At 33.4% G+C, this 72,089-nt stretch overlaps 5 protein-coding genes across 5 annotated transcripts; all 5 read right to left on the bottom strand.

Annotated features, from left to right (window-relative positions):
- Nucleotides 1–16,178: 16,178 nt before the first annotated feature.
- LOC132316394 (uncharacterized) lies at nucleotides 16,179–18,634 on the bottom strand. The gene is made up of 3 exons (XM_059814874.1): nucleotides 17,770–18,634; nucleotides 17,525–17,703; nucleotides 16,179–17,102 (listed from the first exon to the last, which is right to left on the bottom strand). The coding sequence occupies exons 1-3, from the start codon at nucleotides 18,632–18,634 to the stop codon at nucleotides 16,179–16,181; spliced, it is 1,968 nt and encodes a 655-aa protein (XP_059670857.1).
- Nucleotides 18,635–18,706: 72 nt separating this feature from the next.
- Nucleotides 18,707–19,393, bottom strand: LOC132316393 (uncharacterized). Its single transcript, XM_059814873.1, has one exon. It carries the CDS (start codon nucleotides 19,391–19,393, stop codon nucleotides 18,707–18,709), a length of 687 nt encoding a protein of 228 aa, XP_059670856.1.
- A 5,806-nt stretch (nucleotides 19,394–25,199) lies between these two features.
- Nucleotides 25,200–30,407, bottom strand: LOC132266759 (UPF0496 protein At4g34320-like). Its single transcript, XM_059767745.1, has 2 exons — nucleotides 28,188–30,407; nucleotides 25,200–25,813 (listed from the first exon to the last, which is right to left on the bottom strand). Exon 1 carries the CDS (start codon nucleotides 29,314–29,316, stop codon nucleotides 28,204–28,206), a length of 1,113 nt encoding a protein of 370 aa, XP_059623728.1. The 5' UTR covers nucleotides 29,317–30,407; the 3' UTR covers nucleotides 25,200–25,813; nucleotides 28,188–28,203.
- A 7,900-nt stretch (nucleotides 30,408–38,307) lies between these two features.
- On the bottom strand, nucleotides 38,308–43,950 carry LOC132266758 (UPF0496 protein At4g34320-like). Its single transcript, XM_059767744.1, has 2 exons — nucleotides 41,317–43,950; nucleotides 38,308–38,888 (listed from the first exon to the last, which is right to left on the bottom strand). Exon 1 carries the CDS (start codon nucleotides 42,443–42,445, stop codon nucleotides 41,333–41,335), a length of 1,113 nt encoding a protein of 370 aa, XP_059623727.1. The 5' UTR covers nucleotides 42,446–43,950; the 3' UTR covers nucleotides 38,308–38,888; nucleotides 41,317–41,332.
- Nucleotides 43,951–63,085: 19,135 nt separating this feature from the next.
- On the bottom strand, nucleotides 63,086–68,745 carry LOC132316391 (UPF0496 protein At4g34320-like). The gene is made up of 4 exons (XM_059814872.1): nucleotides 68,736–68,745; nucleotides 68,542–68,649; nucleotides 66,090–67,175; nucleotides 63,086–63,685 (listed from the first exon to the last, which is right to left on the bottom strand). Exons 1-3 carry the CDS (start codon nucleotides 68,743–68,745, stop codon nucleotides 66,106–66,108), a joined length of 1,188 nt encoding a protein of 395 aa, XP_059670855.1. The 3' UTR covers nucleotides 63,086–63,685; nucleotides 66,090–66,105.
- Between the last annotated feature and the right edge of the window lie 3,344 nt (nucleotides 68,746–72,089).

Raw genomic sequence — 72,089 nt, 5'->3', positions numbered from 1 at the left:
TTTTCTCTTCTCTTTCTCTCTCTAAACCCTTCATACATATCTCTATTTTTAGAGTGTTCAAAACTCTTTTTCTTGTTGGACAAGTATTCCTCAAATCCAATTCCTTGTTGGACAAGGATCAACTTACCTACAAAGAGTTACCATATCCATCTTCAACTCTAAAATAGTAGGTATAACTTATTTCCCAAATCTTTAGCCTTTTTTCCTAAGTCTTCTAGATTCCAAAACTAATCAAGAAACTATTTCTCTCAGCTTCCAAAACGAAAAAGGAAACTAATTTTCTACGCACAAATTTTGAACCACAAACCCAACAATCTCCACCTTGGCTCAAAATTCAATTTTCACATGTTTCTCTATAGATCCACCTTGAACAAGGATCTCTTCATAGCTCCACCTCATCTGAAGATTTTCCACCTCAAATAAAGCACTATGATGAACTTGAGAAACACTCTAACAATCTCCACCTTTTCTCAAATTTCATCATTTTTCTTTTCTTTATCTTCTCTATCCATCTCATTGGTGTTCAATTGCTCACGTATAACAACCCACCAATCTTCAAAATCATCTTCATTAATTGATTTTCTGGATCAAAGCAACAAACCTTTCCTCTCCACTCATCATATTCCTCTTTGCTCTTTATCGGGCTTAGAGCAAACCCCTGCACTCTTGACTTATCCTGAAAACTAGGTCCTCGTGGGCTTTATCTCTATCATCTTTGCCCTATCTTGAAAATAAGCATCCTCTGGCTTCTCACAAGACTTATTCCTCATGGGCTTTTCGCCATCACCTTCTTCATACCTTCGTGTCATCATCAACTTTGATTGAATCTCCATAGCACCTCCCTATCATCCTCTGCTCTGACAAACTTCGCAGTAATCTTCTTCTACTAATCTTCAGGACCAATCGCAGGCTCTGACCCACCATCAACTTTGACACCAGTTGTTGGGAATAATTAACTCCCTCCAACCCACTCAATGGTTGACTATTGTTGAGAGTTAAATCCCTCATTCATCACATACAGCGGAAGCATCATTATATCACATCAACACAAGCATATTTAAAGATTACAATCACACACATCAACACATAACATAATATTTTACATGGTTCACCCAACTCTAAGGTTACATCAATGGAAGAGAGAGATTTCACTATTATGAATTAAAGAAGATAATACATAACCACATGTTAAAACCCCACTCACTCACTCATCATCTCTTATGAGGCTACATGTATACACTCGGGAATTACATGTACTCTGCCCTCTTCTCACAGCATTCACCTTTAAACCTTTTACATCTTTTCTCTCTTCTCTCTCCCTCTCTCTAAACCCATTATACCAATTTCTATTTATAGAGTGTTCAAAATTCAATTCCTTGTTCGACAAGTATTTCTCAAATCCAATTTCTTGTTATACAAGGATCAACTTACCTACAAGGAGTTACTATATCCATCTTCAACTCTAAAATAACGGGTATAACTTATTTCTCAAATCTTTAGCGTTTTTCCCAAAGTCTTCTGGATTCCAAAACTAATCAGCAAACTGTTTATCGTAGCTTCCAAAACGAAAAAGGAAACTAATTTTCTGCGCATAAATTTTGAGCACAAACCCAACAGTAAGCTCACAACCGTTAAATATAGGAATTATGTAGCCTAGAGGTCTGTCGCTGCTGATTGGAGCCTTCCAAGCTCAGTGATCAATGCCATACCTCCACAGGTTACTTTGTAATCCTTTTGATTGTCCCTCTCTCCTCGTTCCAGCTTGCTGCCTTTGATTTGTGGTGACTCGGTTGGGAGGTTGTTTCCTGTTTTGGTTTGGTCTGTTTAGCCCTTTGTCTTGCCCTAGGGCTTTGTCTTTTGTTGGGTTTTGCCCTTGCTGTACAGTTCTTCGTTTATTAAAAAGATTTTACTAACCCAAAAAAATATATAATTTAGTCTGTTTAGTTTGGTGTGTTGAAAGAATGTTATTTGGTTTGTTTAATTTGGTGTGTTGAAAAATGTAATTTGGTTGGTTTAGTGTTGAAAGAATGTAGATTGGATAGTTTATTTTGATATAATATGTTGAAAACTTTAGAATTTATAATTCTATTAATTTGGTTTCAAGAATGTTTATTGATTTATACAAAAATATTTCCATAAGTAATTATGTTAGTTTGAAATTTTTTTATTGAATTAATGACATGAGTAAATCTATTAGTTTCAAGAATCCTTATTGAATTAACAATGTTGTTAATTTGATTGATTTGGTGTGATTTTGAAAAAGTAGGGGAAACAATTGAGTTAGATTTTAAATGGTGTGACCTACTGGTTAGGGTTCACTTTTACTCTGAGTTAGAATGTACAGTTTTAAAACTTTGGTAAATTTTTTTTATTTCAAAACGGTGCAGTTTTTTAACTTTCTTTAAATTAGTTGACGTGGTTTAATACCAGTAGTAGATAGATTTTAAATGTCACGTGTCAATCGGTAGCGAATTTAACTTAAAATAACTTAGAGAAGATTTAACTTAGAGGATCCAAGTCCGGCTAACACATCCCTAAGTTACCACCACGATGACATATCCCCAACCTTTCAAACATCATTTTAGGGTTTTATTTTCTCTCTCATTGAATCCAAGTTTGGAACAACAATGGGTGTTCATTATAGCAAAATATAGGAACAACATCTAGACATCACATCTGAAGTGAAGTGAGCTCCTAAAACAAAAATTATTTTAAGAAAAACTTAAATTTTATTAAATTTCTAAGAAGGGGTATTTTTGTAATTATAACATCATTCTAATGGTACTTGATATTCAAAATTTTCTTAATTTCTATGTGTAGAAAATTCAAAATCAAAAGAAAAGAAAAAATAAAAAAAAATTATTAAAACTACAAATATAAGTAGTAATTTTTATGCTATTCAATACAATTTGCTTGAATAAATTTCCACCTTAACCAAACATGCTAGAAAATAAATTTTCTTCTCACTCATTTCACTTTTTTTTTTTTTTTTTCCCTAATTCTATCTAACCAAACAAAGCATAAGAATTTTTGTGATATATAAATATCATGTAGAATTCACGATAGTTACATTTTATTGTTATCCTCGAGACAAAGTCCTCTCCATGACATTATGTGGGGGCTGAAATATGGTTGTGAAAATTGGGGCCAATTTTGGCTGGTCTTGCCCTGCAATGACAATGACCTATAAACCAATAATCACCATCACTGACGACTTCCTCGCTCTATCCCTCAATGGCTATGGCAACCCAAGTTTCTCTCTTCACCCCAATCTCTCAGCCCAAAAATCCCCCATGGAAACAATCATCAATGCCAATTCACTCAAATTCTCCGTGGCACCGCGACAGCCGCAGTTTGTATTATGTGGTTGCTATGACTTATGTATGCCTTATTTGAACTGCAAAACTTAAAGTCTTAATTATTATTTATTTACGATATAGCTTCCATTTACGTGTAACTTGGATATAGATTTTTGTAGAAGACTTTAGCTTAAGTCTTTTCTATTATATTCCATATGATAAGTAATGTTTTATGGGCTTCCTTCTAGCGACGCTGTTTGGGACAGAGATTTTCACAGAAGACTTTTGAGGTTTTCCACAAAAGACTTCAAGTCTCTTTCGTATCATTTTCCATATAGCTTCTAACTAGTACGTGGTTTGGACTTTGGACATAGATTTTTGCAGAAGACCTCAGCTCAAGTCTTCTCTATCATTTTTCATTTAGTAAGTAATGTTGTATGAACTTACTTCCAGTTCTTGATTTTTTCGGCATTTTTAAAATTTTCTTTATTCATTTTCACCTCGTTTTGCATGCCGCGCAATGATTAGCATGACTTGTGAGTCCCAAGAATTTTATATCATTCTTCATATAGCTTTTAGCGATGTGGTCTTGACAAAGATTTTTATAGAAGACTTCAGCTCAAATCTTATGTATCATTTTTTATATAGTAAGTAATATTTTATGGATTTGTTTCTAGCGAAGCAGTTTGGGGGAGATTTTTGCAGTAGACTTTCGAAGTAAGCAATGTTGTATGAACTTTTTGCTTGAACAATTTTACCACAAAGTCAAAATTCAAGACCCCAACAAAAAATAAAAATAAAAAAATAGTTAAGAAGAAAACCAAACTAGTTATGAGTAAATCATATGACTCCAGAATTAATTAGTATTTCACAACTTAAGTTGCTTTAATGTTTCTTTATATCGTTTATAATATTTTCTTATCGTTTATAATATTTTATGTTATTAAAATTAAAATATATAAGGAATAGGATAAGAAAAATAGTTTATGTATGACTATATTTTTAAACAAATAATAAGTATTATTATACCCGAGCATATCCGTATTCAAAAATTTTCATTGTTAAACAAGAAAAGGAAATTGTCCCTACTATTACAATTACATATATTTTTCAATCAAATTTTATTATGGGCCTCGCCCACTAGCGTCACGATTGAGAATGAACATTACAATGGTCCTTGTTCGGCAGTGACCGACCGATATTTTGTTGGAAGAGGGGCATACAAAACAAATACTTTGGATGAAATTTGAAGTAGATTTCGTTAAGAGTTTTTTCCGGATCTATAGACGAACACGTTCCTCTCCGCAAGGAGATGAATGTGTTATATTTACTTTCTCAAATCCGTTTCCAGGTGAATGAGAAATTAGCTCCAGTAAGGTGTTTGATAAGCCTAAATGGGTATGCAAAATGTGGAAAGTGTTTATCCCACATGGAAAAAATGTTAAAACTATTTGAAATTTAAATAAGCAAAATTTGAGATTTGGATTTGGGCCCAAAGGCATCCAAATTTTAAGAGGGTGCAGATCGAGGTAAGTTTGGGTCCAAACCATCTACCACATGTGCCGGCCGACCCGGTTTGGTCTGGGCTTGATTGTAAACTATATAGGTAAATGTATATCAATAAATCTTGAAAAGATGATTAAAAAACCCCAAAATCATATTATATGGGACTAATATTCTACTACCATGGCTGATCTTATAATAAGCATGTATATGTTGTTGGATTAGGCCCAATGAAAATTTTATTTGGGGGGCCAAGTATGGACTTATCCTTATTTATTTTTGTTGGGCCTTATAGTAATAATCACTTTTAAAAAATTTGGGGGGCCATGGCCCTGCTTGAAAGAATAAAAAAACCGAAGAACTATTTTGCATATAGTAGTTGGTTGTGAAGAGTAAGGTTTACTAATGTAATTATTAAACAGAATGGTAGGGGTAAGGTAGGATATTTCTCTTGATTTATAAATGAAAGGTTTGGAAGAAATATTTGTTTATATATATATATTGTTTTATTTAATTTGCTTTATATATATATGTGAGTGTGGTTACGTTGTTGCGAAATGTTGTAGAGAGAAATATATTATGCACGGTTCGTCGATAAATTTTGTTTATGTGTGTTCGTACATGAATAATTGTAAGAATTGTTCTAAAATTTTAGTTGGGGGTGAGCAGCCCACTGCGAGAATGACCGAAATGTTGATGGTGTGTGCTGTATACATATAAGAAATTATTTTAATTAACTTGTTGGAATTGAGTTACTATATTTTAAGTTTATTTTATATTTTAATTTTGCTTCCAATTATAGATGGTTATATCTTCTTGTATATAAAAATTTAAAGTTCTTTTCCTATTGGACAGTTTTGTTCATCCCAATATTATTTCAAAAGCACTGAATTAAGGAGATTTATCACTTGATGAGTTTTAGGAGATTTTTTTATATGTTAAAATCGTAATAAGAAAGAAGACTATGTTTAATGATAAAATAATTTATTTTATTTTTTACTCGCATTATATTATTTTATCATGTCTCAAAAATTGGGGTGTGACAAAGTGGTATCGGACCAATTTCAAGTCGAAAATGGGGTAGCATGGACAAAGTTGATGATTGTGTTGTCCCACATCGCTTAGAAGAAAAGATTGATGGCACATAAATTTTTATTTCGAGGATGAATTTTTTTTTTTTTTTTTTTTTTTTTTTCACACAAGGGTAGATTGTGAGAACTAGTATTCGTAAAATATTAAAAACAAAAATATATAATTACTAACATAAATATGTATTTATATATATCTATATATATATTTATATCTATACTATTATTAAATGTGCAAAGTGTTTCAGTGTTTCAGTATTTCAGTATTTATTTATTTATATAAAAAAATATTTATTAATGGATATAAAAATAATTTTTGTAAAAATAGTTTCTATAAAACTTTAAAAATTACCTAATAAAACCAATCACATTCTATATAAAACTCTTATTTTTAGTTATTTTTTATGGATAATTATAGTTTCTATAAAATTCTAAAAATTACCTAATAAAATCAATCACATTCTATATAAAACTCCTATTTTTTGTTATTTTTTATAAATAATTATCACAATATAACCGGCCCGGCCCAATTATGATTATGTCATTATCAGAAAAAGACCTATGTCATCATCTTATTCATCCAAAAAGTCTATAAATAGAGGCATAGAGGAAGGAGAAAGGGGTACAGAAATTCAGAATTCTAGAAATTCAGAATTTCAGAATAAAATACAGAAACTCTGCCAAATTATTTATATAAAAAATATTTATTAATTGAGTTGAATTTCAGAGTAAAATACAAAAGCTCTGTCAAGAGTTTTCCGTATTTATTTATTTATATTAAAAAATATTTATTAATTGATATAAAAAGAGTTTTAATCTATATTATTATTAGATGTGTAAAGAGTTTCATTATTTATTTATATAAAAAAATATTTATTAAATGATATGAAAAGAGTTTTTACTAAAAAAAAAAAAAATCTATAAAACAGTAAAATCTACATAATAAAATTTAAATTAACCTATTTATCTATTTATTATTATCCATTTTTAATAAAAGAAAATCTAATTAGACAAGATTTATTAATATAAAAAATATTTATTAATTGATATATAAAATAAAATAATTTTTATAAAACTCTACCACAAATTAACTTTTATTATGAGTATCTTAATAAAATTAAAACTAATTAGACAAGTATATATTTAAAGAAAATAAAATAATTTAAATAAAACTCTATTACAAATTACCTATTTTATTATCAAAAAAACTCTATCAACAAAGATATATTTAAAGAGTTTGTATAAAACTCTAACAAAAATTATCAATTTATCATGAGTTTTTTTAATAAAAGGAAACATAATTAGACAAGTATTATTAATATAAAAAATTATTTATTAACTGATACAAAAGGAGGTTTTTAAAACACAAATTACCTATTTATTTTGATTTTTTTTTACTAAAAGTAAATCTAATTATTCAAGAATTATTAAAATAAAAAATATTTATTAATTGATATAAAAAGAGTTTTTAAAAGAGCTTATATTAAACTATAACACAAATTACCTATTTATTTATTTATTACAAGTTTTTTAATAAAAGAAAATCTAATTTACCTAATAAAACCAATCACATTCTTTATAAAGCTTTTATTTTTAGTTTTTTTTTTATTTATGGATAATTATAGTTTTTATAAAAATCTAAAAATTACTTAATAAAATTAATCATATTCTATATAAAACTCTTATTTTTAGTTATTTTTTATGGATAATTATCACAATATACCCAGCCTGGCCCAGTTATGATTATGTCATTATCAGAAAATGACACATGTCATTATCCTATTCATCCAAGAAGTCTATAAATAAAGGCATGGAGGAAGGAGGAAGGAGGAAGGGGTACAGAAATTAAGAATTCTAGAAATTTAGAATTTCAGAATAAAATACAGAAGTTTTGCCAAAGAGTTTCAGTATTTATATAAAAAGAGTTTTCCAGAGTAAAATAAAGAAGCTCTGTCAAAGTGTTTTAGTATTTCAATATTTATTTATATAAAAAAATATTTATTAATTGATATAAAAAGAGTTTTTATCTATACTATTATTAGATGTGTAAAGAGTTTCAGTATTTATTTATTTATGTAAAAAAATATTTATTAAATAATATGATAAAACACTAAAATCTACATAAAAAAATTTAAATTAACCTATTTATCTATTTATTATTATCAATTTTTTAATAAAATAAATCTAATTGGACAAGAATTATTAATATAAAAAATATTTATTAATTGATATATAAAAGAAAATAATTTTTATATAACTCTACTATGAGTTTCTTAATAAAATTAAATCTAATTAGACAACTATATATTTTAAAAGAATAAAATAATTTCTATAAAACTCTATTATAAATTACCTATTTTATTTTCCATAAAACTCTATCAACAGAATTTCTATAAAACTCTAATACAAATTACCTGTTTATCTATTTATTATGAGTTTTTTTAATAAAAAGAAACCTAATTAAACAAGTATTATTAATATAAAAAATTATTTATTAACTAATACAAAAAGAGTTTCAGTATTTCAGTATTTATTTATTTATATAAAAAAATATTTATTAATTGAGATGAAAAGAGTTTTTATAAAAATAAATAAATAAAAGAAAAAAAAAACTCTGTAAAACTCTCAAAACTACCTAATAAAATTCAAATTAACCTATTTATCTATTTATTATTATGAATTTTTTAATAAAAGTAAATCTAAAGTTTCAGTATTTATTTATTTATTTAAAAAATATTTATTAAATGTGGAATGAGTTTTAGTATTTCAGTATTTATTTATTTATATAAAAAATATTTATTAATTGATATGGAAAGAGTTTTTATAGAAAAAAACCTTCTATAAAACTCTAAAATCTACCTAATAAAATTCAAATTAACCTATTTATTATTATGAATTTTTTAATAAAAGAAAACCTAATTTTCTGAGTAAAATATAGAAGTTGTGCTAAGGTGTTTAAGTATTTATTTATATATATATATATATAAATATTTATTAATTAATATTAAAAAAGTTTTTATCTATAGTATTATTACATGTGCAAAGAGTTTCTGTATTTAACTATCTATTTTTATAAAAAAAATATTTATTAATTGATATGCAAAGATTTTATATATATATATATATATATATATATATATATATATATATATAAAATGCCAATCAAACTCTAAAATCTATTTAATAAAATTTAAGTTAATCTATTAATCTATTTATTATTATGAATTTTTTTAAAAAAGAAAATCTAATTAGACTAGAATTATTAATATATAAAATATTTATTAATTGATATATAAAATAAAATAATTTTTCTAAAATTCTACCATAAATTAACTTTTATTGTGAGCTTCTTAATAAAATTAAATCTAATTAAACAATGATATATTTAAAGAAAATAAAATAATTTTTATAAAACTCTATCACAAATCACAAATTTTATTTTCAATAAAACTCTATCACAATAGACAAAGATATAATATTTAAAGAGTTTCTATAAGATTTTAACTGAAATTTTCTATTTATATATTTATTAAGTGTTTTTTAATAAAAGGAGATCTAATTAGACAAGTATTATTAATATAAATAATTATTTATTAATTGATCTAAAAATAGTTTCTATAAAATTATATCACAAATTACCTATTTATTTATTTATTATGAGTTTTTTTAATAAAAGAAAATCTAATTAGACAAACATTATTAAGATAAAAAAATATTTATTAATTAATATAAAAAGAGGTTTGAAAAGAGTTTCTATAAAACTCTACCACAAATTACTTATTTATCTATTTATTATGAGTTTTTTTTTTAATAAAATGAAATTTAATTAGACAAGAATTATTAATATAAAAAAAATATTTATTAATTGATATAAAAAGTGTTTTTTAAAGAATTTATATTAAACTGTAACACAAATTACTTATTTATTTATTTATTATATATAGATTTCTAGAAAATATAATAATTTTTATAAAACTCGACCACAAATTATCTATTTTATTTTCTTTAAAACTCTATCACATATAACTTGTTTTTATCTATTTATTGTGAGTTTTTTGATGAAGGAAATCTAATTAGACAACGATATATTTAAAGAAAATTAAAATTTTTTTTAAAAGAGTTTTTATAAAATTCTAATAAAAATTACCTATTTATGTATTTATTATGAATTTTTTAATAAAATATAATATAACTAGACAAGAATTATTAATATAAAAAATATTTAATAATTGGTATAAAATATAAAATAATTTTTCTAAAACTCTACCACAAATTATCTTTTATTATGAGTGTTTAATAAAAAAATATATATATAATTAGACAAGGATATATATATTTAAAGAAAATAAATAATTTATATAAAATTCTACCACAAATTACCTATTTTATTTGCAATGAAACTTTATCACATTAGATAAGGATATATTTAAATAGTTTTTATAAAACTCTAACACAAATTACCAAAACTTTACCACAAATTAAGTATTTTATTTTCTTTAAAACTCTATCACATATAACCTGTATTTATCTATTTATTATAAGTTTTCTAATAAAATAAAATCAAATTAAATAAGGATATATTTAAAGAAAATAAAACAATTTCTATAACTCTATCACATTAGACAAGGATATATTTAAAGAAAATATATAATAATATAATAATACATATAAATAAAATATAAATGTTAAAGAATTTGAACAATGCAGTATTTATTTTTTAATATAAAAAATATTTATTAATTAATACAAAAAGATAACTCTATCACATATAAGTATATAACCCTTGTATTTATCTATTTTTTATGAGTTTTTTAACAAAAGAAAATCTAATTTTACAAAGATATATCTTAATAAAATAAAATAATTTCTATAAAATTCTACCACCAATTACATATTTAAAGAAAATAAAATATAACCTAGGGTCTTCCAAAAACCACAAACTCCATATAATAAATTTTTGTATCAATTTCAATCTAATGTATAATTAGTATAATTGAATTTCTATTTTAAAATTTAATTAAAAATTAATATAATTGAATTTCTATTGTAAATTAAAAATTATACTAAATTTCAAATTATCTAATAAAATTCAAATTACAAATTACCTAATAAAATTTGTTACTTTGCAAAACTCAAATATTTCACTATTAAAATAAAAAATTATTATTTAATAAAAAATAAAATATACATATTTCAGTATTAATATAAAAACATAAAAGAATTTATTAATTTAGGAAACTTAAACTCTATCACCAATTTTATTAATTTTAGTATTTATTTATTAATATAAAATAAATTTTTATTAATCAATATGAAGACAAAATTTTTATAAGTTACAAAATATTCACCACGTGCATCGCACATGCCTTTTCCTAGTTTATATATACACATACACACACACATGTAAATGCTTTTTATTGCATGGTTTAATGGGCCCAAAATGATCCAAATGCTACACGACTTTAAATATTTTACATTAATTACACAAGTGTAGATATTCTACAATAACTCTTCAAATTAATTACACATTAGTTTTGCATTCATTACATATTAGTTACATGATTTTAGATCTTCTCAGTTCACACATGACTTGAGAGAGAAAGAAACAAAAGAGTAACTTGTTTGTGTATATTTAACCATTGTGGTGAGAATTAGTGGAGTCTTTTTGGAGCCAAAAATAACACATGAGATGAATCAACAACTTCTAAAGGAAGCCACAGAGATGAATCACAGGGGCGTTTAATGACTTCTTACTCACTGAACTAATTCCACTAATATTGTATTAGTCCGTAAAGTTAGTGAAGATACCAACAAAAGTAACACAGTTAATTTAGGCCAGTTTAATTGTGAGTGAAACCATGGCCAATGATAAGAAAGTAATGCTTTTTAGAGTTGCTTTTGATTGAGTGCAAGAGCTTGCACATCAGAGGAACTATGCAGATAGGCTACTGAGGTTCAAATTGTATACGGTTTCTGAAACAAGCACTGGAAGATTAAAAGCAAAGGCAAGTTGATCCACTTCATGTTTCGGCTAATTTGAAGAAGAAATTTCATGTTTCGGCTAATTTGAAGAAGAAATGTATTGTGGAGAATGATGGTGTTTGAAGTGTGGCCTTGCGGTGGAATCTGTTGATCACAAATTATTGAGATGTCCTTATGCAATTAGGATTACTAATTGTCACTAGATACAAAAGGGGTTCTATTAATGATAAAGTAAGGATAATTTAGTAATTTCACCATCAAGATTATGATTTATGGAGAATGATTGGTATTTGAGGTGGGGTCCAGGAGAAATTGGGTTCGACGGTCTAGAGGATGTTGGAATTGAATTTTGGGGCGTTAGTTTTGCTCAGGAAGATAAAGATTGGGTTATTGGCCATATGTAGGTCACGCTAAGTTAGCTTCTTCCGAATTGGGTTTGAAGAGCAAGGGTTCCTTGGATAAGGCCACAAAATGGGCTCAACAAAACTGGGCTTAGAGAGAACAGCAACTTTGAATTTTCTAGTGTCCTTTGGAATTATTTTGGCATCTTCTTCCCGCGCTGCCGTCCCTTTGGGGCTGGGACTTGCTTGTCCCCAAACTAGTAAATGCTACTTGGACCACGCCAAGTGGTTTTGCATTCAAAATGGGATGGGATGGGTCTCACTTTGTATTTACGTGGTTGCAATAATTTCCGTATACCTTATTTGAACTGCAAAAATTAAAGTCTAATTATCATTCCATCTACGTGTGACTTGGACATAGCGGGACTTGGACATAGTGTGACTTGGAGAAGACTTAGACATAGTGCGACTTGGACACATAATTTTGTAGAAGATTTAGACAGAAAACTTTCAGCTCAAGTCTACTGTATGATAAGTAATGTTATAAAGGCTTCCTTTGAATTAAAATTATATTTGAATCAATTAAAATTAATGTAATAAGATTTTAACTTTATGTATTGAATTAGTGATTTATAAAACTAGGCAAAGGAGGTTGAACAATAGTAATTAGAATAAGGAGCCACACAGAACTTAAAGATTTAAACAAAAAAACAAATTTACTTTTTCAAAACAAAATAAATAAAGAAGACGAAACATAAAAAATATATAGTACCTTAGCCTAATCCCTATCAATTCTCTTTTAATTCTTCTTTGTTTGACATAAATGTGAAAAATAGAGGTGAAGTGAATCGCAGAGATATTTCTTTTAAAAAAACATCTAAATATATAAAAAAAAATTTAGTAAAATATACTGATATTATTTTTATTTTTTTTCAAAGATTTCTATTTTTATTTTGGTAATTACCTTTTATTATTGGTAATGGTAAAATTAAATATAGAAACTCAAAATAGGGTGAGAGTGGTTTCGTGTTAAAAGGAAAGGCTATAGGTGCGTTTGAAAAATAACCATTAGATTTAATCTAACGGTCTATATAAAAAGTGTGGATTAATTTTCTTACTCCACGAAAAGTAAAAGATCAGGACTCTATATATATATATATATATATATATATATATATATATATATCTCACTTAGCTCCTATGAGTTTTTAATGTTATCCCAAAATTCTAGATCACTTAGCTCCTATGAGTTTTTGTGATATGACGACCATCAGTGAATGTTGTCACAAAATTCATGCTGGTTACATTTCATTTATATCCTCCAAGGACCCATTTTGTGGCCTTAATCCAAACTTGATCCTTCAAGGAGGAAACTCCTCTTCAAACCCAATTTCGAAGAAACTAACTGAGCCTGACCCACGAAGTCATAACCCAATCTTTGTTTTCCGGTGCAAAAATAGCACATGGGCCCAAAATCCAATTCCAACACACTTTTGACCATCATCGAACCCAATCTCTTGTACAACCAAACCCAAAGTTTCTGAAGGTGAGTAATCACCGAACAAATGTCTCACAGAAAAAGGAGCAAATGGAAATGTTCGTTATAAATCATTGTCATTGCTGGGCAAGACCAGCCTAAAGATTGATGCATGGGAAGGGGTTCACTTACCATTCCGCGGATGCAATGATTTTCGCAGTGGAAGTCTTCTGTATTATTTTTCATATACCCCCTCTATCCAAAAAAGAAATGTCATATTTTTCTTTTTGGCCTATCCCAAAATAATTATCCACTTCTGTAGGTGCAAAATTCTGCTCAACCAATAACGATTGAGAAAAATGATACAACACACTCAAGAATAGTAAAAATAAAGAAGAACAATGTATAGAGAAGAATAGAATTGTTTGGCCTCTTTATTGGAGGTCTAAGCCTCTATTTATACACAAAAGTTGGTAGAATTATGGTAGGACTCGCATTACTTGTCATCCAATTCTTCCCATACATGACTTTCTTTACAAATAGAGTTCTTTCTATTATATAATATTTCCTACGTAGAACTTGCTTTGTATAGAACTTTCCTTCTGTGTTGAATCCTTTGCTTAATAGGACTGGACAATATTTCATTGTACTTGGGCCGGATGTAACTTGGTTTAGGTGACTTGACCAATGGGCCGAAACTTCAACAGTGGTGACGTTGGGCTGATTGATTTTTTACCTGGCCTTGGAGGTTCAATATAAATGATACTGGGTTAAAAAATAATTGTAATTTGGGCTTGATCCGGATGGGCTTCTGAAATCCACCAAATGTAGATTTATATAGTGATGATGTGTTCAATTCTTATTGGAGGGAGATTTTTTTCCCCACTACTTCAGTAACCCTATAGGGTCTGGTCCAATTAGGTTCCAGTTTCTTTACATAAGCTGTCTCTTGCTTCAAAACCCAATCGCCTACCACAAAGCTCCTGAACCTAACGCGTTTGTTATAACTATTGCGCAGCTGTTGCTGATACGAAGCAAGCCTAATTGCTACATCATCCCTCTTCTCATCCAGGAGATCGAGGCTATGTTCGAGTTGCTGACTATTGTTTCCTTCAAGTAACAAGAATGTCCGAAGGGTTAGAACTGCCGCTTCGGTTGGGATCACAGCTTCGGATCCATAAGCTATGACAAATGGACTTTCTCCCGTGGGCCGTGCGTGGAGTGGTTCGGTACGCCCAAAGCACCTGAGGGAGATTCTCGTACCATTTAGTTTTGAGTTTCTTCAGCTTCTTCTTTAAACAACTAAAAATGGTTCGGTTAGTTATTTCAGCCTGTCCATCCCTTATGGATGACTGACTGCAGCTAGTTTTTGTACAATTCCATGCTCAGCAAAGAATTTTCTTGTTCTTTTATTGTCGAGATTCTTACCATTGTTCATCATAATGACTTTTGGGACCTCAAACCGGCAAATGATGTTGTTCCAAAGGAAACTTTTTACCTACTTATGGGTCACACTTGAGTAAGCCTCGGCTTCTACCCATTTAGTAAAATAATTTGTAGCCAGTAGCATGTACTCCTTTTGTTCCACGATTTTGGGTAAGGGGCCCACCATATCAATCCCCCATTGTGCGAACGACCATGGATTTGCTATTGCATGCAAATCTTCGGCAGGTTGATACTTCATTGGATCGTGGCGCTGACACTTGTCACATCTTCGAGCATACTCTTTAGCATTCCGAGCCAAGTACGACCAGAAGTAGCCTTGAGTTAAAACCTTATGTGCAAGGGATCTACCTCCAGAATGGTTGCCGCAATCTCCATCATAGATTTGTTTCAATACCATAAGAGCCTCAGTAGGGCTTATACATTTCAGGTAAGGACCTGAAAATGACTTCCGGTATAACTGGTTGTTAATGATGGCATATTTAGCTGTGGTGAGTCGGAGCTTCCGCGCCTCAGTTTTCTGGTTTGGAAGAGTTCCATGCTTGAGGTAGGCTTCTAGTGGATCAATCCAGCATGGCTCTCGCGGAATGACTGGAATCACCATTATTTCTTACTGAGGGTTGATGCTAGACGTCAATTGGCACAATCCGAGTTAGATCTTCATTTGAGGATGACGCTGCTGTGGCCAATTGATCTACTTCGACATTCTCAACATGAGGTACCTGGTGGAATTCGACTTGATCGAATCCTCGTGTAACATTCTCCACAGCTTCTTTATATGCTTTCATCCTTTCCTCTTTGGGATGATACTGACCTGTCACTTGATTTATAACAAGCTGTGAGTCACTAAAAACCTTTAAACAACGTACCTGGAGGCTACTGGCCAATCGAAGACCAGCAAGTAATGCCTCATATTCAGCCTCATTGTTCGTAGCAGGGAAATTCAAGCAAATGGACTGCTGCAACTTGGTGCTTTCGGGTGTTGACATAACAACCCCAACTCTGCACTTGTTTGATTCGAGGAGCCATTGACCCGAAGCTCCCACTATGGTTCAGGAGGTTCTGGCTCTTCAGGAGTGTCTTCATATTCTAAAAGAAAATCTGCTACGATTTGTCCCTTGTGCGACACCTTCGGCTCATAAGTTATGTCGTAGGAATTAAGCTCGATAGCCCATTTGGTAATTCTCCTAGATAGATCTGGCTTAGAGAGTATACCCTGTATAGGATAGTTGGTGAGTACCACAATGCTATGGGATTCAAAATAATGCCGAAACTTTCTCTTGGCATAAACCAAGGCTAGGATGATTTTATCTGCTTTGCTATACCGTGTCTCCGCATCTGTCATTGTCTTACTTGTGTAGAAGACTAGATGTTGCCTCTTTCCTTCCTCTCTAATCAATGCTGCACTTGTCGCTATGCTAGAAATTGCTAAATACATAATAAGAACCTCCCCGGGTTTTGGAGCAGATAGAATTGGTGGTTTGGCCATATAACCTTTCAACTGATTGAGGGCCTCCTGTTGCTGAGGACCCCATATATCTTTATTCTTAGATCTTATGACATCAAAGAATGGTTTGCATTTATCTGATAATCGGGATATAAACCGGCTGAGGGCTGCGATCCGACCGGTAAGAACTTGCACCTCCCTACGATTTTTTGGTTCCTGATTTTGCACGAGAGCCTTAGCCTGAGCCGGGCTTACCTCTATCCCTCTTTTATTCACTATATGACCAAGGAATTGACCTGATAACACCGCAAAGGAGCACTTGGATGGATTCAGCTTTATATTATACTTCTTTGGAGTATTGAAAACTTCCTGGAGGTGCTTCGGATGGTCTTCTTTCTTCACACTTTTGATCACCATGTCATCTATGTATGCTTCAACCGTCTTCCCTAACAAATTGTCAAAGATCTTATTAACAAGGCGTTGATAAGTAGCCCCGGCGTTCTTCAACCGAAGGGCATGACCCTGTAACAATAAGTCCCTTTTTCTGTAATGAAAACTGTTTTTTCTTCATCTTATGGGTTTATAAGAATTTGATTGTATCCCGAGTATGCATCAAGGAATGTCAGCCTCTCGTAGCCAGTAGTAACGTCAACCATCTGATCTATCTTTGGCAGAGGGAAGCTATCTTTATGGCAGGCTTTGTTAAGGTTGGTATAGTCTACACAAACCCTCCACTTTTCATTCTTTTTTTGTACGACCACCATGTTTGACAGCCATTGTGGATATTGTACTTCTCAAATGAAACCTGCTTACAACAACTTGTTCACTTCTTCAGTTATAATGCGATTGCGTTCGAGGGCAAACCTTCAGTATTTCTGCTTAACCGGTTTGAATTCCGGATCCACCTTCAGGCTATGGTAGGAGACTAAAGGATCGATTCCTACCATGTCTGAGTGATGCCATGCAAAAGCATCTGTATTGCTTCGAATGACATCAATTAATGCTTCCTTTTCTTCGGACGTGGAAGAAGAGCCTAAATAAGTGACCTTCTGAGGGCCGTCGAGGATAAATTCTACGGCTTTAAGGGTCTCCTCGATAGGCTTTGCAATTTCCTCTTCCTCCTCTACCTTAAGATACTTGGGCAGAGGGCTCTGTAATTGCTATTTGGGTATATTTCTGGAAGCCACACCTGGTTGCTGCTGAGTAAACACCTTTTTTGCTTCAGCCTGTGTCAGCATATAGCATTCTTTCGCTGCGACTTGATCGCCCCATAGGTTAATCACTTCTTTTCTGTCCAGAGACAAGCACCGCATCACCTGGTGAAGGGTGGACGGAACTCCTCTCATCCGGTATATCCAATCTCTTCCCATGATGAGATTATAAGAAGGATGGATCTCTGTTAAAACAAAGTTCTCTTTTAGAGTCCTCTTCGCTGCAATTACGGATAAGTCTATTACTCCAAGGGGATCTACTCTTGTGCCATCGAACCCCATCAATGGGCTGGAGGTAGGTCGAATAGATGATGTCGGGATCTCTAGCTGCTCAAAGACTATCTTTGTGATGATGTTGGCGTTACTTCCTGAGTCTATCAAAACCCTCTTGATTATGCAATTTGCCACTAAAAGACTAATGACCAATGGATCCTCATGGGGGAGCTGAACTCTAGATAGATCGCCATCACCGAATCCAATACTGATGCTACCCGAAGTGATAGCATGGACTGAGGATATCTTCCTGAGCTTATGGGCTACCCTCAATCTGGATCTGTATATCACCTCGGACTCTTGATCATCTTCAGATCTGCCATATATTGCGTGAATGACCTTTACCTGAGTTCTTTCTACCTTGCGAGGATTGACCTCGCGGGGCTTCACATACTCCTTTGTCATGAGGTAGTCAACCAACTCTCCTCGGGCTATCATATTTTCCACTTGTCGCCTAAGGGATCTGCAATCATTGGTTGAATGCCTATAATCTCGGTGATAAGCGCAATGCTTGCTTTTGTCCCTTTGCTCCAAGGGTTGCTTCATTAGCTGCGGGGCTGTGAACTTCATCTTATTCTCTTGGAAGAGCCGAGCTAAGGTAGTTCGGAGAGGTGTAAACCATTCCTCTATCCTTTGCCTCTTCTAAGGTGCTTGGGTGATCGGCGTTGAGGCGGGTTGGCTTTTCTGAATCTTTGAGTTTGGAATTCTCTCTTGAGGCTTATTCTCCACCGTCACGAGGGTGGCGTGCTGCACTCGGTGGGCTACATTTTCCTCGAGCCGAATGTAAATCTGGGCCCTGCTATTAAGAGTCTGCATGTCGAGAGGAGAATATTTGACCAAGGAAGTGTGAAACTTCGTCCCCTGAATCATCGCAAGTTTAAATGTTTCTATAGTAGTCGCGGGATAGCAATCTGCTATTTCCGAGGCTTCCATGTTGAATCTAGATAAGAAATCCTGCAATGTTTCCCCCTTCTTTTGCCTTATGGTGAAGAGGCTAGCAATACTCTTCTTTTGCTTCTTATTTCCGCTGTATTGTGCCTGGAACATGGTGCACAGAGTTACGTAATCTAGGATGGATTTATGTGGCCTATTCCTGAACCACTTTAGTGCTACTCCTGTCAAGTTGGTAGGAAAAACTCTGCATATCCAAGGGTCATTACGGTCATCCAAAGCCATCTTTTGGGCGTAATGATCTAGATGTCGAGAAGGATCCCCCATACCATCAAACTGAATAAAAGAAGGCATGGTAAATTTCTTGGGCCTCTCAACCATATACACATCGTCAGTGAAAGGAGTTTTGACCAAGGAGTTTTTGTATTCTCTAGCCATCTAAGCAGGTGTCTGAATCTTCAGGAGTCTTTTCTCATCAAAGGCATCCTGAACACCTACGCCATCTGGAATTCTATTAGACCACACTGTGAGCTTATGGCTAGACTCGACTTGCTCGTCCTGCGTGCGACGAGGGACGTTGTCTGAAGCAACAGCCTCGGACCTTGCCCTCTGTTGTTGCTGAACCTCATTTGGCTGAGCCTCGTTAGGTTGTTCCCTATTAGGTGGGAACCCGTTAATCGGAGGAGTATTTTGATTAGGGGGTGCTGCTGTGTCACCTAGTGGTGGCGGTGGTGCCAATTGAGCCATCGCCGTTTGCAGAGTGTTATTCTGATGTTGAAGCAAGGCGATCTGAGCCACGCTAGCTTCATTTGCCTGACGAAGTATGTCAAACTGGTATAGAAACTCTTCACGCATCTTTTGCATCAACTCTGTCTGTTGATCCGTTGAAGATCCTCTTTCGACATTTCAGATGGTAGTTGCAAGATTCACCTGTGAAATAAGAATGGGAATATATTTGCACACGTTCCCACATACGGCGCCAAAGTGTAGGTGTAAAATTTCGCTCAACTAATAACGATTGAGAAAAATGATACAATACACTCAAGAATAGTAAAAATAAACAAGAACAATGTAAAGAGAAGAATAGAATTGGTTGGCCTCTTTATTGGAGGTCTAGGCCTCTATTTATACACAAAAGTTGGTAGAATTATGGTAGGACTCGCGTTGCTTGTCCTCCAATTCTTCCCATACATGACTTTCTTTACAAATAGAGTTCTTTCTATTGTATAATATTTCCTCCGTAGAACTTGCTTTGTATAGAACTTTTCTTCTGTGTTGAATCCTTTGCTTAATATGACTGGACAATATTTCATTGTACTTGGGCTGGATGCAACTTAGTTTAGGTGACTTGACCAATGGGCCGGAACTTCAATAGTGGTGACGTTGGGCTGATTGATGTTTTTACTTGGCCTTGGAGGTCCAATATAAATGATACTGGGTTAAAGAATAATTGTATTTTGGGCTTGATCCGGATGGGATTCTGAAATCCACCAAATGTAGATTTATATAGTGATGACGTGTTCAATTCTTATTGGAGGGAGATTTTTCCCTCCACAACTTCCTTTTTTTCAAACAATATATTTTACATCTTTTCATATATGTCCTTGAAGTTTAAAATTTCAAACTTGAATATAAGGACAAATTAATAACTTTTCATTGAGACAAGACATGTTCCACATGTCCCCTAAAAAATTCCTTCTTCCCAAAAGCGACATCTAAATTACGACAGAGGAAATAGTTTTTAGCATTAGGATCGATCGTAGACTGTCAAGATCGATTGTGGTTCAAGTAGGATCGATCGTAACCAGATGCCTCAGAAGACCTAAAACCCATCCAATCCTTATTAGAAGTCACAATGATTTTTGCCTGTTCTGCGAGGAATCCCTCAATCTTGCTTACTGGCAAAACTTTGATAAAATAAAACAAATAATTAAATAAAAGTAATAGAATTCCATCAACAACTAAATTACTGCCATTACTTTTATTTTTGTTGGCTCCATCATCCTCATCTTGCTTACTGGCAAAACCCTGATAAAATAAAACAAATAATTAAATAAAACACCGAATTAAACATCAAGCAATTATAATTTCAACTCTAGAAAGGAAAGCTAATTATGTCACGTTTCATTAATGATAAAATCATTTAAATAGAGATTTTTGCAGAAGACTTCAACTCAAGCATTTTGTATCATTTTTCATATGATAAGTGATGTGTGAACTTGCTTCTAGCAACGACAGAGATTTTGACATAAGACTTTTGAAGTCGTTCTGTTTCATTTTCCATATAGCTTTTGATGCAGTTTGGGACAGAGATTTCCACATTAGATTTTTCAAATCTTCTATATCATTTTTTATATAGCTTTTAGCAACGTAGTTTGGACGGAGATTTTTGCAGAACACTTCAGCTCAAGTCTTATGTATCATTTTTCATATAGTAGTAATGTTGTATGGGCTTTCTTGTAGCGACGCCGTTTTGGGAGAGATTTTTGCATCAGACTTCTATACAGTTGTAAGTTTGGGGAAATATGAACTTGTTTCCAACGACGCAGTTTGGGTCCTCAGCTCTTCTGCCAAAGTATCATTTTTCTTATTTAATTTGGAATGGACTTCACTAAGAGAACAATTTTCATCTACCTAAACTTCAGTCTAACTCTGTCATTGCAGCTAAAGAATTGAGCTCATAGTTATCATCGTTGTACCCACTATCTATCATCATATCTAACACATTCCCAAGCTTTCAAATTTATCTCTCATTGAATCCAAGTTTGCCACCACAATCATACCTAACACATCCCCAAGATTTCAAATATCATTTTAGGTATTCTAATTTCTCTCTCATTCCAATGGTAGAGACTCATTCAGGTTAGTGGTAAAATATTTTGGAAAAATCAATCATATGTTATTACTGGCTTTTTGCAAGAATTATATGTTGTAGCCGATTTATTTAAATACAAATTAGAATGATCGAAGAGGCATAGGGCAAGCTTATATTGTCTGCATGGTTCACATTTTTATTTTTTTATTTTTTATGCACTGACATTATCCAAAAGAGATTAAATATTGGAGTCCATTAGAATCAATATTGTGGGTGTTTACTCCAACTTTGGGCCTGGGACTTGCTTGTACCCAATTATTTAATGCTACATGATCATGCCCAGTGGTTTTGCATTCAGAAGATGGGACTCACTTTGCATTCTACGGATGCAATGATTTTCGCGACAAAAGTGCTCCGTATCTTTTTTCATATAACTTCTAATTACGTGGTTTGGACTGAGAAAAGTAAAGTCTTCTATTTCATTTTTCATACAGCTTCTAGCGACATGATTTAGATAAAGATTTTTGCAGAAAATTTCAGCTCAAGTCCACTGTATTATTTTTCATATGATAAGTAATGCTGTATAGACTTGTTTCTAGCGATGCGGTTTGGGATAGAGATTTTTACATTAGACTTTTGAAGACTTCTTCTGTATCATTTTACATATAACTTCTAGCGACGTGGTTCGGACAAAGATTTTTGCGAGAGACTTCAGCTCAAGTCTTATGTATCATTTTCTATATGGTAAGTAATATTGTATAGACTTGCTTCTAGTGACACGATTTGGAATAGAAACTTCCACCACAATGGATATTCATTCTAGCAAAATATAGGAACAACATCTAGACATAGTCTAAAGTGAGTGAGCTCCTAAAACGAAAATTATTTTGAGAAAAACTTAAATTTTCTTAAATTTCTTGTAAGGGGTATTTTTGTAATTATAACATCATTCTAATGGGGCCTACCATTCAAAATTTTCTTAATTCTATGTGTTGAAATTTAAAAATCAAAAGAAAACAAAAATAAAAATAATATATTAACACTTAAATTTTCTTAAATTTCTTCGCATGTAAAAAATAAAATTAAAGTGTTCACTTGTTGAAATTTTAGTTTATCCAATGTGTTACCTGTGGTTTCAAATGAGTTGATAGCATAACTGGTGAAAGAATAAAATAAAAAAAAAAAAAAAAATGACAATTCTTAGTAAAACAATGTTATTCAAACCAATTTTTTTTTGGAGGTACTTCTTTGCGACTTGAACAATTTTACCACATGCAGTCAAAATTCAAGACCCTAACAGAAAAACAATTATGATATAAACCAACTAGTTATGAACAATTATGATATAAACCAACTAGTCAAATTTCACTGTTTAAAAATAAGTATGACATCGTGATAACGCCATTTCATATTTATATAAATTTAATTGATTGTGTTCAATTATCAAAATATGTATCACAATTATGTATTATATATATGATTATCCTGTATTATTGATTTATTAATTTGTTGCGAGCATGGTAGGTTATCCGACATAAGGCTATTGATTTATTAATTTGTTGCAACTCTCATCACTTGACGTTTTCAAGCTTCATTGAAGCTTCTTAAGACCGAGTCTCACAACTACTCCCATAAAGAATTCACTATACAATTAATAATGCAAATAGAGATATATGTTCCCAATTATGCTAAGTGCCAAATCCTACTACATATGGCAAAATTTCTGGCGTGATATATGTAAGTGTATATGTGTGTGTTTGTGTATATATATATGTGTGTGTGTGTGTGAATGGTATATGACTTAGATCCGTGAGATGTCGTAAGTATTTGATGAGGATCGTAGAATTCATGATATTATTTGATGAATTCAGTGTTATATTACTCATCTAACATGGTTGATGTATTTCATGAGGAATTGAAGAAATTATTTAGTAGGATGCAAGGGACCGTGGAAAACAGATTTCTGTTCCTGAATGTATCTTGTTTCCTTGGAAAGTTGATTGGAATTTGGTTAATAAGGTTTTGGTAGAATTGATGGGTTTTAGTTAGGGTGACAATTCGTGTTCGCGGGTCGTAATCGTGTTGTGTCAACTTAAGAATATTATACTAAATAACTCAACCCAAACACGATCAATTTATAATCGTGTCAGGAACTCTCAATACTAACCCGACCTATTTATTAAACGAATTACACGTGTAACTCATTTAATGACCTATTTAAAAAAAAAAAAAAAATTATATTATTTAAATTACTAATAATACTCAATAAAATAATAAATACTAAAAAAAAAAGATTATATAGTTTCTAGTTTAATCTTTTATTGAAAAAGATTACACTTGTACCCCTCACATTTTGAGGACACACAAAGAAAGAGACAAACAGAATATCGAAGTTCTGACTCAACAAAGACTCTGAAGTTTCTGAAGAAGAAAAACAACACTCCGAAGTTTCTGAAGAAGAAGAACAATAAGCGTGCCACACATACGCACTTCTTCATCAAAGACTATCAAATTCACCGTTCGAGATCAAGCCTTACCGACCCTCTAATTTATCGACCATCTTATTTTTAAATAAATAAAATAAAAAGTGAAGTGAATGAGAAGAGAATTTATTCTAACAAATTGTATTGAATAGCATAAAAATTACTACTTATATTTGCAGTTTTAATAATTGTTTTTTATTTTTTTTTCTTTAGATTTTTAATTTTCTACCCATATAAATTAAGAAAATTTTGAATACTAAGCACCATTAGAATGATGTTATAATTACAAAAATATCCCTTCTTGGAAATTTAAGAAAAATTAAGTTTTTCTTAAAATAATTTTTGTTTTAGGAGCTCACTTCACTTCAGATGTGATGTCTAGATGTTGTTCCTATATTTTGCTAGAATGAACACCCATTGTTGTGCCAAACTTGGATTCAATGAGAGAGAAAATAGAACCCTAAAATGATGTTTGAAAGCTTAAGGATATGTCATCGTGGTGGCAATTGGGGAAGTGTTAGTTGGACTTGGATCCTCTAAGTTATCCTAAGTTGAATTCGTTACAAATTAACACTGTGACATTTAAAATCTATCTACTGCTGGTATTAAACCACGTCAACTAATTTAAAGAAAATTTAAAAACTGTACCATTTTGGGATAAGAAAAATTTACCAAAGTTTAAAAACTGTACATTCTAACTCAATGTAGAAGTAAACCCTACCAGTAGGTCACACCATTTAAACTCTTAACTCAATTGTTTCCCCTACTTTTTCAAACTCACACCAAATCAATCAAATTAACAACTTTTTTAATTCAATAAGGATTCTTGAAACTAACAGATTTACTCATGTCATTAATTCAATAAAAATTCTTCAAACTAACATAATTACTCATGGAAATATTTTTGTATAAATCAATAAACATTCTTGAAACCAAATTAATAGAATTATAAATTCGAAAGTTTTCAACATATTATATCAAAATAAACTATCCAAAGTACATTCTTTCAAAACTAAACCAACCAAATTACATTATTTCAACACACCAAATTAAACAAACCAAATAACTTTCTTTCAACACACCAAACTAAACAGACCAAATTATATTTTTTTTTTGGGTAAGTAAAATCTTATTAATAAACGAAGAACTGTATAGCAAGGGCAAAACCCAACAAAAGAGAAAGCCCTAGGGCAAGATAGAGGGCTAAACAAACCCAACCAAAACAGGAAACAACCTCCCAACCGAGCCACTACAAATCAAAAGCAGCAAGCTGGAACGAGGAGAGAGGGACAATCAAAAGGATTACAAAGCAACCTGTGGAGGTATGGCATTGATCACGGAGCTCAGAAGGCTACAATCAGCAGCGACAAACCTCGAGGCTGCACAATCCCTATATTTAACGGTTGCGAGCTTACACCGCACGCAATCATCAAATTACATTATTCCAAACCAAAGTACGGAAGTCTTAAAAAGGGAGATGAATAGTTCACACAAAATACATTAAAAACCACTCCGAAGCCTCTTGAAAGGCTTTCCATGAGAATTACATGAGTTGTAGAGCTGAAAAGAAAATGATATAAATGTTAGACCAAATTAAAGAGTATAAATTAAAGAAGAATATTCTTGAAAAACAAGCGGAGAACAAAAAGAAACACTAAACTTTTACATAAATTAGTAAATGTAGCACTCGAGCTCATACTATATATGCCTTGGCAAATATCCATAATGAGCTTAGTTTTGATTAGTAAATATAGCATACAAGCTTATGTTTTGATTTTTGATTAGTTAAAAACACTCAAGCTCCTACTATATCTTAAAAATGGGAATGATTAATATAATTGAAAGAATGCCAAAAGGTTTATCTTTTCTTCTTTCCCGTAGGTGAAAAATATAAAGGCACATGAATAGACAATAAAAAAAAATACATAAAAGAGATCATTTAAAATTCCATATACTCCCTCCGTCCCAAAAAAAGCCTATTTATAGAAATTAGAGTTTTTAAGGGGACATACATTTAATGCATTGTCCCCTTTTAAAATTACCAACTTGTCCCTTCTAATTTAAATATATATAATTACAAAGTTTGAATTTTTTTAAAAAGATGAAGGACAATTTTAAAAATATAGAACTTATTTGCTTTGACTTTTCAAAGAGGACAATTAATTTGGGACATGTAAAAAGAGATAAATAGACTACTAATATGAGATGGAGGGAGTACTCAATTGAATCAATTAGTTAAATATAAAATTCGATCTACTCGGTGAACATATATAAATTCATTAACTAATAATCTAAGTACCCATTTATTGAGATATCAATTTAAAATTTAAATCTAATCACCAATTAAAGAACCGTACACGCAGTGATTTATAGACACCCACACATAAAGTGATATATAAACTCCACACACGCGGTGATGATATATGGACACCCACACGAATCTTTTAATTTGAAGAAGTAAGAGAGAGGGAGAGAGGGAGTGTGTGTGTGTGTGAGAGAGAGAGAGAGAGAGAGCACTGATCATAGGACATAGCACTAGTGGACTGCCACGGTGGTACTTGGTAGGTATGAAGGAAGAGAGGTGGAGGAAAGATGAGAATGAACAAATTTTTTTGGTTTGGTAAAGAGGAGATAAATAGATAAAGAATAATATGATAGATAAGTCATCTTTCCTTTTTTACAAATTTTCATCTCTATAAATGGATGAAAAAAAGACAAGTAAAGCTATTAAGTAAGTTTTAAATTACGATATTATCATTTATAAATTACTATATTACATCTACTAATGAATATAATGGTAAAAAGAAACAGAAAACTACATATAGATATAGGTATAGTTATTGAGTTAGCCGTCCTAAATAATAAAATTATCTATTTTAAAAGTCTATTTTTCAATTTGATTGATTTCAACAAAATAATTACAAATGCATCAAAAATTATTATTAAAGTCCCAAATACACTCTTTGTAATCTAGTTTGCTTTTTTGCTGTTGAGATGTATGCCTTTGGTTACTGTTTGTTTCCTTCTTTAGTAAAATTTGTAGTGAGACCAAATTTACAAAATTATGAAATAAAATTAAAAAGTAAAATAAAAAAAACATACCAACAAAAACGTACCAATAAACGTACCAATATTATGGTGTAAAAGTCTAATTAAAGATATAAAACACTCTTTGAAACATAAAAATTATAATAAGATTTTCTGGTGTACCAATATTATGGTGCAAAGGAATATGACTTATCAAATATGACAATTGTTTTGAGAATGAAATATTTGTATTTGCTACATTATTTTGTTGGGATCGTGCGATACCCCTTGTGTTCTTAGCAAAATAATATAGTTTTTTAATAATATGTTTATTTTATTTTGCTGTTTTATTTTATTATATATTCTTGTAAATTTGGTCTCATTATAAATATACATGAAATCAATTTGAAAAGATAATTAGAAAAACTTTATTTGATATATATATATATGGATAATTAATCAATTTTATTAAAGAAGGAATCAAGCAGCACCTAAAGAGGCATATTTCTGACAACCAAAAAGAAGTCAAATTACAAAGAGGGTATTTAGGACTTTAACAATAATTCTTGATGTATATGTAATTATTTTGTTTAAATCTATCAAATTGAAAATAGACTTTAAAAATAGACCATTTTGTTATTTAGGACTCCTAATTCTGCCTATATGTAACTTTCCCTGCATCTATAAATTGATGTAATGGTAAAAATAATTTAAAACTTTTTATTCCCTAGTCTCCTAATCAATACAGCAATTTGTGAGTTGTTGAATTTTTTTTTTTTTTTTTTTTTTAATCTAGCTAAGAAATGACACAATCTCTTCTAAATGTCTCATCTATCCCTCTTTCTCTCCTTTTTATTTAAATATTTTCCTACAAATCAATCTTGATAAAGACATAAATAATACATACCTAAGTGTTATCTGAGTTAGTTGCGATTGTTGATTATCTTCTCCAAGATCTCCTTCCTCCCATTCATTACATTAGCTCTGCACGTCTCAGTATGCTCGCTCAATTCCTGAATGGTTTTCATAAACCCACTCAGCTCTTTCTTCATCTCTTCCATAGTCTGCCTCACAGCAGCATCTTCTGTAACGGCAAAAACAGCATTTTCCAACAGTGACTCAAACTCATTTTTCAATTTATCCACAACTGCTCGAATGTTTTCTAAGTCAGCTTTCCCAATGAGAATCCAAAAGTTTATTGAACTCGTTATATCTAACCGTCCTTTCACCTCTTTCTCATAACTCATCCAAAGGGAATTCATCCATCCACCCATTGACCCTAACCCGGCAGCAGTGACAGCCCCCAAGACCGCCACAAACGGTGGTGCAGCAATTGCGGCTGCCACAAAAGAACATATCAGAACAGAAGCACAAGTCGCACCAAAAATGACATTCGATACAATCCTCCAAGTATTCATTGACTTCAACTTCTTATCAAGCTTTTTCTTCTTTTCTCGCACTTTCTCTAACATTGACTTCTGCATTTCATAGACAGATGTTAACATGGAGGAGAACTCTTCGGTAAACGGGCTACCTGTCGTCTTGAAATTCTCCAATAATTTTAGCGTCTTCGAGTAAGTTTTCCTCTTCCCATCAACCCTTTCTTTCTGTTCTTCCTCAAATTGCTCTATAGCGACTTGAATCTTGGAATGGCTTAATCGGGCATGTTTGAGGCACTTCTGGAGAGCATTACAGACTTGCACAATCTGATAACTGTAATCCAAGTAGTCAATCACGAGATCGTACATGTCATCATTCTTCAATATGTCAAGTTTGAATTGGAGAAGGAGTTCGGCCACTTCTTGAGTCGTATTGACGAAGCAGCCAGTGAGCTCTTTCACTGAATTCAGAGAGAGTGGCCCATCCCGGGCCGACCCATTTACGAAGGTGTCGATGAATTGGGTGGTGCTTTGTTGGAGTTTGGAATCGTAGTACTGAACAAATGGGTCTTCTCGACACGCGACCTCATAGGAGCTCACTTCGGACGCGAGGTTTAGATATTGTTGTTCCTTTGTTTTGCTAGATTGAGCACCCATTGTGGTGGCAAACTTGGATTCAATGAGAGAGAAACTAGAAAACCCTCAAAGGAAATTTGAAAGCTAGCTTGGGGATATATATATATATATATATATAAGATATAATGGTGGTGGCAATCTTGGATTCAATGAAAGAGAAATTTGAAAGCTTAGGGATGTGTTAGATATTAAGATAGGGAGTAGGTATGAGGATGATTGCCATGAGCTCAATTTTTCAGCTGTAATGAGAGAGTGAGACGAGAGTCTAGCCAGATGAAAAAAAAAGATGGAAATTGTTGTGTATAAGAATGAAGTTCATCCCCGTTTAAATATGAAAAATGCTACTTGGGCGAAGACTTCAGCAGATATCCCAAACCGCGTAAACAGTGAAATTAGAAGCAAGTCTATGAGAAATTATACAGAAATTTCTATTCCAAACCAAGTCGCTCAAGTCTATGAAAAATTATACTGAAATTTCTATTCCAAACCATGTGGCTAAAGTCTTCAACAAAAATTAATATTTCAAACCACGTATCCAAACCACGTGACTGGAAATCATATGAAAATTTATACGAAAGACTCTTTTCAGATTTTTTTTTGGGTTTGAATGGAAACACAAACACGCATTATCATCAAAACATCCGCGGAAGGCTTTGATTTTCGATCCGTGCTGCATTAATTACGTCTGTTACAAGCAAGTTCCAGCCCCAAAGGGGACGGCAGGGCGGAAGAATATGCCAAAACATACCCAGAAAAAAGTCAAAGTCACTGTTTTCTCAAAGCCCAGCAACAATTTTTTGGGCCTACATCCAAACTTAATCCTACAACAAGGAAACACTTAATCCCCAAACCCAATTTAATCTTTATCATTGTGAGCTAAAAATAACACACAGGCCCAAAGTTCAATTCCAACACCCAATTTCTCCTGGACCCTTGTACAACCAAACCCAAAGTAATGTTCATTCTTAATCATTGTGATTGGAGGGGAGGCCAGTCAAAATTGGCTCTTTTCTAGCCAATTTGGGCAAGCTACGACCATGTCTCATTATTATTATTATTATTATTATTATTATTATTATTTTACGCACCATTCAAGTTTGAAAGTGAGGTCTCAAAGACTTACCTCTCCAATCTCTGTCAATGCCGCTATATCCCTAGAGACGACCATGTCTCATTATGGCTGTACCACCAACAACCATTTCAAATATTTGTTCCTTAGGAGAGTCCCAAGTGCCAATTCAGTTGGGGGGGACCCAACTATTGCCACTTTTGGAGCTTCCCCGGTTTTCCCCTCGCGTGATGCCATGACAAATTTGAGTGATTTTGCAGTGGTGAATGGCATTTTTCCATGGGGGCGGCGACACGGTCACCGGAATTTTGGGTGGACAGAGTTGTGGTGAAGAGGGAAACTTGAGTTGCCATGGCCATAGAGGGATGGAGAGAGGAGGTTGTTACTTGTTAGTGATGGTGGTTATTGGTTTACGGGAGTATATGGACAAGGTCAATATTTGTGCAGTGAGTTTGAGAGATCTTAGATGGGTGGTGGGGATGTGGGTATTGGATAAAGTGATAGCGCTTGGACCAATTGAAATGTGTTATCTCATAGTCATTAGACAGTCTTACCCACACCTCAATCTTAATTGGAAACAAACATTCAACCTCGTTTTGATAATGTTCGTACATTAAAAAAAGAAAAAGAAAAAAAAAAAAGAATTGAAATAGCCGACAATGCATGCTTACATATGTCTATTTGATTGTAGTGTTACGTAGACAAGTTTAGTTATCTCAAACACTAGAAAAGTTGTGAAATAGTAATTCTGGAGTTACACGGTTTGTTCATAACTAGTTGGTTTATATCATAATTGTTTTTCTGTTAGGGTCTTGAATTTTGGCTGCATGTGGTAAAATTGTTCAAGTCGCAAAGAAGTACCTCCAAAAAAAATTGGTTTGAATAACATTGTTTTACTAAGAATTGTCATTTTTTTATTTTTATTTTTATTTTATTCTTTCACCAGTTATGCTATCAACTCATTTGAAACCACAGGTAACACATTGGATAAACTAAAATTTCAACAAGTGAACACTTTAATTTTATTTTTTACATGCAAAGAAATTTAAGAAAATTTAAGTGTTAATATATTATTTTTATTTTTGTTTTCTTTTGATTTTTAAATTTCAACACATAGAATTAAGAAAATTTTGAATGGTAGGCCCCATTAGAATGATGTTATAATTACAAAAATACCCCTTACTAGAAATTTAAGAAAATTTAAGTTTTTCTCAAAATAATTTTCGTTTTAGGAGCTCACTCACTTTAGACTATGTCTAGATGTTGTTCCTATATTTTGCTAGAATGAATATCCATTGTGGTGGAAGTTTCTATTCCAAATCGTGTCACTAGAAGCAAGTCTATACAATATTACTTACCATATAGAAAATGATACATAAGACTTGAGCTGAAGTCTCTCGCAAAAATCTTTGTCCGAACCACGTCGCTAGAAGTTATATGTAAAATGATACAGAAGAAGTCTTCAAAAGTCTAATGTAAAAATCTCTATCCCAAACCGCGTCGCTAGAAACAAGTCTATACAACATTACTTATCATATGAGAAATAATACAGTAGACTTGAGCTGAAATTTTCTGCAAAAATCTTTATCTAAATCATGTCGCTAGAAGCTGTATGAAAAATGAAATAGAAGACTTTACTTTTCTCAGTCCAAACCACGTAATTAGAAGTTATATGAAAAAAGATACGGAGGACTTTTGTCGCGAAAATCATTGCATCCGTAGAATGCAAAGTGAGTCCCATCTTTTGAATGCAAAACCACTGGGCATGATCATGTAGCATTAAATAATTGGGTACAAGCAAGTCCCAGGCCCAAAGTTGGAGTAAACACCCACAATATTGATTCTAATGGACTCGAATATTTAATCTCTTTTGGATAATGTCAGTGCATAAAAAATAAAAAAATAAAAATGTGAACCATGCAGACAATATAAGCTTGCCCTATGCCTCTTCGATCATTCTAATTTGTATTTAAATAAATCGGCTACAACATATAATTCTTGCAAAAAGCCAGTAATAACATATGATTGATTTTTCCAAAATATTTTACCACTAACCTGAATGAGTCTCTACCATTGGAATGAGAGAGAAATTAGAATACCTAAAATGATATTTGAAATCTTGGGGATGTGTTAGGTATGATTGTGGTGGCAAACTTGGATTCAATGAGAGATAAATTTGAAAGCTTGGGAATGTGTTAGATATGATGATAGATAGTGGGTACAACGATGATAACTATGAGCTCAATTCTTTAGCTGCAATGACAGAGTTAGACTGAAGTTTAGGTAGATGAAAATTGTTCTGTTAGTGAAGTCCATTCCAAATTAAATAAGAAAAATGATACTTTGGCAGAATAGCCGAGGACCCAAACTGCGTCGTTGGAAACAAGTTCATATTTCCCCAAACTTACAACTGTATAGAAGTCTGATGCAAAAATCTCTCCCAAAACGGCGTCGCTACAAGAAAGCCCATACAACATTACTACTATATGAAAAATGATACATAAGACTTGAGCTGAAGTCTTCTGCAAAAATCTCTGTCCAAACTACGTTGCTAAAAGCTATATAAAAAATGATATAGAAGATTTGAAAAATCTAATGTGGAAATCTCTGTCCCAACCTGCATCAAAAGCTATATGGAAAATGAAACAGAAAGACTTCAAAAGTCTTATGTCAATCTCTGTCGTTGCTAGAAGCAAGTTCACACATCACTTATCATATGAAAAATGATACAAAATGCTTGAGTTGAAGTCTTCTGCAAAAATCTCTATTTAAATGATTTTATCATTAATGAGACGTGACATAATTAGCTTTCCTTTCTAGAGTTGAAATTATAATTGCTTGATGTTTAATTCGGTGTTTTATTTAATTATTTGTTTTATTTTATCAGGGATTTGCCAGTAAGCAAGATGAGGATGATGGAGCCAACAAAAATAAAAGTAATGGCAGTAATTTAGTTGTTGATGGAATTCCATTACTTTTATTTAATTATTTGTTTTATTTTATCAAAGTTTTGCCAGTAAGCAAGATGAGGGGTCCCTTGCAGAACAGGCAAAAATCATTGTGACTTCTAATAAGGATTGGATGGGTTTTAGGTCTTCTGAGGTGATCTGGTTATGATCGATCCTACTTGAACCACAATCGATCTTGACATTTTACGATCGATAAATATTTGAATTTAAAGATTATAAAATATCTATCTAAGTAGCGTTCGACGAGTCTTTAAAGATTCGAATTCGTCAATAATAGATTCCAAGTCAATTTTCCAAACAAGCTCCCTTTCAAGGTTGACGTTCATGCAGTCAGTAAGAAATCCATCACCAATCATGCTACACATCACTTTTTTTACACGTTTCATGCTTGGGTAGGAGGCTGAGGTGGGCTAATACTATATATATATGTGTATATTTTGGTGGGCTACAACACACCCTCTATCCACCTTTGCCAATGAGGGATCTGGCAGGAGCTTATACTGAGAGGTGAATGATTTGAGTTTGAAAAAAAGGATGTAAATTAGTAACTAGGGAGGAGAAGTCCAATGATTGTTGGAAATTAAGCTATCAACTCCAACAAAGGTGTCGAGTTGAAGAATTTTCATAGCATTGAGCTCCAACTAAGCAACAAGAGGTCCATTTGGCAGCCAATAATCCACCCACATCTGTGTGTCCTTGCCAGTCCCCACCCTTGTGTCTTATAAATCCCCTAGCCATACTCCTGAGACTAAGCAACCTTCTCCACACACCTGGGCATAAAGAAGAAGTTTTGATCATTTTGGGCCAATTAAACCATGCAATAAAAAGCATTTACATGTGTGTGTGTGTGTATATATATAAATACATATTTATGTTAGTAATTATATATTTTTGTTTTTAATATTTTACAAATACTAGTTCTCACAATCTACCTTGTGAAAAAAAAAATAAATAAAAAATGAAAAAAATTCATCCTCGAAATAAAAATTTATGTGCCATCAACCTTTTCTTCTAAGCGATGTGGGACAACACAATCATCAACTTTGTCCATGCTACCCCATTTTCGACTTAAAATTGGTCCTGATACCACTTTGTCACACCCCAATTTTTGAGACATGATAAAATAATATAATGCGAGTAAAAAATAAAACTGTATGTAATGAAATAAAATAAATTCTTTTACCATTAAACATATTCTTCTTTCTTATTACGATTTTAACATATAAAAAAATCTCATAAAACTCATCAAGTGAGCCTTAATTCATTGCTTTTGAAATAATATTGGGATGAACAAAACTGTCCATTAGGAAAAGAACTTTAAATTTTTATATACAAGAAGATATAACCATCTATAATTAAAAGCAAAATTAAAATATAAAATAAACTTAAAATATAGTAACTCAATTCCAACAAGTTAATTAAAATAATTTCTTATATATTTTGGTCATTCTTGCAGCGGGCTGCTCACCCCCAACTAAAATTTTAGAACAATTCTTACAATTTTACATGTACGAACACACATAATCAAAATTTATCGATGAACCATGCATGATATACTTCTCTCTACAACATTTCACAACAACATAACCACACCCACATATATATATAAAGCAAATTAAATAAAAGAATATATATATAAACAAATATTTCTTCCAGACCTTTCATATATAAATCAAGAGAAATACCCTACCTTGCCCCTACCATTCTTACTATAAGGCCCAACAAAAATAAATAAGGATTAGTCCATACTTGGCCCCCAAATAAAACTTTCATTGGGCCTTTAACAACTTTAAACTCATATAAAAAATTTAAGCCCAAATCCAACAACATATACATGCTTATTATAAGATCAAGATTTTTTTTTTTTTTTTTTTTTGAATGGTAAATTCAATTGAAAATAAAAAACCCAAAAAGGGGAACATGGCCTTTGGCCCAAGCAAGTTACAGAGAAAGCCCATAAAAGCGGCCCAAGAAATGCAAAATATTTGTTGAACAGAAACAGAATTACAACTCCGGTTATGCTCTAGTAACAGACCACCATTGGGGGTTTTGTTCCTCGTTTGGCGGCCAAACAACAATTAATCCGGCGGCACAGGAGGAGGTCTGATGAAAGAGCCAGGAAGATCCCATTCATCCAAAATGTGTCTGGCAGTGTGGGAGTCCTTGACAGAGAATGTTGAAAGCTTTTGCCTAACAGTGGAAAGAATACAATTGAGCATGGCATTAGCAGAGATGGAGGTTCCCTTGAAGAATCTTCTATTTCGCTCCATCCATATGTTGTAGATTAGGCCTGAGACACATAGTTTTCGAAAAATATTCCTGGGTTCAATTCTATCTTTCCAAACTTGACTTATTTAAATTTCAAATAATTTAAAAAAAAAATTCATGTGGGACAAGCACTTTCCATATTTTGCATACCCATTTAAGCTTATCAAACACCTCACTGAAGCTAATTTCTCATTCACCCGGAAACGGATTTGATAAAGTAAATATACCACGTTCCTCTCCTTGCCGTCTATAAATCCGCAAAAAACTCTTAATGGAATTTACTTCAAATTTCATCCAACGTATCTGTTTTGTATGCCCCGTTTCCAACAAAATGTCGGTTGGTCACTGCCGAACAAGGACCATGGTAATGTTCATTCTCAATCGTGACACTAGTGGGCGAGGCCCATAATAAAATATGATTGAAAAATATGTGTATTTGTAATAGTAGGGATACAATTTTCTTTTCTTGTTTAACAATAAAAATTTTTGAATACAGATATGCTCGGGTATAATAATACTTATTATTTGTTTAAAAATATAGTCATACATAAACTAATTTTCTTATCCTACTAGCTTTAAAGAAACATTAAAGCAACTTAAGTTGTGAAATACTAATTAATTCCGGAGTCATATGATTTGCTCATAACTAGTTGGTTTTCTTCTTAACTATTTTTTTTGTTGGGGTCTTGAATTTTGACTTTGTAGTAAATTGTTCAAGCAATAAGTTCATATAACATTACTTACTTCGAAAGTCTACTGCAAAATCTCCCCCAAACTGCTTCATTAGAGACAAGTCCATAAAATATTACTTACCATATGAAAAATGATACAGAAGATTTGAACTGAAGTCTTCTATAAAAATCTTTGTCAAGATTACGTCGCTAAAAGTTATATGAAGAATGATATAAAATTCTCAGAACTCACACGTCATGCCAATAGTTGTGCAGCACGCAAAACGAGGTGAAAAATGAATAAAGAAAATTTGAAAAATGCCGAAAAAATCAAGGACGTCACGTCTTCGGTAGAAATCCTTGTCCCGAACCGCGTTGCTGGAAGTAAGTTCATACAACGATACTTACTAAATGAAAAATGATTGAGAAGACTTGAGCTGAGGTCTTCTACAAAAATCTATGTCCAAAGTCCAAACCACGTAGTTAGAAGCTACATGGAAAATAATACAAAAGACTTGAAGTCTTTTGTGGAAAACCTCAAAAGTCTTCTGTGAAATCTCTATCCCAAACAGCGTCACTAGAAGGAAGCCCGTAAAACATCACTTATCATATGGAATATAATACAAAAAACTTGAGCTGAAGTCTTCTACAAAAATCTATATCCAAGTTACACGTAGATGGAAGCTATATCATAAATAAATAAATAATAATTAAGACTTTAAGTTTTGCTGTTCAAATAAGGTATACAGAAATCATTGCAACCACATAATATGAAGTGTGGCCGTCGCGGTGCCACGGGGAATTTGAGTGAATTGGCATTGATGATTGTTTCTATGGGGGATTTTTGGGCGGAGAGATTGGGGTGAAGAGGAAAACTTGGGTTGCCATAGCCATAGAGGGGTGAGAGAGGAAGTTGCCAGTGATGGGGTTATTGGTTTATAGGTCATTGTCACAATTGGCCCCAATTTTCACAACCATATTTCAGACCCCACACAATGTCATGGAGAGGACTTTGTCTCGAGGATAAAAATAAAATGTAACTATCGTGAATCCTGCATCATATTTATATATCACAAAAATTCTTAGGTTTTGTTTGGTTAGACAAAATAAATAAATAAAATAAAAAGTGAAGTGAATGAGAAGAAAATTTATTTTCTAGCATGTTTGGTTAAGGTGGAAATTTATTCTAACAAATTGTATTGAATAGCATAAAAATTACTACTTATATTTGTAGTTTTAATAATTGTTTTATATATTTTTTTTTCTTTAGATTTTTAATTTTCTACCCATATAAATTAAGAAAATTTTGAATACTAAGCACCATTAGAATGATGTTATAATTACAAAAATACCCCTTCTTGGACATTTAAGAAAAATTAAGTTTTTCTTAAAATAATTTTTGTTTTAGGAGCTCACTTCACTTCAGATGTAATGTCTAGATGTTGTTCCTATATTTTGCTAGAATGAACACCCATTGTTGTGCCAAACTTGGATTCAATGAGAGAGAAAATAGAACCCTAAAATGATGTTTGAAAGCTTAAGGATATGTCATCGTGGTGGCAATTGGGGAAGTGTTAGTTGGACTTGGATCCTCTAAGTTATCCTAAGCTGAATTCGTTACAGATTAACACTGTGACATTTAAAATCTATCTACTGCTGGTATTAAACCACGTCAACTAATTTAAAGAAAATTTAAAAACTATACCATTTTGAGATAAGAAAAATTTACCAAAGTTTAAAAACTGTACATTCTAACTCAATGTAGAAGTAAACCCTACCAGTAGGTCACACCATTTAAACTCTTAACTCAATTGTTTCCCCTACTTTTTCAAACTCACACCAAATCAATCAAATTAACAACTTTTTTAATTCAATAAGGATTCTTGAAACTAACAGATTTACTCATGTCATTAATTCAATAAAAAATTTTCAAACTAACATAATTACTCATGGAAATATTTTTGTATAAATCAATAAACATTCTTGAACCCAAATTAACAGAATTATAAATTCGAAAGTTTTCAACATATTATATCAAAATAAACTATCCAAAGTACATTCTTTCAAAACTAAACCAACCAAATTACATTATTTCAACACACCAAATTAAACAAACCAAATAACATTCTTTCAACACACCAAACTAAACAGACCAAATTATATTTTTTTTTGGGTAAGTAAAATCTAATTAATAAACGAAGAACTGTATAGCAAGGGCAAAACCCAACAAAAGAGAAAGCCCTAGGGCAAGACAAAGGGCTAAACAGACCCAACCAAAACAGGAAACAACCTCCCAACCGAGCCACTACAAATCAAAAGCAGCAAGCTGGAACGAGGAGAGAGGGACAATCAAAAGGATTACAAAGCAACCTGTGGAGGTATGGCATTGATCACTGAGCTCAGAAGGCTCCAATCAGCAGCGATAGACCTCGAGGCTGCACAATCCCTATATTCAACGGTTGCGAGCTTACACCGCACGCAGCCATCAAATTACATTATTCCAAACCAAAGTACGGAAGTCTTAAAAAGGGAGATGAATAGTTCACACAAAATACATTAAAAACCACTCCGAAGCCTCTAGAAAGGCTTTCCATGAGAATTACATGAGTTGTAGAGCTGAAAAGAAAATGATATAAATGTTAGACCAAATTAAAGAGTATAAATTAAAGAAGAATATTCTTGAAAAACAAGCGGAGAGCAAAAAGAAACACTAAACTTTTACATAAATTAGTAAATGTAACACTCGAGCTCATACTATATATGCCTTGGCAAATATCCATAATGAGCTCAGTTTTGATTAGTAAATATAGCATACAAGCTTATGCATTGATTTTTGATTAGTTAAAAACACTCAAGCTCCTACTATATCTTAAAAATTGGAATGATTAATATAATTGAAAGAGTGCCAAAAGGTTTATCTTTTCTTCTTTCCCGTAGGTGAAAAATATAAAGGCACAGGAATAGACAATAAAAAAAATACATAAAAGAGATCATTTAAAATTCCATATACTCCCTCCGTCCCAAAAAAGGCATATTTATAGAAATTCGAGTTTTTAAGTGGACATACATTTAATGCATTGTCCCCTTTTAAAATTACCAACTTGTCCCTTCTAATTTAAATATATAGTTACAAAGTTTGAAATTTTTTAAAAAGATAAAGGACAATTTTAAAAATATAGAACTTATTTGCTTTGACTTTTCAAAGAGGACAATTAATTTGGGACATGTAAAAAGAGATAAATAGACTACTAATTTGAGATGGAGGGAGTACTCAATTGAATAAATTAGTTAAATATAAAATTCGATCTACTCGGTGAACATATATAAATTCATTAAGTAATAATCTAAGTACCCATTAATTGAGATATCAATTTAAAATTTAAATCTAATCACCAATTAAAGAACCGTACACGCAGTGATTTATAAACACCCACACAAAGAGTGATATATAAACTCCACACACACGCGGTGATGATATATGGACACCCACACGAATCTTTTAATTTGAAGAAGTAAGAGAGAGGGAGAGAGGGAGTGTGTGTGTGTGTGTGAGAGAGAGAGAGAGAGAGAGAGAGAGCACTGATCATAGGACATAGCACTAGTGGACTGCCACGGTGGTACTTGGTAGGTATGAAGGAAGAGAGGTGGAGGAAAGATGAGAATGAACAAATTTTTTTGGTTTGGTATAGAGGAGATAAATAGATAAAGGAAAATATGATAGATAAGTCATCTTTCCTCTTTTACAAATTTTCATCCCTATAAATGGATAAAAAAAAAGACAAGTAAAGCTATTATGTAAGTTTTAAATTACGATACTATCATTTATAAATTACAATATTACATCTACTAATGAATATAATGGTAAAAAGAAACATAAAACTACATATAGATATAGGTATAGTTATTGAGTTAGCCGTCCTAAATAATAAAATTATCTATTTTAAAAGTCTATTTTTCAATTTGATTGATTTCAACAAAATAATTACAAATGCATCAAAAATTATTATTAAAGTCCCAAATACACTCTTTGTAATCTAGTTTGCTTTTTTGCTGTTGAGATGTATGACGTTGGTTACTGTTTGTTTCCTTCTTTAGTAAAATTTGTAGTGAAACCAAATTTACAAAATTATGAAATAAAATTAAAAAGTAAAATAAAAAAAACATACCAACAAAAACCTACCAATAAACATACCAATATTATGCTGTAAAAGTCTAATTAAAGATATAAAACACTCTTTGAAACATAAAAATTATAATAAGATTTTATGGTGTACCAATATTATGGTGCAAAGGAATATGACTTATCAAATATGACAATTGTTTTGAGAATGAAATATTTGTATTTGCTACATTATTTTGTTGGGATCGTGTGATACCCCTTGTGTTCTTAGCAAAATAATATAGTTTTTTAATAATACGTTTATTTTATTTTGCTGTTTTATTTTATTATATAATCTTGTAAATTTGGTCTCATTATAAATATACATGAAATCAATTTGAAAAGATAATTAGAAAAACTTTATTTGATATATATATATATATATATATATATATATATATTGATAATTAATCAATTTTATTAAAGAAGGAATCAAGCAGCACCTAAAGAGGCATATATGTGACAACCAAAAAGAAGTCAAATTACAAAGAGGGTATTTAGGACTTTAACAATAATTCTTGATGTATATGTAATTATTTTGTTTAAATCTATTAAATTGAAAATAGACTTTAAAAATAGACCATTTTGTTATTTAGGACTCTTAATTCTGCCTATGTGTAACTTTCCCTGCATCTATAAATTGATATAATGGTAAAAATAATTTAAAACTTTATTCCCTAGTCTCCTAATCAATACAACAATTTGTTAGTTGTTGAATTTTATTTTATTTTATTTTATTTTATTTTATTTTATTTTTTTTTTTGTTTAATCTAGCTAAGAAATGACACAATCTCTTCTAGATGTCTCATCTATCCCTCTTTCTCTCCTTTTTATTTAAATATTTTCCTACAAATCAATCTTGATAAAGACATAAATAATACTTACCTAAGTGTTATCTGAGTTAGTTGCGATTGTTGATTATCTTCTCCAAGATCTCCTTCCTCCCATTCATTACATTAACTCTGCACGTCTCAGTATGCTCGCTCAATTCCTGAATGGTTTTCATAAACCCACTCAGCTCTTTCTTCATCTCTTCCATAGTCTGCCTCACAGCAGCATCTTCTGTAACGGCAAAAACAGCATTTTCCAACAGTGACTCAAACTCATTTTTCAATTTATCCACAACTGCTCGAATGTTTTCTAAGTCAGCTTTCCCAATGAGAATCCAAAAGTTTATTGAACTCGTTATATCTAACCGTCCTTTCACCTCTTTCTCATAACTCATCCAAAGGGAATTCATCCATCCACCCATTGACCCTAACCCGGCAGCAGTGACAGCCCCCAAGACCGCCACAAACGGTGGTGCAGCAATTGCGGCTGCCACAAAAGAACATATCAGAACAGAAGCACAAGTCGCACCAAAAATGACATTCGATACAATCCTCCAAGTATTCATTGACTTCAACTTCTTATCAAGCTTTTTCTTCTTTTCTCGCACTTTCTCTAACATTGACTTCTGCATTTCATAGACAGATGTTAACATGGAGGAGAACTCTTCGGTAAACGGGCTACCTGTCGTCTTGAAATTCTCCAATAATTTTAGCGTCTTCGAGTAAGTTTTCCTCTTCCCATCAACCCTTTCTTTCTGTTCTTCCTCAAATTGCTCTATAGCGACTTGAATCTTGGAATGGCTTAATCGGGCATGTTTGAGGCACTTCTGGAGAGCATTACAGACTTGCACAATCTGATAACTGTAATCCAAGTAGTCAATCACGAGATCGTACATGTCATCATTCTTCAATATGTCAAGTTTGAATTGGAGAAGGAGTTCGGCCACTTCTTGAGTCGTATTGACGAAGCAGCCAGTGAGCTCTTTCACTGAATTCAGAGAGAGTGGCCCATCCCGGGCCGACCCATTTACGAAGGTGTCGATGAATTGGGTGGTGCTTTGTTGGAGTTTGGAATCGTAGTACTGAACAAATGGGTCTTCTCGACACGCGACCTCATAGGAGCTCACTTCGGACGCGAGGTTTAGATATTGTTGTTCCTTTGTTTTGCTAGATTGAGCACCCATTGTGGTGGCAAACTTGGATTCAATGAGAGAGAAACTAGAAAACCCTCAAAGGAAATTTGAAAGCTAGCTTGGGGATATATATATATATATATATATAAGATATAATGGTGGTGGCAATCTTGGATTCAATGAAAGAGAAATTTGAAAGCTTAGGGATGTGTTAGATATTAAGATAGGGAGTAGGTATGAGGATGATTGCCATGAGCTCAATTTTTCAGCTGTAATGAGAGAGTGAGACGAGAGTCTAGCCAGATGAAAAAAAAAGATGGAAATTGTTGTGTATAAGAATGAAGTTCATCCCCGTTTAAATATGAAAAATGCTACTTGGGCGAAGACTTCAGCAGATATCCCAAACCGCGTAAACAGTGAAATTAGAAGCAAGTCTATGAGAAATTATACAGAAATTTCTATTCCAAACCAAGTCGCTCAAGTCTATGAAAAATTATACTGAAATTTCTATTCCAAACCATGTGGCTAAAGTCTTCAACAAAAATTAATATTTCAAACCACGTATCCAAACCACGTGACTGGAAATCATATGAAAATTTATACGAAAGACTCTTTTCAGATTTTTTTTTGGGTTTGAATGGAAACACAAACACGCATTATCATCAAAACATCCGCGGAAGGCTTTGATTTTCGATCCGTGCTGCATTAATTACGTCTGTTACAAGCAAGTTCCAGCCCCAAAGGGGACGGCAGGGCGGAAGAATATGCCAAAACATACCCAGAAAAAAGTCAAAGTCACTGTTTTCTCAAAGCCCAGCAACAATTTTTTGGGCCTACATCCAAACTTAATCCTACAACAAGGAAACACTTAATCCCCAAACCCAATTTAATCTTTATCATTGTGAGCTAAAAATAACACACAGGCCCAAAGTTCAAATTCCAACACCCAATTTCTCCTGGACCCTTGTACAACCAAACCCAAAGTAATGTTCATTCTTAATCATTGTGATTGGAGAGGAGGCCAGTCAAAATTGGCTCTTTTTTGGCCAATTTGGGCAAGCTAGGACCATGTCTCATTATTATTAATATTATTATTATTATTATTTTACGCACCATTCAAGTTAGGAGTACGATTTGAAAGTGAGATCTCAAAGACTTACCTCTCAAATCTCTGTCAATGCCGCTATATCCCTAGAGATGACCATGTCTCATTATGGCTGTACCACCAACAACCATTTCAAATATTTGTTCCTTAGGAGAGTCCCAAGTGCCAATTCAGGTGGGGTGGACCCAACTATTGCCACTTTTGGAGCTTCCCCGGTTTTCCCCTTTGCGTGATGCCATGACAAATTTGAGTGATTTTGCAGTGGTGAATGGCATTTTTCCATGGGGGCGGCGACACGGTCACCGGAATTTTGGGTGGACAGAGTTGTGGTGAAGAGGGAAACTTGAGTTGCCATGGCCATAGAGGGATGGAGAGAGGAGGTTGTTAGTTGTTAGTGATGGTGGTTATTGGTTTACGGGAGTATATGGACAAGGTCAATATTTGTGCAGTGAGTTTGAGAGATCTTAGATGGGTGGTGGGGATGTGGGTATTGGATAAAGTGATAGCGCTTGGACCAATTGAAATGTGTTATCTCATAGTCATTAGACAGTCTTACCCACACCTCAACCTTAATTGGAAACAAACATTCAACCTCGTTTTGATAATGTTCGTACATTAAAAAAAGAAAAAAAGAAGTGAAATAGCCGACAATGCATGCTTACATATGTCTATTTGATTGTAGTGTTACGTAGACAAGTTTAGTTATCTCATACGCTAGAAAAGTTGTGAAATAGTAATTCTGGAGTTACACGGTTTGTTCATAACTAGTTAGTTTATATCATAATTGTTTTTCTGTTAGGGTCTTGAATTTTGACTACATGTGGTAAAATTGTTCAAGTCGCAAAGAAGTACCTCCAAAAAAAATTGGTTTGAATAACATTGTTTTACTAAGAATTGTCATTTTTTTATTTTTATTTTTATTTTATTCTTTCACCAGTTATGCTATCAACTCATTTGAAACCACAGGTAACACATTGGATAAAGTAAAATTTCAACAAGTGAACACTTTAATTTTATTTTTTACATGCGAAGAAATTTAAGAAAATTTAAGTATTAATATATTATTTTTATTTTTGTTTTCTTTTGATTTTTAAATTTCAACACATAGAATTAAGAAAATTTTGAATGGTAGGCCCCATTAGAATGATGTTATAATTACAAAAATACCCCTTACTAGAAATTTAAGAAAATTTAAGTTTTTCTCAAAATAATTTTCGTTTTAGGAGCTCACTCACTTTAGACTATGTCTAGATGTTGTTCCTATATTTTGCTAGAATGAATATCCATTGTGGTGGAAGTTTCTATTCCAAATCGTGTCACTAGAAGCAAGTCTATACAATATTACTTACCATATAGAAAATGATACATAAGACTTGAGCTGAAGTCTCTCGCAAAAATCTTTGTCCGAACCACGTCGCTAGAAGTTATATGTAAAATGATACAGAAGAAGTCTTCAAAAGTCTAATGTAAAAATCTCTATCCCAAACCGCGTCGCTAGAAACAAGTCTATACAGCATTACTTATCATATGAAAAATAATACAGTGGACTTGAGCTGAAACTTTCTGCAAAAATCTTTATCTAAATCATGTCGCTAGAAGCTGTATGAAAAATGAAATAGAAGACTTTACTTTTCTCAGTCCAAACCACGTAATTAGAAGTTATATGAAAAAAGATACGGAGCACTTTTGTCGCGAAAATCATTGCATCCGTAGAATGCAAAGTGAGTCCCATCTTCTGAATGCAAAACCACTGGGCATGATCATGTAGCATTAAATAATTGGGTACAAGCAAGTCCCAGGCCCAAAGTTGGAGTAAACACCCACAATATTGATTCTAATGGACTCGAATATTTAATCTCTTTTGGATAATGTCAGTGCATAAAAAATAAAAAAATAAAAATGTGAACCATGCAGACAATATAAGCTTGCCCTATGCCTCTTCGATCATTCTAATTTGTATTTAAATAAATCGGCTACAACATATAATTCTTGCAAAAAGCCAGTAATAACATATGATTGATTTTTCCAAAATATTTTACCACTAACCTGAATGAGTCTCTACCATTGGAATGAGAGAGAAATTAGAATACCTAAAATGATATTTGAAATCTTGGGGATGTGTTAGGTATGATTGTGGTGGCAAACTTGGATTCAATGAGAGATAAATTTGAAAGCTTGGGAATGTGTTAGATATGATGATAGATAGTGGGTACAACGATGATAACTATGAGCTCAATTCTTTAGCTGCAATGACAGAGTTAGACTGAAGTTTAGGTGGATGAAAATTGTTCTCTTAGTGAAGTCCATTCCAAATTAAATAAGAAAAATGATACTTTGGTAGAAGAGCCGAGGACCCAAACTGCGTCGTTGGAAATAAGTTCATATTTCCCCAAACTTACAACTGTATAGAAGTCTGATGCAAAAATCTCTCCCAAAACGGCGTCGCTACAAGAAAGCCCATACAACATTACTACTATATGAAAAATGATACATAAGACTTGAGCTGAAGTCTTCTGCAAAAATCTCTGTCCAAACTACGTTGTTAAAAGCTATATAAAAAATGATATAGAAGATTTGAAAAATCTAATGTGGAAATCTCTATTTAAATGATTTTATCATTAATGAGACGTGACATAATTAGCTTTCCTTTCTAGAGTTGAAATTATAATTGCTTGATGTTTAATTCGGTGTTTTATTTAATTATTTATTTTATTTTATCAGGGTTTTGCCAGTAAGCAAGATGAGGTTGATGGAGCCAACAAAAATAAAAGTAATGGCAGTAATTTAGTTGTTGATGGAATTCCATTACTTTTATTTAATTATTTGTTTTATTTTATCAAAGTTTTGCCAGTAAGCAAGATGAGGGATCCCTCGCAAAACAGGCAAAAACATTGTGACTTCTAATAAGGATTGGATGGGTTTTAGGTCTTCTGAGGTCATCTGGTTACGATCGATCCTACTTGAACCACAATCGATCTTGACATTCTACGATCGATAAATATTTGAATTTAAAGATTACAAAATATCTATCTAAGTAGCGTTCGACGAGTCTTTAAAGATTCGAATTCGTCAATAATAGATTCCAAGTCAATCTTAGAAACAAGCTCCCTTTCAAGATTGATGGTCATGCTGTCAGCAAGAAATCCATCACCAATCATGCTACACATCACTTTTTTTTACACGTTTCATGCTTGAGTAGGAGGCTGAGGTGGGCTAATACTATATATATATATATATGTATATTTTGGTGGGCTACAACCCACCCTCTATCCACCTTTGCCAATGAGGGATCTGGCAGGAGCTGTAACTGAGAGGTGAATGATTTGAGTTTGAAAAAAAGGATGTAAATCAGTAACTAGGGAGGAGAAGTCCAATGATTGTTGGAAATTAAGCTATCAACTCCAACAAAGGTGTCAAGTTGAAGAATTTTCATAGCATTGAGCTCCAACTAAGCAACAAGAGGTCCATTTGGCAGCCAATAATCCACTCACATCTGTGTGTCCTTGCCAGTCCCCACCCTTGTGTCTTATAAATCCCCTAGCCATACTCCTGAGACTAAGCAACCCTCTCCACACACCTGGGCTTAAAAAAGAAGTTTTGATTGTCCAAAAGTTCCTCCCCTTGATAAGATAACTGTGCACCCATGCCACCCATAGGCTTTCCTTTCTTCTTGCAAAGAGTTTCCACATATGCTTAAGGTTAGCCACTGGATTAGATAAGTCAAGAATGGGAAAATTCAAATCCAAAATAATTCCCAAAGGACGCTAGAAAATTCAAAGTCGCTGTTCTCTCAAAGCCCAGTTTTCTTGAGCCCATTTTGTGACCTTATCCAAGGAACCCTTACTCTTCAAACCCAATTTGGAAGAAGCTAACTTAGCCTGACCAACATTTAGTCAATCACCCAATGTTTATCTTCCTGAGCAAAAATAACACACAGCCCAAAATTCAATTCCTACAGAACCCAATTTCTCCTGGACCCTTGTACAACCCAACCCAATTTTCAAATGCGCCAGCATAAATAGACAAACTCAATAAATAGTCCCTGTCCTCCATTTTTTTCCCAAAGCTTTAACAAACTGCAAAACTATTGAAGCCAAGACGAAAGGTCGACCTATCATTGTAAAGAGATAGCAAAAAACATTAATCCTAAGCGCATACGGACATCTCAATAATGTGTGATCAACAGATTCCACCTCGAGGCCACACCTCAAAAACCAATCATTCTCTACCATACATTTCTTCTTCAAATTGGCCGAAAAGTGGATCAACTTGCCTCTGCTTTTAATCTTCCAGAGCTTGTTTCAGAAACCGTATACAATTTGAACCTCTGCTAGTCTATCTGCATAGTTCCTCTGATGTGCAAGCTCTTGCACTCAATCAAAAGCAATTCTATACGTGGATTCCACCATAAATTTCCCATCAACTGACAAATGCCATACTTTCTTATCAGTGGCCATGGTTTCACTCACAATTAAACTGGCCTAAATTAACTGTGTTATTTTTGTTGGTATCTTCACTAGCTTTAGGGACTAATACAATATTAGTGGAATTAGTCCAGTGAGTAAGAAGTCATTAAACGCCCCTGTGATTCATCTCTGTAGCTTCTTTTAGAAGTTGTTGTTGATTCATCTCATGTGTTATTTTTGACTCCAAAAAGACTCCACTAATTCTCACCACAATGGTTAATTATACACAAACAAGTTACTCTTTTGTTTCTTTCTCTCTCAAGTCATGTGTGAACTCAGAAGATCTAAAATCATGTAATTAATATGTAATGAATTCAAAACTAATGTATAATTAATGTGCAGAGTTATTGTAGAATAACTTGTGTAATTAATGTAAAATATTTAAAGTCGTGTAGCATTTGGATCATTTTGGGCCCATTAAACCATGCAATAAAAAGCATTTACATGTGTGTGTGTGTGTATATATATAAATACATATTTATGTTAGTAATTATATATTTTTGTTTTTAATATTTTACAAATACTAGTTCTCACAATCTACCCTTGTGAAAAATAAATAAATAAAAAATAAAAAAAATTCATCCTCGAAATAAAAATTTATGTGCCATCAACCTTTTCTTCTAAGCGATGTGGGACAACACAATCATCAACTTTGTCCATGCTACCCCATTTTCGACTTGAAATTGGTCCTGATACCACTTTGTCACACCCCAATTTTTGAGACATGATAAAATAATATAATGCGAGTAAAAAATAAAACTATATGTAATGAAATAAAATAATTTCTTTTAACATTAAACATATTCTTCTTTCTTATTACGATTTTAACATATAAAAAAATCTCATAAAACTCATCAAGTGAGCCTTAATTCATTGCTTTTGAAATAATATTGGGATGAACAAAACTGTCCAATAGGAAAAGAACTTTAAATTTTTATATACAAGAAGATATAACCATCTATAATTAAAAGCAAAATTAAAATATAAAATAAACTTAAAATATAGTAACTCAATTCCAACAAGTTAATTAAAATAATTTCTTATATATTTTGGTCATTCTTGCAGCGGGCTGCTCACCCCCAACTAAAATTTTAGAACAATTCTTACAATTTTACATGTACGAACACACATAATCAAAATTTATCGATGAACCATGCATGATATACTTCTCTCTACAACATTTCACAACAACATAACTGTAATACCCCTGATTTTAAAAAGGATAGTCTCGGTATTTTTTTTAATTGCATTTAATTATTTAGTTGATTTCTTGGCTAATTGTTTACTTGTTTAATTGATTTAATTATTTGTTAAATGTGTTAATTGATTTAATTGTTTAAATGAAATTGTGTGTGATGATGTGTATTTATTTAGGAATTTAAATATATATATATATATAAGGAAAGTCATATATATTTATATATTACATATAAAAAGGATTACACATAGATTATACGTACCATATATTTTAGTTACCTTTTTAGTATTTAGATTTTATTTTATTTTTATTATTAGTTTGGCTTGGATTGGGAAAAGGATTAGTGTTATTTTATTTGACTATAAATATATAATTATAGGGTTGTGACAGAGGTTAGAAAATATATTACGTACTATATTTTAGAGAGAGAAAGAAGGAAGAGGAAGGAAGAGAAAAGGAAGAAGGAGGTTAGGGTTTTTTTTATCTAATCCCTAAAGGCAAGTTCTTTTCTAACTCTTCTCCTTTGATTCGTACCCTATGCATGCTCGATTAATTCTAGGTTCTTTAAATAAATTAATTGAATCTAATTATATAAATTTATTCAGTTCATGTGTTACTAATGGGTTTGAAATAATTTTCATATTTTGATAAATTAAATTTTCATGTGTTGTATTATAGTTTGGGTTTTAATTATGTTGTAATATATTATGGGTTTAGTATAGAGTAATTTATATAATTCAGATGGAATTAGATTTGATTCACACGCGCCGAACAAGGAAGTCATTGATAGTTGTTTTTAAAAAAAAAAAAACAAACAAACAGATTGTAATTTAATGTTAATTAGAATTTCTGTTTGTTTACTTCATGCACGCGTCACGAGAAATTTCTTTTAGCATTAGCATGAATCAAATTGGCATGCACCAGTTATATATATATATACGAATCAGTGTGGTTCCTTGTATACACGCCGAACGAGGTCAACTATATATGTTTCCATTAATCAGTTTATGAATGAAGTATATAAGAATTCAAAACTAAATTTTCTTTGTAAATTTGGCACGCCGAAAAAGGAAGTAACCATCAGTTTTGGTCACTTTTGCATTCTAGAATTCTATGCATTAATTGTAAGCAACAGTCTGTTTGTAGCAAGATATGACTTTAACATAAACTAGTTTATAATATTATTATAATTGAAATTTGTTTTATTCATAAAGTGTACACGCAGAACGAAATTTGTATAAAGTATAAGTCAGTTTAATATATTTTTGATTGATGAATCTGAATTAAATATTTATTTAATTTAATTAGATTCATTAAGAGTTGGAATGCATGTTTTAAGTGTACATGCTAAGTATGGAATTTAATTAATTTTAGAAAGGATAAATTAATTAAATATTGTTGGATTAAATTAGTTTAATCAATTATTTAGATTTAAATTAATTTAATGAGTACATGGGGATGTGCAATTTAATTGAGATGCATGTTAAATTCTTGTGATGTAAATTAAATGCATGCTAATTAGAATTGATATTTTTGCTGAAATAAATGCAAAGGACGTGTATAAGATTTATATCATATTTATTTGGTTTATTAGATGTAAATATATATATATATTTACATTATCCTTGGGTTGGAAACTGTTATTTGGATATGTTATGGATTAATGCACCATTATGGGATGGGGGCATATTAGGGACGGATTAACTTACGAGTTAAGTCCTACCTATTTTTAATAAGGGAACGGATTAACCATAGTGTTAAGTCCTACTTATTCGTGTCAGGTCAACGGAATAGTTGGATGACATAGTATTGAAATAATAATTGGATAGATTATTTTTGATGGTTGGATAGGACGGATTTTAAATATATAATTATACACCATGATATGAGCTTGAGTCTCAGGATCAGTGGTTAGGGTGCGTATATTGCCAGGGATGTGTAGCTAGATATAGCGTAGTTGTGTACCCTGGTAGGTCTAGGTACTCATGCCCACTATATGTGCGTTTTGCATGTTGCCTACTATTCAGGTTGAGACAACTCTATAGTCTAGTGAGGTTCCTTTAGTGTGTGTATATATCTATATATGGACTATTTAGTTATTGTTGAATTAATTAGGATGTGTACGTGTATCGGGTCTCTGTTTGGGATGTAGTAGATTAGAACTTGTATGTGGGCCTGACCCACCATTATTTTTCAGGTGTTCGTCAGTTCTAGTCTTAGAGATTGTTCGTGCCGAGCAGAGACAGCCATTCATTCTTTCGACTCTACGTAGGACTTTTCTTCATTAGTAACTTATTATTTTTTCGATTCAGTTATGTCAGTTAGGATATTATTAGGGGTCCACAGTATGGATTCCCGAGTTGTAGTTTAATTAATTACTGGTATCAGAAGATTGGAGGATTTTATTATGGAATTTTAATCATTATTTATTTGAGGATTTTTAAATAAGAATTTATTATTTAGTTTTCCTTTCAGCTTATCTGTTTATTTTTAATTCATCTTGTATTCCAATGCTTGTTTAAATATTAATTGTTTGATATCCCTTGTATTCTGTGCTCGGACTTGATCACCCGTGGCTCTAGAATCGAGGGGTATCACAGTTGGTATCAGAGCACTCCAGGTTCAAGTGTCTCTAGGGATCTATCGTTTTAAGACTTCCGCGTAGCGTATTCTTTTATTTAGAGCCTAAGATTAGGATTCGTTGTATTCTTTACGGTTCGGTTAAATCGTACTAATGTCTGTCTTTCTATGTTAACAGAATGGTTAACGCTAGAAGAAGACGGGACAATCAGAGAAACAGGCAACGAAGGGAGGCGGCTCGTAGGCAGCGTCAGGAGGATGAGGGTCAGTTCTATGAGGAGCATGAGGAAGTTCAGCAGACTCGGGATCAGGGAGGAGATCCAGAGTTTCCTCCTCACATCAATGACCTTATTGCTCGGGCTATAGAAGCGGGGGTAACCGCTGCACTTCGGAATCAGCCTCAAGTACAGCCGGCACCGTTACCGGCACCGGTTGTTCGGATTGATACTTGGGAGAAGGCTAGGAGTTCTTTCACAAAGGGGAGCCCACCTGAGTTCACAGGCTCCACCGATGCGAGAGCAGCTCATCAGTGGAAACAGGATATCGAGCGACATCTTCGCTTGGTTCAGTGCACAGAGGTTCAGAAGCAGATGCTTGCTACTTTCAAGCTAGTTGGGGATGCACTACAGTGGTGGGAGTCAGTTACCACCGCAGCGGAGAGGATGGCATTGACTTACGATCAGTTCAGTGCACGCTTTGATGAAAAGTATTTCCCTTATGCAATCAGGGCAGCCATGAAGACTGAGTTTCTTAATCTGCAGCAGGGGAACATGACAGTAGCGGAGTATGAGCAGCAGTTCACACGCTTGTCTCTCTTTGCACCGGAGGAGGTGGATACAGAGGAGAAGAAGCGCAACAGTTTCGTCAAGGGACTGATGTGGTCTATCAAGAGAGCTATTATGGGTAGTCCAGCCTATACTACTTATGCTCAGGTGGTAGACGCCGCTCTACAGCAGTATCAGTTGACCGTGGATTTTAGACAGGCCAAGGGTGAGAAGCGGGGTGATCGAGACTCTGCTAATCAGTCAGCTGAGAAAGGGAATGGGAACGGACACCGACAGAATGACAAGGGCAAATTCCAGGGACATCAGCCTTGGAAGAAGCACAAGGGTGGTTCAGATGCTCAGCAGAATGGGGCACCTATTCAGAGGCAGCAGAATGGGGGACCACAGGCAGGACAGGGTCAGCCACAGGCTAACCGACAGAGGAGGCCATTTGGTACTTTCCAGGGTAGTTGCTATACTTGTGGAGAGTATGGTCACACTTCCAGGCAGTGTCCTACAGTAAGACAGGGACAGAGACATGGACAACATGTGCAGCAGGGGCAGAGGGCACCAGTGCCTTTACCAGCTCCACAGGTTCCACGGATTCAGGGACAGACATATCCAGCTTTACCAGCGCCGCCGCAGCCTCAGGGACAGGCATCGCAGCAGTTACATTATGGCAGGGTGTACAACCTCATGCCACAGGATGTTCGGGCACCTCAGGCTATTGAGGGTAAGTTTCCTATTCATGGTTTACATGGACGTGTTTTATTTGATACTAGTGCTACACACTCATTTGTAGCTAGGACTTTTGTTGCTTTATCTGGGATGAGGACGAGGGTATGCACTAAACCTCAAGGTATTTCTACACCATTGGGCGATACAGCCATTTTACATGAGAGTGATGGGCCTGTGACACTAGATATTGGTAGACTCAGAGTTCTAGCCAATCTATTGGTCCTGGACATGCACACTTATGACGTGATACTTGGGATGGATTGGTTATCGCATTACCATGCCCAAGTTAATTGTTATGATAGATCAGTTATTTTCACTATACCTGGTCAGGACATGTACGTCGTCGCTATGCCGCGTTCTAAGGGGATCACTAGCACCTATTTGTTTCATATGGAGGAGGAAACGGATGAGGGGACTACTGTATTATTGGATAGCATACCAATTGTACAGGATTACCCGGATGTATTTTAGGAGATTCCAGGATTGCCGCCTAGTCGCGAGATCGACTTTGTGATAGACTTAGCTCCAGGCACTACGCCTATTGCTAGGGCACCATATAGGATGGCACCAGTGGAGATGCGCGAGCTGAGGGATCAGATTCAGCAGCTACTCAGCCAGGGTTTCATTCGCAGGAGTACTTCACCCTGGGGGCGATACAACCATTTTACATGAGAGTGATGGGCCTGTGACACTAGATATTGGTAGACTCAGAGTTCTAGCCAATCTATTGGTCCTGGACATGCACACTTATGACGTGATACTTGGGATGGATTGGTTATCGCATTACCATGCCCAAGTTAATTGTTATGATAGATCAGTTATTTTCACTATACCTGGTCAGGACATGTACGTCGTCGCTATGCCGCGTTCTAAGGGGATCACTAGCACCTATTTGTTTCATATGGAGGAGGAAACGGATGAGGGGACTACTGTATTATTGGATAGCATACCAATTGTACATGATTACCCGGATGTATTTCAGGAGATTCCAGGATTGCCGCCTAGTCGCGAGATCGACTTTGTGATAGACTTAGCTCCAGGCACTACGCCTATTGCTAGGGCACCATATAGGATGGCACCAGTGGAGATGCGCGAGCTGAGGGATCAGATTCAGCAGCTACTCAGCCAGGGTTTCATTCGCAGGAGTACTTCACCCTGGGGAGCACCGGTTTTATTTGTGAAGAAGAAGGATGGTTCGCTCCGCTTGTGTATAGATTACAGGGAGTTGAACAAGGTTACTATTCGTAACAAGTATCCTTTGCCCAGGATTGATGACTTGTTTGATCAGTTGAAGGGAGCTACTTATTTCTCTAAGATTGATCTGCGGTCTGGATATCATCAACTTCGGGTTCGGGAGCAGGATGTCCCGAGGACAGCGTTTCTCACTAGATATGGATCTTATGAGTTTCGGGTGATGCCATTCGGGTTGACTAATGCACCAGCGGTTTTCATGGATTTAATGAATAGAGTCTTCAGAGCTTACTTGGATCAATTTGTCATTGTCTTCATAGATGACATTTTGATTTACTCGAGGTCAGAGGACGATCATGCTAGACATCTTCGGATAGTCTTACAGACGCTTCGTGAGCATCAGTTGTATGCCAAGTTTGAGAAGTGTGAATTTTGGCAGCGGGAAGTGAAATTTCTGGGTCACGTGGTGTCAGAAAGGAGAATAGCGGTGGATCCAGCCAAGGTTTCAGCGGTGGTTGAGTGGGGACAGCCTACATCACCTACCGAGATTCGGAGTTTTCTCGGTTTGGCAGGTTATTATAGAAGGTTCATCCAGGGGTTCTCAAAGATAGCGGGACCACTCACTCATCTGACTAAGAAGGGTGTACGGTTCGTGTGGGATGAACATTGTCAAAAAGCTTTTGATGAACTGAAGACTAAGTTGACTTCTGCACCGGTTTTGTCTACCCCACAGAGCGGGATTGAGTATCTTGTCTACACAGATGCTTCTTTGCAGGGTCTGGGATGTGTCTTGATGCAGGAGGAACGACCAATTTCGTATGGATCTCGGAAACTTAAGCCTCATGAGCTTAATTATCCAACACATGATTTGGAGTTGGCAGCGGTGGTCTTTGCCTTACGTATTTGGAGGCATTATCTGTTGGGTGAATCCTTCAGATTATTTAGTGATCACAAGAGTCTGCAGTACTTGTTCACTCAGCGAGAGTTGAATATGAGACAGCGCCGATGGTTGGAGTTTGTGAAAGACTATCATTTCTCTATCCAGTATCATCCAGGGAAAGCGAATGTGGTGGCAGATGCACTCAGTCGTCGACCTGTTGGTAGTCTTTCCACTCTGTTCATTACTGAGTGGAATGCGTTGAAGAGGGTGGATGAATTGTCGGATACTTTCTTGGCTTGCATGGTAGTTACACCTTCTATCATTCACAAAGTTTTGAAGGCACAACTCACGGATCAGCAGTGCATTGATAAAGTTGCAGAGATAGCTTCCGGAGAGGTTCCATTCTACTATGTTGGGGCTGATGGAGGTTTGAGGTACAAGAGACGGTTAGTGGTACCTTCTGCTGATGAGTTGAGGAAGGATGTGATGACTGAGACTCACCACTCTGAGTTTTCGGTTCATCCTGGAGGTGACAAAATGTATCAGGATATGAAGCGGCAGTTTTGGTGGGCAGGTATGAAGAGGGACATTGCTCTATTTGTCTCACGATGTAGTACTTGCCAGATGGTCAAGATTGATCATCAGAGGCCGCCAGGAGCTCTACAGCCACTGCCGATACCGGAGTGGAAATGGGAGAGCATTTCTATGGATTTTGTGGAGGGATTACCTAACTCGTTTAAGAATCACAATTCCATTTGGGTCATCGTTGATAGGTTGACTAAATCTGCTCATTTCTTGCCTATTCGCACTGATTACACTTCGGAACAGTTGGCGAAACTTTACATTACAGAAATTGTGAAGTTGCATGGCATTCCGTTATCTATTATATCGGATAGGGATTCGAGCTTTGTATCAGGGTTTTGGAAGAGTTTTCAGCAGGCTTTGGGTACAGAGTTGCATCTTAGCACTGCTTATCATCCTCAAACTGATGGACAGACCGAGTGGGTTAATCAGATAATGGAGGATATGCTTCGTTCTTGTGTCCTTGACTTTAAGGGCCATTGGGAGGAGTATTTGTCACTTGTGGAGTTCGTATATAACAATAGTTTTCAGAAGACTATTGGTATGGCACCGTTTGAGGCATTATATGGACGACCATGTAGATCTCCTGTTTGTTGGATGGAGGTTGGCGAGAGTCGTTTTTTGGGTCCTGAGTTCATTAAGGATACTTCTGAGAAGATTGCTCTTATTAGGGATCGCATGCGCACTGCCCAGAGTAGGCAGAAGAGTTATGCGGATCGTCGTACTCGTGTTTTGGAGTTTCAGGTTGGGGATCAAGTTCTACTCAAAGTGTCTCCTATGAAAGGTTTAATGCGCTTTGGAAAGAAAGGGAAGTTATCACCACGGTTTGCGGGTCCATTCATGATTACCGATCGCGTGGGAGCTGTAGCTTATCGGTTGGCACTTCCGGATCATTTGGATCGCATCCACAACGTGTTTCATGTTTCCATGTTGCGGAAATTTCTGCGCGATGAGGATAGGTATCAGCATATAGATGTGGGTGAGATTGAGTTGCAACCGGATGCAACTTATGTGGAGCCACCGTGTCGCATTATAGACCGTAAGGATCATGTTCTTCGCAATAAAGTCATATCGTTAGTGCGTGTCCAGTGGAGTCACCATAATGAGGCTGAGTCTACTTGGGAGCAAGAGGATGTCATTCGCTCACAGTTTCCAGATATAATGGAAGAAGGTAAGGGCGAATTCCGAGGACGGAATTCCTTTTGTTAGGGGGGAAGAATGTAATACCCCTGATTTTAAAAAGGATAGTCTCGGTATTTTTTTTAATTGCATTTAATTATTTAGTTGATTTCTTGGCTAATTGTTTACTTGTTTAATTGATTTAATTATTTGTTAAATGTGTTAATTGATTTAATTGTTTAAATGAAATTGTGTGTGATGATGTGTATTTATTTAGGAATTTAAATATATATATATATATAAGGAAAGTCATATATATTTATATATTACATATAAAAAGGATTACACATAGATTATACGTACCATATATTTTAGTTACCTTTTTAGTATTTAGATTTTATTTTATTTTTATTATTAGTTTGGCTTGGATTGGGAAAAGGATTAGTGTTATTTTATTTGACTATAAATATATAATTATAGGGTTGTGACAGAGGTTAGAAAATATATTACGTACTATATTTTAGAGAGAGAAAGAAGGAAGAGGAAGGAAGAGAAAAGGAAGAAGGAGGTTAGGGTTTTTTTTATCTAATCCCTAAAGGCAAGTTCTTTTCTAACTCTTCTCCTTTGATTCGTACCCTATGCATGCTCGATTAATTCTAGGTTCTTTAAATAAATTAATTGAATCTAATTATATAAATTTATTCAGTTCATGTGTTACTAATGGGTTTGAAATAATTTTCATATTTTGATAAATTAAATTTTCATGTGTTGTATTATAGTTTGGGTTTTAATTATGTTGTAATATATTATGGGTTTAGTATAGAGTAATTTATATAATTCAGATGGAATTAGATTTGATTCACACGCGCCGAAGAAGGAAGTCATTGATAGTTGTTTTTTTTTAAAAAAAAAAAACAAACAGATTGTAATTTAATGTTAATTAGAATTTCTGTTTGTTTACTTCATGCACGCGTCACGAGAAATTTCTTTTAGCATTAGCATGAATCAAATTGGCATGCACCAGTTATATATATATATACGAATCAGTGTGGTTCTTTGTATACACGCCGAACGAGGTCAACTATATATGTTTCCATTAATCAGTTTATGAATGAAGTATATAAGAATTCAAAACTAAATTTTCTTTGTAAATTTGGCACGCCGAAAAAGGAAGTAACCATCAGTTTTGGTCACTTTTGCATTCTAGAATTCTATGCATTAATTGTAAGCAACAATCTGTTTGTAGCAAGATATGACTTTAACATAAACTAGTTTATAATATAATTATAATTGAAATTTGTTTTATTCATAAAGTGTACACGCAGAACGAAATTTGTATAAAGTATAAGTCAGTTTAATATATTTTTGATTGATGAATCTGAATTAAATATTTATTTAATTTAATTAGATTCATTAAGAGTTGGAATGCATGTTTTAAGTGTACATGCTAAGTATGGAATTTAATTAATTTTAGAAAGGATAAATTAATTAAATATTGTTGGATTAAATTAGTTTAATCAATTGTTTAGATTTAAATTAATTTAATGAGTACATGGGGATGTGCAATTTAATTGAGATGCATGTTAAATTCTTGTGATGTAAATTAAATGCATGCTAATTAGAATTGATATTTTTGCTGAAATAAATGCAAAGGACGTGTATAAGATTTATATCATATTTATTTGGTTTATTAGATGTAAAAATATATATATATTTACATTATCCTTGGGTTGGAAACTGTTATTTGGATATGTTATGGATTAATGCACCATTATGGGATGGGGGCATATTAGGGACGGATTAACTTACGAGTTAAGTCCTACCTATTTTTAATAAGGGAACGGATTAACCATAGTGTTAAGTCCTACTTATTCGTGTCAGGTCAACGGAATAGTTGGATGACATAGTATTGAAATAATAATTGGATAGATTATTTTTGATGGTTGGATAGGACGGATTTTAAATATATAATTATAGACCATGATATGAGCTTGAGTCTCAGGATCAGTGGTTAGGGTACGTATATTGCCAGGGATGTGTAGCTAGATATAGCGTAGTTGTGTACCCTGGTAGGTCTAGGTACTCATGCCCACTATATGTGCGTTTTGCATGTTGCCTACTATTCAGGTTGAGACAACTCTATAGTCTAGTGAGGTTCCTTTAGTGTGTGTATATATCTATATATGGACTATTTAGTTATTGTTGAATTAATTAGGATGTGTACGTGTATCGGGTCTCTGTTTGGGATGTAGTAGATTAGAACTTGTATGTGGGCCTGACCCACCATTATTTTTCAGGTGTTCGTCAGTTCCAGTCTTAGAGATTGTTCGTGCCGAGCAGAGACAGCCATTCATTCTTCCGACTCTACGTAGGACTTTTCTTCATTAGTAACTTATTATTTTTTCGATTCAGTTATGTCAGTTAGGATATTATTAGGGGTCCACAGTATGGATTCCCGAGTTGTAGTTTAATTAATTACTGGTATCAGAAGATTGGAGGATTTTATTATGGAATTTTAATCATTATTTATTTGAGGATTTTTAAATAAGAATTTATTATTTAGTTTTCCTTTCAGCTTATCTGTTTATTTTTAATTCATCTTGTATTCCAATGCTTGTTTAAATATTAATTGTTTGATATCCCTTGTATTCTGTGCTCGGACTTGATCACCCGTGGCTTTAGAATCGAGGGGTATCAGAATAACCACACCCACATATATATATAAAGCAAATTAAATAAAAGAATATATATATAAACAAATATTTCTTCCAAACCTTTCATATATAAATCAAGAGAAATACCCTACCTTGCCCCTACCATTCTTACTCTAAGGCCCAACAAAAATAAATAAGGATTAGTCCATACTTGGCCCCCAAATAAAACTTTCATTGGGCCTTTAACAACTTTGAACTCATATAAAAAATTTAATCCCAAATCCAACAACATATACATGCTTATTATAAGATCAAGATTTTTTTTTTTTTTTTTGAATGGTAAATTCAATTGAAAATAAAAAACCCAAAAAGGGGAACATGGCCTTTGGCCCAAGCAAGTTACAGAGAAAGCCCATAAAAGCGGCCCAAGAAATGCAAAATATTTGTTGAACAGAAACAGAATTACAACTCCGGTAATGCTCTAGTAACAGACCACCATTGGGGGTTTTGTTCCTCGTTTGGCGGCCAAACAACAATTAATCCGGCGGCATAGGAGGAGGTCTGATGAAAGAGCCAGGAAGATCCCATTCATCCAAAATGTGTCTGGCAGTGTGGGAGACCTTGACAGAGAATGTTGAAAGCTTTTGCCTAACAGTGGAAAGAATACAATTGAGCATGGCATTAGCAGAGATGGAGGTTCCCTTGAAGAATCTTCTATTTCGCTCCATCTATATGTTGTAGATTAGGCCTGAGAGACATAGTTTTCGAACAATATTCCTGGGTTCACTTCTATCTTTCCAAACTTGACTTATTTAAATTTCAAATAATTTTAAAAAAATTTTCATGTGGGACAAGCATTTTCCACATTTTGCATACCCATTTAAGCTTATCAAACACCTCACTGGAGCTAATTTCTCATTCACCCAGAAACGGATTTGAGAAAGTAAATATACCACGTTCCTCTCCTTGCCGTCTATAAATCCGCAAAAAACTCTTAATGGAATTTACTTCAAATTTCATCCAACGTATCTGTTTTGTATGCCCCGTTTCCAACAAAATGTCGGTTGGTCACTGCCGAACAGGGACCATGGTAATGTTCATTCTCAATCGTGACACTAGTGGGCGAGGCCCATAATAAAATACGATTGAAAAATATGTGTAATTGTAATAGTAGGGATACAATTTCCTTTTCTTGTTTAACAATAAAAATTTTTGAATACAGATATGCTCGGGTATAATAATACTTATTATTTGTTTAAAAATATAGTCATACATAAACTAATTTTCTTATCCTACTAGCTTTAAAGAAACATTAAAGCAACTTAAGTTGTGAAATACTAATTAATTCCGGAGTCATATGATTTGCTCATAACTAGTTGGTTTTCTTCTTAACTATTTTTTTTGTTGGGGTCTTGAATTTTGACTTTGTAGTAAATTGTTCAAGCAATAAGTTCATATAACATTACTTACTTCGAAAGTCTACTGCAAAATCTCCCCCAAACTGCTTCATTAGAGACAAGTCCATAAAATATTACTTACCATATGAAAAATGATACAGAAGATTTGAGCTGAAGTCTTCTATAAAAATCTTTGTCAAGATTACGTCGCTAAAAGTTATATGAAGAATTATATAAAATTTTCAGAACTCACACGTCATGCCAATAGTTGTGCAGCACGCAAAACGAGGTGAAAAATGAATAAAGAAAATTTGAAAAATGCCGAAAAAATCAAGGACGTCACGTCTTAGGTAGAAATCTCTGTCCCGAACCGCGTTGCTGGAAGTAAGTTCATACAACGTTACTTACTAAATGAAAAATGATTTAGAAGACTTGAGCTGAGGTCTTCTACAAAAATCTATGTCCAAAGTCCAAACCACGTAGTTAGAAGCTACATGGAAAATAATACAAAAGACTTGAAGTCTTTTGTGGAAAACCTCAAAAGTCTTCTGTGAAAATCTCTGTCCCAAACAGCGTCACTAGAAGGAAGCCCGTAAAACATCACTTATCATATGGAATATAATACAAAAAACTTGAGCTGAAGTCTTCTACAAAAATCTATATCCAAGTTACACGTAGATGGAAGCTATATCATAAATAAATAAATAATAATTAAGACTTTAAGTTTTGCTGTTCAAATAAGGTATACAGAAATCATTGCAACCACATAATATGAAGTGTGGCCGTCGCGGTGCCATGGGGAATTTGAGTGAATTGGCATTGATGATTGTTTCTATGGGGGATTTTTGGGCGGAGAGATTGGGGTGAAGAGGAAAACTTGGGTTGCCATAGCCATAGAGGGATGAGAGAGGAAGTTGCCAGTGATGGTGGTTATTGGTTTATAGGTCATTGTCACAATTGGCCCCAATTTTCACAACCATATTCCAGACCCCACACAATGTCATGGAGAGGACTTTGTCTCGAGGATAAAAATAAAATGTAACTATCGTGAATTCTGCATCATATTTATATATCACAAAAATTCTTAGGTTTTGTTTGGTTAGAAAAAATAAATAAAATAAAATAAAAAGTGAAGTGAATAAGAAGAAAATTTATTTTCTAGCATGTTTGGTTAAGGTGGAAATTTATTCTAACAAATTGTATTGAATAGCATAAAAATTACTACTTATATTTGTAGTTTTAATAATTGTTTTTTATTTTTTTTTCTTTAGATTTTTAATTTTCTACCCATATAAATTAAGAAAATTTTGAATACTAAGCACCATTAGAATGATGTTATAATTACAAAAATACCCCTTCTTGGACATTTAAGAAAAATTAAGTTTTTCTTAAAATAATTTTTGTTTTAGGAGCTCACTTCACGTCAGATGTGATGTCTAGATGTTGTTCCTATATTTTGCTAGAATGAACACCCATTGTTGTGCCAAACTTGGATTCAATGAGAGAGAAAATAGAACCCTAAAATGATGTTTGAAAGCTTAAGGATATGTCATCGTGGTGGCAATTGGGGAAGTGTTAGTTGGACTTGGATCCTCTAAGTTATCCTAAGCTGAATTCGTTACAGATTAACACTGTGACATTTAAAATCTATCTACTGCTGGTATTAAACCACGTCAACTAATTTAAAGAAAATTTAAAAACTGTACCATTTTGAGATTAGAAAAATTTACCAAAGTTTAAAAACTGTACATTCTAACTCAATGTAGAAGTAAACCCTACCAGTAGGTCACACCATTTAAACTCTTAACTCAATTGTTTCCCCTACTTTTTCAAACTCACACCAAATCAATCAAATTAACAACTTTTTTAATTCAATAAGGATTCTTGAAACTAACAGATTTACTCTTGTCATTAATTCAATAAAAATTCTTCAAACTAACATAATTACTCATGGAAATATTTTTGTATAAATCAATAAACATTCTTGAAACCAAATTAACAGAATTATAAATTCGAAAGTTTTCAACATATTATATCAAAATAAACTATCCAAAGTACATTCTTTCAAAACTAAACCAACCAAATTACATTATTTCAACACACCAAATTAAACAAACCAAATAACATTCTTTCAACACACCAAACTAAACAGACCAAATTATATTTTTTTTTGGGTAAGTAAAATCTTATTAATAAACGAAGAACTGTATAGTAAGGGCAAAACCCAACAAAAGAGAAAGCCCTAGGGCAAGATAGAGGGCTAAACAGACCCAACCAAAATAGGAAACAACCTCCCAACCGAGCCACTACAAATCAAAAGCAGCAAGCTGGACCGAGGAGAGAGGGACAATCAAAAGGATTACAAAGCAACCTGTGGAGGTATGGCATTGATCACTGAGCTCAGAAGGCTCCAATCAGCAACGACAGACCTCGAGGCTGCACAATCCCTATATTTAACGGTTGCGAGCTTACACCGCACGCAGTCATCAAATTACATTATTCCAAACCAAAGTACGGAAGTCTTAAAAAGGGAGATGAATAGTTCACACAAAATACATTAAAAACCACTCTGAAGCCTCTTGAAAGGCTTTCCATGAGAATTACATGAGTTGTAGAGCTGAAAAGAAAATGATATAAATGTTAGACCAAATTAAAGAGTATAAATTAAAGAAGAATATTCTTGAAAAACAAGCGGAGAACAAAAAGAAACACTAAACTTTTACATAAATTAGTAAATGTAACACTTGAGCTCATACTATATATGCCTTGGCAAATATCCATAATGAGCTCAGTTTTGATTAGTAAATATAGCATACAAGCTTATGCTTTGATTTTTGATTAGTTAAAAACACTCAAGCTCCTACTATATCTTAAAAATGGGAATGATTAATATAATTGAAAGAGTGCCAAAAGGTTTATCTTTTCTTCTTTCCCGTAAGTGAAAAATATAATGGCACATGAATAGACAATAAAAAAAATACATAAAAGAGATCATTTAAAATTCCATATACTCCCTCCGTCCCAAAAAAGGCCTATTTATAGAAATTGGAGTTTTTAAGGGGACATACATTTAATGCATTGTCCCCTTTTAAAATTACCAACTTGTCCCTTCTGATTTAAATATATATAGTTACAAAGTTTGAAATTTTTTAAAAAGATAAAGGACAATTTTAAAAATATAGAACTTATTTGCTTTGACTTTTCAAAGAGGACAATTAATTTGGGACATGTAAAAAGAGATAAATAGACTACTAATATGAGATGGAGGGAGTACTCAATTGAATCAATTAGTTAAATATAAAATTCGATCTACTTGGTGAACATATATAAATTCATTAACTAATAATCTAAGTACCCATTAATTGAAATATCAATTTAAAATTTAAATCTAATCACCAATTAAAGAACCATACACGCAGTGATTTATAGACACCCACACATAGAGTGATATATAAACTCCACACACACGCGGTGATGATATATGGACACCCACACGAATCTTTTAATTTGAAGAAGTAAGAGAGAGGGAGAGAGGGAGTGTGTGTGTGTGTGTGTGTGTGTGTGAGAGAGAGAGAGAGAGAGAGAGAGAGAGAGAGAGAGCACTGATCATAGGACATAGCACTAGTGGACTGCCACGGTGGTACTTGGTAGGTATGAAGGAAGAGAGGTGGAGGAAGATGAGAATGAACAAATTTTTTTGGTTTGGTAAAGAGGAGATAAATAGATAAAGGATAATATGATAGATAAGTCATCTTTCCTCTTTTACAAATTTTCATCCCTATAAATGGATGAAAAAAAGACAAGTAAAACTATTATGTAAGTTTTAAATTACGATACTATCATTTATAAATTACACTATTACATCTACTAATGAATATAATGGTAAAAAGAAACAGAAAACTATATATAGATATAGGTATAGTTATTGAGTTAGCCGTCCTAAATAATAAAATTATCTATTTTAAAAGTCTATATTTCAATTTGATTGATTTCAACAAAATAATTACAAATGCATCAAAAATTATTATTAAAGTCCCAAATACACTCTTTGTAATCTAGTTTGCTTTTTTGCTGTTGAGATGTATGCCTTTGGTTACTGTTTGTTTCCTTCTTTAGTAAAATTTGTAGTGAGACCAAATTTACAAAATTATGAAATAAAATTAAAAAGTAAAATAAAAAAAACATACCAACAAAAACCTACCAATAAACGTACCAATATTATGGTGTAAAAGTCTAATTAAAGATATAAAACACTCTTTGAAACATAAAAATTATAATAAGATTTTATGGTGTACCAATATTATGGTGCAAAGGAATATGACTTATCAAATATGACAATTGTTTTGAGAATGAAATATTTGTATTTGCTACATTATTTTGTTGGGATCGTGTGATACCCCTTGTGTTCTTAGCAAAATAATATAGTTTTTTAATAATACGTTTATTTTATTTTGCTGTTTTATTTTATTATATATTCTTGTAAATTTGGTCTCATTATAAATATACATGAAATCAATTTGAAAAGATAATTAGAAAAACTTTATTTGATATATATATATATGGATAATTAATCAATTTTATTAAAGAAGGAATCAAGCAGCACCTAAAGAGGCATATTTCTGACAACCAAAAAGAAGTCAAATTACAAAGAGGGTATTTAGGACTTTAACAATAATTCTTGATGTATATGTAATTATTTTGTTTAAATCTATCAAATTGAAAATAGACTTTAAAAATAGACCATTTTGTTATTTAGGACTCCTAATTCTGCCTATATGTAACTTTCCCTGCATCTATAAATTGATGTAATGGTAAAAATAATTTAAAACTTTTTATTCCCTAGTCTCCTAATCAATACAGCAATTTGTGAGTTGTTGAATTTTTTTTTTTTTTTTTTTTTTTTAATCTAGCTAAGAAATGACACAATCTCTTCTAAATGTCTCATCTATCCCTCTTTCTCTCCTTTTTATTTAAATATTTTCCTACAAATCAATCTTGATAAAGACATAAATAATACTTACCTAAGTGTTATCTGAGTTAGTTGCGATTGTTGATTATCTTCTCCAAGATCTCCTTCCTCCCATTCATTACATTAACTCTGCACGTCTCAGTATGCTCGCTCAATTCCTGAATGGTTTTCATAAACCCACTCAGCTCTTTCTTCATCTCTTCCATAGTCTGCCTCACAGCAGCATCTTCTTTAACGGCAAAAACAGCATTTTCCAACAGTGACTCAAACTCATTTTTCAATTTATCCACAACTGCTCGAATGTTTTCTAAGTCAGCTTTCCCAATGAGAATCCAAAAGTTTATTGAACTCGTTATATCTAACCGTCCTTTCACCTCTTTCTCATAACTCATCCAAAGGGAATTCATCCATCCACCCATTGGCCCTAACCCGGCAGCAGTGACAGCCCCCAAGACCGCCACAAACGGTGGTGCAGCAATTGCGGCTGCCACAAAAGAACATATCAGAACAGAAGCACAAGTGGCACCAAAAATGACATTCGAGACAATCCTCCAAGTATTCATTGACTTCAACTTCTTATCAAGCTTTTTCTTCTTTTCTCGCACTTTCTCTAACATTGACTTCTGCATTTCATAGACAGATGTTAACATGGAGGAGAACTCTTCCGTAAACGGGCTACCTGTCGTCTTGAAATTCTCCAATAATTTTAGCGTCTTTGAGTAAGTTTTCCTCTTCCCATCAACCCTTTCTTTCTGTTCTTCCTCAAATTGCTCTATAGCGACTTGAATCTTGGAATGGCTTAATCGGGCATGTTTGAGGCACTTCTGGAGAGCATTACAGACTTGCACAATCTGATAACTGTAATCCAAGTAGTCAATCACGAGATCGTACATGTCATCATTCTTCAATATGTCAAGTTTGAATTGGAGAAGGAGTTCGGCCACTTCTTGAGTCGTATTGACGAAGCAGCCAGTGAGCTCTTTCACTGAATTCAGAGAGAGTGGCCCATCCCGGGCCGACCCATTTACGAAGGTGTCGATGAATTGGGTGGTGCTTTGTTGGATTTCGGACGCGTTCCTCTGTTTTGCTAGATTGGGCACCCATTGTGGTGGCAAACTTGGATTCAATGAGAGAGAAACTAGAAAACCCTCAAAGGAAATTTGAAAGCTAGCTTGGGGATATATATATATATATATATATAAGATATAATGGTGGTGGCAATCTTGGATTCAATGAAAGAGAAATTTGAAAGCTTAGGGATGTGTTAGATATTAAGATAGGGAGTAGGTATGAGGATGATTGCCATGAGCTCAATTTTTCAGCTGTAATGAGAGAGTGAGACGAGAGTCTAGCCAGATGAAAAAAAAAGATGGAAATTGTTGTGTATAAGAATGAAGTTCATCCCCGTTTAAATATGAAAAATGCTACTTGGGCGAAGACTTCAGCAGATATCCCAAACCGCGTAAACGGTGAAATTTGACTAGTTGGTTTATATCATAATTGTTTTTCTGTTAGTATGAATTATCTAATTTAAAAATAAGTATGACATCGTGATAACGCATTTCATATTTATATAAATTTAATTGATTGTGTTCAATTATCAAAATATGTATCACAATTATGTATTATATATATGATTATCCTGTATTATTGATTTATTAATTTGTTGCGAGCATGGTAGGTTATCCGACATAAGGCTATTGATTTATTAATTTGTTGCAACTCTCATCACTTGACGTTTTCAAGCTTCATTGAAGCTTCTTAAGACCGAGTCTCACAACTACTTTCATAAAGAGTTCACTATACAATTAATAATGCAAATAGAGATATATGTTCCCAATTATGCTAAGTGCCAAATCCTACTTACATATGGCAAAATTTCTGGCGTGATATATGTATGTGTATATGTGTGTGTTTGTGTATATATATATATATATGTGTGTGTGTGTGTGAATGGTATATGACTTAGATCCGTGAGATGTCGTAAGTATTTGATGAGGATCGTAGAATTCATGATATTATTTGATGAATTCAGTGTTATATTACTCATCTAACATGGTTGATGTATTTCATGAGGAATTGAAGAAATTATTTAGTAGGATGCAAGGGACCGTGGAAAACAAATTTCTGTTCCTGAATGTATGTTGTTTCTTGGAAAGTTGATTGGAATTTGGTTAATAAGGTTTTGGTAGAATTGATGGGTTTTAGTTAGGGTGACAATTCGTGTTCACGGGTCGTAATCGTGTTGTGTCAACTTAAGAGTATTATACTAAATAACTCAACCCGAACACGATCCATTTATAATCGTGTCAGGAACTCTCAATACTAACCCGACCTGTTTATTAAACGAGTTACACGTGTAACTCATTTAATGACCTATTTAAAAAAAAAAAAAATTATATTATTTAAATTACTAATAATACTCAATAAAATAATAAATACTAAAAAAAAAAGATTAAATAGTTTCTAGTTTAATCTTTTATTAAAAAAGATTACACTTGTACCCCTCACATTTTGAGGACACACAGAGAAAGAGACAAACAGAATATCGAAGTTCTGACTCAACAAAGACTCTGAAGTATCTGAAGAAGAAGAACAACACTCCGAATTTTCTGAAGAAGAAGAACAATAAGCATGCCACACATACGCAGTTCTTCATCAAAGATTATCAAATCCACCGTTCGAGATCAAGCCTTACCGACCCTCATTCATAAATCCATTTGAGTTTTCTTCAATTTCGAAGAACTCAAATACAATTCAACCACCGCCCAAGATCAAGCTTCCGAAACTCTTGCGCTGACGTTCTAAGGAGATTCAATCAGAGGAAGATTCTAGTTATAGTAGAATCAAATATAAAGAACTGTACTCATTTATATTCTAATATTATTTAATAAAGTTATTGTTATTGCATTTATTTTCGTTCTTGAATTTCCGGAATCAAAACTTGTGTGTACAGTAACATGTAGGAATGATAATTTACACCATCCCACTCGTTTAGACCAATTTGGTTTTTGGAGCCCGTTTATGCGCTTCCTCCTATAGGAAGGAAAAAAATTAAATAAAAGGGAGAGAAAAAGGGTAGAGAAGAGATCATGTCATTTCCTCTTTTTGTGCTTAATTAGTTAGATGAAAAAAAAAAAAACTAACAAATTACTGTATTCGTTAGGAGAATAGGGAATAAAAAGTTTTAAATGATTTTTTCCATTATATCCATTAGTAGATGTAGTATTCTAATTTATGAAGGATAGTGTCGTAATTTAAAACTTATATAATAGTTTTACTTGTCTTTCTTCATCTCTTCATCCCATTTGTAGGGATGAAAATTTGTAAAAGAGGAAGGATGACTTGTCCATCATAGTATCCTTTCCCTCATTATCTCCTTCCTACCGAACGAAGAAAATTTGTTCATTCTCATCTTTCCTCCACCTCTCTTCCTTCCTACCCTACCATTGTCGCAGTCCACTGGTACACACAATATCAATGTTCTCATACACACAATCTCTCTCTCTTACTTCTTTTTCTTTGTTAAATATAAAAGAGAAAGTGAGAGAGAGAAGAAACATATATTGTATTGATATAAAAAATATAAGAATACATATGGGTTTTATATAGGAGACGACATGTGTGAAGAGCAAGTAAACCTAAGCTCTATATGGTAAACCTAAATATGATAACAATATATTCTAACTGCCATCTCAAAGTCAAGTTTGGTTATATGAAGCCATCTTGAGTTTGAAGACAATCCTTTCACCCAGATGTAGTTGACGTTGCACCGATGCTAACATGATTGACATGGCAACTGAAGTGGCAGGTGGCACTATTGCTGGTACTTTTGCTGCATGGCAACTGACGTGGTAGGTGACGTGGCACAACTACTGGCACTGTTGTAGAATGTGTCTGATGTTGCTCTACCAATGCTGACATGTTAGGTGACGTAGGATAAATATGTGAAGATCTTGGAGATAGGTGTGGAGCTTGAATAGGTTGACGTTGCCATCCCCGGTCGTAACTATTATAAACGGATGGGTGATGAATTTGTGAAGATTCACCACGTTGAAGGCCCGTGTGAGAGGATGATGGCCACTAACATTGCCACGATGATGGACCTGATCCGACACGTTAAGGTGCGGGATTACCGCTGGTGCACATGAAAGTGCATAGAATATTGGGATTACCACTTAAGGCGCATGGTGGCACGGTGACGGAGCTGACACATTGAACATCTCTGAACGAGGCATCTCGTTGGGTTTTCTGGAGGAGTACTTAGACAACGAGACTTCCCTGGACGGGATATATGAATATCTTGGCACGGTGGTGATATATGGACATTTGAAGAATGTTAGTATATATTGTTACCATGTTTAGGTTTATCAAATAGGGTTTAGGTTTACTTGCTCTTCACAAATGTCGTCTCCTATATAAATCCCTATGTACAGTTCTTTAATTTGGTAATTAGATTTAAATTTTAAATTGATATCTCAATTAATGGTTACTTTGATTATTAGTTCATGAATTTATATATGTTCACCGAGTAGATTGAATTTTATCTTTAATTGACCGGTTGAATTTATATACATATTCTTTAAGTAGATTGAATTTTATATTTAACTGATCGATTCAATTGAGTATATGGAATTTTATACTTTTTTTTTTGTCTATTCAAGTGGCTTTATATTTTTCTCCTATGGGAAAGAAGAAAAGAGAAACCTTTTGGTTTTTTTTCAATTATATTACTCATTCCCATTTTTAAGGCATAGTAGGAGCTTGAGTGTTATTTTAACTAATCAAAAATCAAAACATAAGCTGTGTGCTATATTTACTAATCAAAACCTGAGCTCATTATGGATATTTGTCAAGGCATATATGAGCTCGATCGAGTGTTACATTTACTAATTTATGTAAAAGTTTAGTGTTTGTTTTTCAAGAATATTCTTCTAATTTATACTCTTTAATTTGGTCTAACATTTATATCATTTTCTTTTCAGCTCTACAACTCATGTAATTCTCATGGAAAGCCTTTATAGAGACTTCAGAGTGGTTTTTAATGTATTTTATGTGTGAAACTATTTATCTCCCTTTTAGGACTTTTGTACTTAATTTGGTTTGTTTAGTTTGGCGTGTTGAAAGAATGCAATTTGGTTTGTTTAATTTGGTATGTTAGAAAAATGTAATTTAGTTGGCTTAGTTTTGCATTGAAAGAATGTAGTTTGGACAGTTTATTTTGGTATGGCATGTTGAAAACTTTGGAACTCATTAATTATGTTAATTTGGTTTCACGAACGTTAATTTATTGATTTATACAAAAATGTTTCCATGAGTAATTCTGTTAGTCTTTATCATGCATTGAGAGTCCGAATTGTTATTGAGTCTATTGACCGGTTGATAATGGAGAAAAACTTATTTGGATAGTGTATGGTGCAGTTGACTCACTTACACCCGAATCAAACAAGTTTTTCTCTTGATTATGTGCAGTTGAGTTGATTGAGGAGACGAGATTTTATTATTGATAATTAATAAAAGATCTCTAATTTTTATATAACTATTATTTTTAAATTCTAATTGAATTATTGCACCAGTTAATAATATTAATTTAATATAACTGTATTAAATGTTGTGGTACAGGGGTTATTGTTGATTAGGCAGAATATTACTTACTTTGCTTTCCAATCTCACTCTTTATTTTTCTTCACATTTCTGGTCTTCGACACTATTGCTTTTGCTTTCCAATCTCACTCTTTATTTTTCTTCACATTTCTGGTCTTCGACACTATTGCTTGGTAGCTTTGTTGAAACAGTATTCATTTTGCATGTTCTTATATAGTTTATGTTAGTATTCAGTTATTTTTGTTTAGAAGGACCTTATGTAGTGAGGAGTAGTACTTGTAATGGGATATTTTATTATTAGAATGTTGTTTTCAGTTTTTCGGATATCAATTGGTTTATTTTATGTGAATATAGAATTATGTTTGTTAGCATTGTGGTCTAGTGTGTAACGATTCACTCTACCACATGGTATGATATTGTTCGCTTTTGGCCTGAGCCCGCACGGTTT

This window comes from Cornus florida, unplaced genomic scaffold (assembly GCF_030987335.1).
Source record: "Cornus florida cultivar Cherokee Brave unplaced genomic scaffold, ASM3098733v1 CherokeeBrave_3.0.0_Hap2_Chr07, whole genome shotgun sequence".
NCBI lineage: Eukaryota > Viridiplantae > Streptophyta > Magnoliopsida > Cornales > Cornaceae > Cornus > Cornus florida.
This window is presented reverse-complemented; position numbering and strand designations above follow the sequence as displayed.

What these genes read in the sequence shown, in the direction of transcription:
- LOC132316394 (XM_059814874.1), bottom strand. Translation starts at nt 18,634, where the DNA reads ATGAAGTTCACAGCCCCGCAGCTAATGAAGCAACCCTTGGAGCAAAGG. An exon ending in GTTTACTCAGCAGCAACCAG is followed by an intron (nt 17,704 to 17,769) that starts GTGTGGCTTCCA and finishes ATCTTAAGGTAG; the next exon opens with AGGAGGAAGAGGAAATTGCA. An exon ending in CATGGCATCACTCAGACATG is followed by an intron (nt 17,103 to 17,524) that starts GTAGGAATCGAT and finishes TTATTGTTACAG; the next exon opens with GGTCATGCCCTTCGGTTGAA.
- LOC132316393 (XM_059814873.1), bottom strand. Translation starts at nt 19,393, where the DNA reads ATGGCTAGAGAATACAAAAACTCCTTGGTCAAAACTCCTTTCACTGAC.
- LOC132266759 (XM_059767745.1), bottom strand. Translation starts at nt 29,316, where the DNA reads ATGGGTGCTCAATCTAGCAAAACAAAGGAACAACAATATCTAAACCTC.
- LOC132266758 (XM_059767744.1), bottom strand. Translation starts at nt 42,445, where the DNA reads ATGGGTGCTCAATCTAGCAAAACAAAGGAACAACAATATCTAAACCTC.
- LOC132316391 (XM_059814872.1), bottom strand. An exon ending in GTGTCCTCAAAATGTGAGGG is followed by an intron (nt 67,176 to 68,541) that starts GTACAAGTGTAA and finishes AGGGTTTTCTAG; the next exon opens with TTTCTCTCTCATTGAATCCA.